The sequence below is a fragment of the Nicotiana tabacum genome, chromosome 8 (assembly GCF_000715075.1).
Source record: "Nicotiana tabacum cultivar K326 chromosome 8, ASM71507v2, whole genome shotgun sequence".
NCBI classification, from domain to species: domain Eukaryota; kingdom Viridiplantae; phylum Streptophyta; class Magnoliopsida; order Solanales; family Solanaceae; genus Nicotiana; species Nicotiana tabacum.
The window spans coordinates 84,203,530-84,275,618 of record NC_134087.1 but is presented as its reverse complement, the minus strand read 5'-3'; the positions used below and the strand labels follow the sequence as shown (position 1 = coordinate 84,275,618).

The 72,089-nt window shown below is 39.2% G+C and overlaps 1 protein-coding gene across 1 annotated transcript; it reads left to right on the top strand.

The window, feature by feature from the left end:
- The first annotated feature begins 32,430 nt into the window (after positions 1-32,430).
- LOC107797482 (uncharacterized) lies at positions 32,431-33,850 on the top strand. Its single transcript, XM_016620383.2, has 2 exons — positions 32,431-32,643; positions 33,284-33,850. The coding sequence occupies exons 1-2, from the start codon at positions 32,505-32,507 to the stop codon at positions 33,649-33,651; spliced, it is 507 nt and encodes a 168-aa protein (XP_016475869.2). The 5' UTR covers positions 32,431-32,504; the 3' UTR covers positions 33,652-33,850.
- The last annotated feature ends 38,239 nt before the right edge of the window (positions 33,851-72,089 follow it).

Below are 72,089 nucleotides of genomic sequence, written 5' to 3'. Positions count from 1 at the left end.
GTCCTGGTTTTGGCGGGACCAGAACTGGTAGCGTGGACAAGTACTCCTTGATTTTGTCAAAAGATTTCTGACAATCATCGGTCCAACTTGTCTCGGCATCTTTTCTCAACATCTTGAAGATGGGTTCACATGTGACTGTGGACTGTGCTATGAAGCGACTGATATAGTTGAGATGTCCTAGGAAGCTCATCACGTCCTTTTTGCTCCAGGGTGGTGGCAATGGCTGAATAGCTTTGACTTTAGACTGATCCAACTCGATCCCACGATGACTGAATGAATCCCAGTAACTTTCTTGTGGGAAACTAGAATGCACACTTTGCGTTGTTCAGTTTCAAGTTGTACCTCCTTAGCCTGTCAAAGAACTTTCTCAAGTGCGCTATATGGTCCGCGTCCCTCTTAGATTTGATAATGACGTCGTCCACACACACCTCTATTTCTTTATGCATCATATCATGAAAGATGGTTGTCATGGCTTTCATGTAAGTTGCCCCAGCATTCTTTAGACCAAATGGCATCATCTTGTAGGAGTACACCCCCATAGTATAATAAAAATTATTTTCTCTGTATCTCCTTCATCCATACAGATCTGGTGATAACCCGCGAAGCAATCTACAAAGTATTGGAGTTCATGTTTGGCGCAATTGTCGATCAGGATGTGTATATTCGATAGTGGGAAGTCATCCTTGGGACTAGCTCTATTTAAATCTCGATAGTCAACACATACTTTGACTTTTCCATCATTCTTCGGAACTGGTACAATGTTGGCCAACCAGGTTGGGTACTCAACTACCCTAAGGACATTGTCTTTGATCTGCTTAGTAACTTCCTCCTTATTTTCAGGTTCATATCTTGTTTGAACTTTCTGAGTTTCTGCTTCACTGGCAGACACATGGGATATTAGGCAACTTGTGAGCCACTATAGACGTGCTCGAACCAGTCATGTCATCATAAGACCATGCGAAAATGTCCTCATGCTCCTTTAAGAAATGAATGTACTCCTCTTTTTCTGTTGGCGATAAGTGAATGCTGATGCGAGTCTCCTTGACGGTCTCAGCGTCCCCCAAATTTACTGATTCAGTTTCGTCCAGGTTGGACTTAGGCTTATTCTCAAAGTTTTCAATTTCCCTAACAACTTCCTCAGTTATCTCATCTTCTTCATCCTAATCACTATTCTTATGTTGTGTTGCCTTGTTACATGTCACAATCACCGGTTCATTAGGAAAAGTAATAATAACGTTGTAGAAAGAAAAATATAAAAGGTAATAATAAATAATAAAGAGCAATGCATTTGATTAATACTTAAAACATCCAAACGAGTACGGCTCGATGACTCGAGCATTTATTTTGAAACAAGCAAGTCTTTAAAAAACAAAATTAATGAAAATCTTAAATACCTATAATGGCTATAGGAATAAAATCTACCAACCTACCCAGGGACTCGACGGGCCCGGAATGGTGTGGCGGTCAAATTCCTGAGAACAACTTCCTTCTCCACAGTCTAAATAGTGAGGCCTTCTTCCTCCTCCTCCTCAATTATTGCACTGCAGTCCATGCCTTCATCCTCCAAAAATAGATTTCTCAGCCCCGCTAATGCTTCTTCTTCTGAAGTTCCCCATATTGTGTCAACTTGGTGAAAAGTCTGATCCAGATGCGGCACCGATTTCTCGAGAGGGTAATAAGGTCCGCGCTATGGAGACAACCAATCATCATACTCCTGCCATGTATACTGTTATCCGAGCCCGAAGGTAGTATCGTGACGCTTCAACTATATCGGCTTAGTAATACCCTGGAGATTCTTCCCAAGCCCTTTGCCGGGTTTATATCCAGACCATGCTAGTATGCTTTCTATTTTGCTAATCTACCATTTGTCTTTCTCGATTGCATTGACACATTCGATGTTATGATAGGTTTCCTCTCCTAGCCTTCTTCTGTTTCCAATAACCGGGATGGTTTGACTGGTGTAAATGCGGTTACTCCCATCTCCGTGAATGATCACCTTCTGATGGTTCCATTCAAATTTCACGGCTTGTTGTAGTGTGGAAGCCACTGCCCCAGCAACATGTATCCATGATCGGCCCAACAGAAGATTGTATGAGGTTGATATGTCGAGCACTTGAAATTCAACATCGAACCCTGTTGGCCCCATCTATAGACAAAGATTAATTTCCCCAATTGTGGCCCTTTGGGACCCATCGAAAGTTTTTAAATTCATCCTCCCTACCCGTATTTCATGGAAACCTTTGCCCAGTCTCTTCAGAGTGTCCAACGGACAGATATCAAGGCTTGAACCTCCGTCAATCAAGATCCTGGCAATGAACTTGTCTTCAAATCGCACTGTGATATGCAATGCTCTATTGTGATTCAACCCTTCAGGCGGCAACTCATCTTTGTGGAAGATTATCTTATGACTTTCCAGCACCTGCCCTACCATATTAGCCATCTCTCTGCTGGTGATATTGTTGGGCATATAAGCTTCACGCAACACCTTCATCAAAGCATTCTTATGTGCCTCTGAATTTTGCAATAGTGACAGTATGGATATCTGAGTTGGGGTTTTGTTCAAATGATCAATGAAGGAATATTCCCTTACTTGCACTTTCCTCCAAAGGTCATCTGGTCCTGTTTCAATGACAGGCTATCCTTACTTGGTCCTACCAAGTGTTCAGGTGTATAGATTCTCCCGGTCATGGTCATTCTTTATGCAGCATCGAATTCCTCCGTCTTTGCCTTTCCTTTTCGCCTAGCCTCGTCAACATAATCCCAGGGTATTTCTTTTGAGTCGAAAGGAGGTGTGGTTGATGCTGTCACCATGAAATGTGTGGCCACTTCCACTTCAAATGGAACAGGGGTGGTCGTAAGCGGAGCTACCTCTACCTCAAATGGAACTGATGCAGTTATCTCAACTTCGATCGGTGACTGAGTCTGTACTACAATGGGAGTAAGTGTGACTGCAAGCTTAAAGTCATCACATTCTCGAATAATCCCGATTGACCCCGCAGGATCCCATTCCTCATCTATTCTATCACATGTATCCCGCCACCCCTATGATCATGGAGGGGGTTGTTGCGGACATTAGTTGCAGCTCTTTTGCGTGTATAACCTTGTTGTCAATCAGCGTCTGGATCTTATCTTTCAATGTTCGGCACTCGTCAATGGTGTGCCCTTTGATACCAAAATGGTATGCACAAGTTTTGTTTGGGTGGACCCATTGGGACGGATTTTCTAATGCCACAACAGGAATAAAAGTGACGTAACTAGTGGCTTTAAACCTTTCATACAACTGGTTGATGGGTTTAGCAATAGCGGTGTACTGTCTGGGTGGCTTACGGTCAAAATTGGGACGTGGTCTTGGATAATTCTGGCGAGTTGGGGGTGACTGGAAATCAGATGCTTGGAAATTATAGGTATGATAGGCAGTGACTGGTTGGGAATATCTGGGAGATGAGGGTTGATATGTGGGTGGTAGTGTTTGGTATGTGGGTGGAGGCGTTTGATATGTAAGTAGAGATTTCAGGCCTTGAGCTACCATTACTGCCACAACGTCTCTTTTATTTGATATACCGCCTGATTGTAATGCCTCAAAGTTTGTCACCATCATGCTCTTGATTCCTTATTCGATTCTTTCTCCAAGTTTGATGATATCAGAGAATTTATGATTTTCAATAACCATCAACCTTTCATAATATTATGGATCTTGCGTTCTGACGAAGAACTTGTTCATCTGTTCCTCGTCCAAAGATGGCCTAACTTTGGCTGCTTCTGACCTCCAATGAGTAGCGTACTCGCGAAAAGTTTTGGTGGGCTTCTTCTTAAGGTTCTGAATATAGAAAACATTTGTTGCATTTTCTGTGTTGAACCCGAATCGATCCATGAAATCAGACGCCATGCTCACCTAGTTAGACCATTTCTTGGGATCCTGGCTGATGTACTAGGATAAATCATCTCCCGTAAGACTTCTCATAAAGAGTTTCATTCGGATCCTTTCATCCTTTCCGACCCTAACAAGTTTGTCACAATAGGTCCTCATATGAACCCTAGGATCACCTGTACCGTCAAACATTTCAAACTTGGGAGGTTTGTAACCCTCTGGCAGTTCTACATCTGGTTGTATGCATAGGTCTTGATAATTCAAATCTTATATTCCTTTGCCGTCTTCGACACCCTGAACTGGACTTGTCAGTTTCTTGAGTTCTTCAGCCATGTTTTTAATAAGCTAGTCCTTCTCAGAGGATTCTAGTGTATAGTAGATTGGTTGGATAAAGTGAGGTACAGTTTCCACATATATGGAGTCGTTTTGGTGAGTGCTAGGTGCCTGGGTGTAATGGTGGTCATTGGTAGAGTTTTGAGGGTCAGGAATGGATTGTGGTGTATTCTAGGGAGTATGATAAGTGGCGGTTGGTGACTACTGAATTAGTTGATGGTAGTGTTGTGGCAAAGTTGGTATTGGTAAGGGATTGAGATTTTGGGGTGGGTTGCATATTGATGCAGTGTAGGAAGGTTTTGCGGATATTGGTTTGGTGTGTTTTGGGGAGGTGCTGGGTTCTTTGTGTTTTGTTGGTTGATGTCGGGGACATTTAGGGTGAGTGATAAGTTTTCCAAGTTGTGGACCTGCTCAAGCTCTCCTTGTAGCTCCAATATCTTTTGTTCCAACCTCAAGGCTAGATCATTTGGTGCCGGAGTACTCCGACCGTCTGAAGTTTCTACATTCTCAGCATTATCCTTTCGGATACCACTTAAGTCATCCATTTTTGCTTTTCCTTTGCCTTTTGTATTACTTGGACGAGGAGGAGGTGGAGGGCCTCTAGATCTAGTGTGATATTCTGATGATGCCAGTATGAGCGAACCAACCTTCAGGGATGGGAATGTAAATATTTAATGTTTGCAAAAAGGTAAACAAGTTAGTAAGGATTCTAAAATGTTTGCAATATTTAATCACATATTGCGAGAATGTAAATTTGTGTCCTAATTGGGAGCCTCGTTGTGCCCGAGGTAGGCTTAGTGAAAAATAAATTTGGAGAAATGTAGTGCCAATAATTGCCTCATTTCATTAATGTAAAAATAAACGACCCAAAATGAAATTAAATAAGATAATGTCACTAATGGCACTTGGCCTTATTACATTTGAAAAGCAAGTAAATCTAATCTACTTGGTTCCAGAAGGACCCTCTTCAGACTGGATGCTCTTGTCGATCAACTCTCCCAACTCGCGTAGGTTCAGCAGCAGGAATGCCCTTTCAGGATGCTCTCCTTCATTTCCTTCAGCGTTCTAGTAGTCAGTGACCTTTTTTCTCATCTTCCCTTCCAACTCCATTAATGTGTACTCTAGATATTCCAGTCTCTCGCTGGATTTAACAGCTCTTTCTTTCCACTCGTTAATCATCTCCATATCTGCCTTATGCAATTGCATATGCTCAGCTTCAGATTCTCGAACTTTTTTCCGCAGCTTGTTGTACTTCACCTTTGCTTCGGCAACCTCGTCTATAATCCTGTTTCCTGGTCCAGCCCTTGGCTCAATGACCCCGGCTATGTTGTCTTCCAACCAAGAAGGGTAAAGGTATGAGTGGCCTGTGTGACATCGGTCTGGCTCAATAGTATCCTTCTCCACAATAATCTTTAAAGTCCACATGTGTTGCGCTTCGTTCTTGTACGGGATGGTGTCACCTTGGAAATTGGCTCTGAAGTGACACATTTTAGTGACCCTTAGTATGATTTGTCTACTTCCTACTTGTCTCATAACCCTGAGAGGAGCGTAAGGGTATATGCCCCTCAACCCAATCAACACCAAGTATGCAAAATCTCTAGATCTGATAATGAATTCATCGGTAGGGAACCACTCGAACATCCACTAGACTTGATCCTCGGTCAAATTTTTTAAAAACTGTACCCATCCCGCAACGTCCTCTGGCTGAGCAAACATGTTTCGAATATAGTTCATTCTTTTGGGATGATGGAAGGTTATGTGATCATTCCACAACCTTCGCGGAAATTCTTGACGGTATTTTCCCTTTTGGAGATGTTCCAACAACCAAACCTGTAGCAGCAAGTTGCAACCCTTGAAGAACCTGAACCCCTTCTGACACCGCTCCAAATCCCGGTACATGTCTACAATGATCATAGGGATAATAGTGTATGTCTCCCCCTCGATCCCATCCATCAGAGTTTTGGTCACCATGGCCAGCCTAGTATGGATCCTATACCGTTGGATTGGGAACACCAGCATGCCCAAGAAACATATAATAAACACAAAGACCCTATAATGAATCTAACCTAAAGAAGTGATTGAGAACTCATCATCAAAAATATGGTAGGAGCTGCTGTGGCCGTATCTTTCATAAAGGAACTCAAAAGGTATGTAAGAGTCCATTAGGCATTTCAAGTTATAATTCTTCTTTAGCCTCATCATCTTCAGAAATCCCCTAGTAGTGCGATTTTCAGGTGCTAACAGATTAGGGCTATCCCAAGGTATCCCAACAAATCCTCCTATTTCTTCTAGAAGGGGAGTCATTTCTATGTTCCCAAAATGGAACACAACCATTTCCTTGTCCCAGAACATAGTTGCAGCCTCGATCAGTATTTTGTTGGGCTGAAGGTCCAACAGAGAAGGCAAGTTTCCTAAGACTCATTTCATATGGTTTTGGTCACATGAAGGAAGATCCCTCCACCAATCTAGCAAGAGTGAGGATATGCTACCAACCATACCGAATCTGGAGAACTCGTGCCTCATTTTCTGCAAAACAAAAAGAGTTAGGCCATTTCCCCCTCTAGGTTCGTCTATTTATACAGTAATGATTAGCATATTGGCATTTATTTCTCCAAATTAATGCACATAATCGTGTTTACGTCCGTTGGGAATATGGAAAACCCGATGGACTTTGGACAAGTCTTGTCTTAAAGGGTTATTATGCGGACAACATATTAACCCGGCTAGGTTTGACCATGCACGTATAATTAACCAGAGTAAGGCTGCTATAGGGGTCTAGACTGGGACCCTCAAGTGGACAACTTGAGGGAGAAAGGCACGGAACCATCGAACGCACCGCTGATCGACTAGTTTTACCGCAAATACGCCTTTTCGAATTTAAAGGGTGATATATAGGAAGAGCGCAAACACTCATCAAGCGTTGCTATAGGATTAATTACGCACGAGTGGAATATGATGTTGAGTATGATTTATGTAGCAATAAATAGCATGTGTCAAGTATTTGCACATAAGAAAACAATAAATGCAGTATTTAAATAATTGAAAGACAGTTACAGAAAAGAAAACAAAGAGACAAGTCAGTTTCAGGAATAAAAAAATCATAAATGCTTGAAAATAGACAGTTAAATTCAAATAAGGGGAAAGGGTATGGGGGATAACGTATGTTTGGACTAATTCACAAAAGATAAGTTCATTATGGTAAGAGCTTAAAAATATCCCCAGCAGAGTCGCCATGCTGTCGCGCCCCCTTTTTCCCTTTTTGACAGGGAAGTCTGGGTTTCGACATTCATGGGGGAAATAACTTGTTTCCTTCTGGGAATCTATGTATTTGGAGAGTCGCCACCTAACGGATTATGGTGTGTTAGGGCACCTAGAGCAATTAACTCATGAGCTAGTTTGCATTACCAGAGATTAGGGTAAGGGCTCGAAATAACCTTGAGGGGAAGGTGTTAGGCACCCTTCGCAGTCCACAACGGTGGGTCCCGGCCGAACTTAAACTATATGAATTAGTCATTTTAACAAATAAACAGTTTCAACACATACTCGCAAATAAAGGCATATTTTAACATTCTAAGTACATGTATGATTCAAGTAATGAAAACAAGGGCTAAGGTTGGAACAATCTTTCATATATATATATATATATATACAAGTAAAGAAAAGGAAATTCATTTAAGACATATAGGAATTGGGAAAGAGGGGTCCTAGGTTGGTTAGCCTACAGGATCACACACATGCAATGCCCGATCATAACTCCTCAATGAGGGGCTACACGTGACATTAGCGCGCAGTCATCATATCCTTACTACCCAATTCCCTCCCCTTCGTCATAGCCTAAAGCGTTCTAGCAACCTTAAAAGATATCCTATACGTGCACTACCCATTCCTTCTTTGTGGCCCGGAGGTATTTAGGACCTCTAGTTTGGGTAGTTCTAGACCATCCTAAAGTATTTAAAGGAGAAAAATCTAGGCGACAATCAAAACAAATAAGACTGGACAAAAGAGAACAATTAAACGCTCAGATTTTACCTCCACAAATAGAGCAAGCAAATGCACGTCTTAAACACAGTTTTAGATATTTAAGAGAAGCCTTAGAATATGATATCTAGGTGAGCAGAGACGTAGTACTAAATTTGGACCAAAGTGTCAACGACCTATTCAGCTTGCCTACTGATTTTAGACCTGTTGAATATGAGCAGTCATAGATAACAAAGCATAGTTTTACAGTTGCAGGTTTTTTAATCGCCATATAGGCTTGCCTAAGCGTATAATAGTGATGTCCCATGAGTATGGTATATATTATTGATTAGGAATGCAGTAAAACAGTAAATAATTTTTAAACGGCAATTTGGATCTTATAGGAATGCTTTCTAGTAATATTAATTAATGAGTGTTGAGGGCTATTAAAGAAACGAGTAGGTTAGTTAATCTTATTCGGAACTTATAGGCATGAGTCAAAGTTAAACTGATTTTAGATCTAACTAAAACTGATTTTAGATCCTATAGGCAGGATTTCTATAAACTGATTTTAGACCCTATAGGTATGATTTCTACAATTAAGCTGATTTTATAACCTATAGGCATGGCTTCCAATTATGTAAAATGTAAAGCAATAAGAACTTATTCAAACCAAAGCAGTTCCTATAAGCATATTATCTAACAAACACATTTGAATCAAAATGGACCCTATAGACATAATTTCTATTAAAGCTGATTTTAAATCCTATAGGCATGATCTCTAAGGAGATGAACTTGTGTACATGTTGTAATGGAAACTGAACCTCAATGACTTTACACCCTATAGGCATGATATCTAATTATATGAAATGGAGCAGGTAGAATTCATTTCAACCAAAACATTCTATAGGCATATTGTCTAACACAACACATTTAAATAAACCATATAGGCATGTTATCTACCCAACTTTACCCACAATATACAACTACCCTCCCTTTTCACTAGTCACCCCAATATTTGTTTACAATTAATTATTACAAACCAAGAATTGAACGAATTACATAATTATAAATATACATTAAATATAGGGAGCCTGAATTAGGCCCAAAGTAATTTCCAAGCCTTCAGTAGTGTCAAGTGCTCAAAGTTCCATAGCCAATTTCATGTCTAGGTGTGTTAGAGTTCCCTAAGGACCTCAAGGATCCCGGGCAGTTATCACACACAAAACTTTCTCAAATAAGGACTGATTTATGTGCAGTGTGAAAGTGCTAGCCCTGATATGCCAGAGTTCAAGGAGACCTCAAGGATCTCTAGGCAGTACACATACCAGAGGAGCAGGACTTAATGAACTAAGAGTAAGTGGGAGTGCATAATTTTAACGGTGTAGAGAAGGGTCTCAGGGGTGAGAAGATTTTTTGAAAACCAGTACTAGTTTGAACAAAATAGTAGTTGGAAAAGCATGAAAAAGAACATCTTGAAATCAGAAAATCAGTCCTAGAATAGCTTCAGAAAATACTTTAGCAAACAGACTTTACACAAAGAGAAAGGGGTGGGGGACACATAGAATACACCTTAGTGATTGCAAACAAATACACAGATTCATCAAGAAGTTGTGGAATTAACAAGTTAGTTAACAAAATATGTTGAGACACATAGGTCTTAGACATGACCAATACACACAACTAGAGTACCTTTGAAAGGGCTAGATGTCATAACAGCATCTCATTAGTGGAGTAGAGTATGTAAGACTTAGATGAACAAACTAGACAAGCACTTAATGAAGCATTCAAAGTTTTTTAGAAATACTAATCACTTATAGGACAAGCAGAATTTGGACATGCTGGGTTAGACAGTAAACAAACAATGCAGCTTGGACATACTAGTGAACGAATAGGATTCATGCAATTATCTAAAGCAGGATTGGGCATGCTAAACAGAATACTAGTTATAACTTTTAACAGAAAAAACTTAAACATGCTGAGTGATACAATGACTAGGCAGTATAATCTAAGCATGCTGGTTACACATTAAGCATATGACAGTAGAATAGCAAGTAGAATTGGAAATCACAACTAATGAACTACAACAACAAAGAAAACACATAGTTTTGGAATGTGAATTGAATCAGGACATACCAGTTAAGGAGAGAATACAGAGTATAGAGCAGAGATGGTGCAAGTAGATAGCCTGGGCTTACAACCGGTTGGATTAGTGAGAATTGCAAGTAACAGAAGAGAATAGAGAGCTTTTGAGAGTGTAAGAGTGTAGATGAACTAGTGTTCGTGTCTAGAGGTTAAAATAAAGAGAGTTTTTATAGTAGCTCAAGAGTAGAGCAAATAAGGTAAAACAATCAAAAATCAGTAATCAAGGAATTTCAGAATCAGTTACATAAAGATTCAGCATAGTTTTCTCCATTAATTAAGGAAAATCAACCAATGGTAATGACAGGAACTAATTAAGGCAACAAGTTCAATCAGACCGAGTAAAGAAGTAAGAATCAAAGATCTTATTACGGAAAGGAGTTCAAATTAAAACAAAGAACTTCAGAATAGAGAGTCAAAGGTTTAATAAGGAAAGAATCATGCAAAGAGTTAGTCAGTATCGCAGACAATTTTCAAATAAGGCAAGAAAGGAATAGTCAGGAAACAGATTGATAAATCAAGAATTCAAATCAACACTGATTAAAGGGTGAAAATATAGGTTTACTATGAATAGGGAAAAAATGAATATAGACACATAGAATCAGTAAAAAGTCGAACCAAGAACCTTAGTAGAGGCACATTAGGATAAATATCACAAGACATCGAATCAAACTAAAGAACAATCATAGGAACCAAAGCATAGGACAAAGCCAGTACACAAGTAAACTGGACAAACCCAGAATCCAAACAAAATATCGAAAAATTTAGGGTTTTTAGCATAAACGAGTTGGGGTTAAAGCAAACCTTACGAAATAGGTTAAAACGCATAAGAATTAGAAGATTAAACACTCAAAATTATCAAACATTTTGGAGAAAGAAATTTTCGGGAAACCCTAGTTAAGTAAAAATGAAAACCCATTCGAAAATCAGAAGGTTCTTGTAAAACTCATATGAAATAGGCTCGATCCATCTCAGATCTTGTATAGATCTAAGAAGTTCAAAGGGTAAAAATTAGGGTTTCGAGAAGAATAACACAGAGGTGAAGAAGCAGGCTTAGAAATTCATAGACATAGAAAGATCATACTCAAATCAAATTGGAACAACCTGAAATAGGCGTGCAAAGACCAAAGGAGTAAGAAGACTAACCCTGGTCCTTTGAGGACCCTAGAGATGATACCAGCATAGGAGAGGCTATTAGAGGCCTGGGGGTGGTGAGAAACCAGCATGAATGGCTATAGATGAGTACCGGCGAGGGTGGATTAGGGTTTAGACTTGAGATCATTTGAGAGAAGAGGGAATTAGGTGACGGCGGTTCGTTTATTTTAGGAAGGGGAATCTGGACCATTGATCAAAATGATCAACGGCCAGAATTTGGCAAGAAGTGGGTCGGGTTGATGCTGGGTTTGGGCTGGGTATATTTTAGGTTAAAATTGGGCTAGTTAATTGGGTTGGATTCAAATGAAAAAGGGGATATTTGTTAAATACGTAATTAATTGACAAACCAATTTTTAAAATGGTTAATAAATTATTAAAAAAAACTTTCATGCATGGAAATATTTTAAAGTTATTACTTAATATTTTAAAAATATAAAAGGCTATTTTCCAGTAAAAAATAATGTAATAATGCATGCATAAGCTACAATTGCAAAGTAATTGTAATTGCATCCTAAAAATACAAATGTGGCTATTTGTGCGATAATTGAAACTTAATACAACATGCAAAATGATAAAATTAAGGCGTAAAAATTATTATAAAACTATTTTAAGATGTAATCAGTGATTGTTTTATAAAAACAAATACAGGGATAAATTAATTAAAATGTTTTATGCATAAATTGTATGAAGAAATACTGGTTGATGCCAAAGCATAGTTTTGAAAATATTATGAGAAAAATTGGGTATCAACATTAGTTTCTATAAATTGGTATCAGAGCAGGTTCTTTCCATCACGCTAACACCTAGAAAGGATCCTCATGGTTGCTCCGCCAAACTTTGAAGAAGGTCAATCTACCTACAGACCACCAAGGTTCAACGGACAATACTATAGATGGTGGAAGACAAGGATGCACGACTTCATCATTGCTGAAGACTCAAAGCTCTGGGATATCATCTGTGATGGACCCTTCATTCCTACGAAGACCATTGGAGACCCTGCAGTTACAGTTCCTAAAACAAGAAAGGAATTCAACAATGTTGACCCCAAGGCTGTAGAAAAGAACTTCGTCCCAAGAAAATCCTCGTATGTGGATTAGAGTAGATGAGTACAACAGGATTTCAGCATGTCAATCTGCTAAAGAGATTTGGGAAGCTCTCCAAACAACTCATGAAAGGACAATACAAGTAAAGCAGTCGAAGATTTACATGCTAACCACATCGTATAAGCTTTCAGGATGAAGGACGATTAATCAATTCGGGACATGCACACTCACTTCACATCTATCATCAATGAGTTTCACTCTCTGGGAGAGATTATTCCTAGTGACAAACTTGTAAGAAAGATACTCAGTGTATTATATGGTTCCTGTGAAAGCAAAGTAAACGTTATCATAGAGGCAAAGGATTTGCAGAAGCTGCCCGTTGATGAACTTGTTGGCAATCTGAAGACTTATGAAATGAAGAAGAAGGATAATTAGAGAAAAGAGCCCAAACGAGAGAAGAACCTAGTTCTCAAGACATACAACAATGACTCAGGTGGTGAGGATGCTGATATGGCTTACCTGACAAAAAGATTTCAAAAAATGGTTCGCTGAAATGGAGTCATTACAAAAAAGGGCAGCTCCAGTAAGCCAAAAGGCTATGACCTGTGTCATAAGTGTGTCAAGCCAGGGCACTTCATAAAGGATTTCCCTCTCCTCAAGCAAGATCAGTGCAAACACAACATTGACAAAGCAGCAAAGAGGAACCTTGTTCTTGACAAACGATTCAAGCGAAAAGATGTCGCTGACAATGTTGTGAAACAATCTCTTGCTTCATGGGGAGAATCTTCCAGCGCATCCAAAGAAGATGATGATCAAGGTGATAGTTCCATGATGGCAGTGGAAAGTTAAGCAGCTGAGTATGAAATCAATCTTTGCCCTAATAGCAAAATCTAAAGATGATGAAGATGACAATGATGATGATGATAAGGTAAACTTTCTAGATGTTCAAAGAAATCTAAAGACTTATTCTCCGAAAAAACTTATGCCTTTGGAAATGTTTTAATTTATGCTTATCATAGTCTTATGAATTATAAAGATGCATTAGTTGTGGAACTAGGAGAAGCAGAACAGTCGAGAGATGATCTAGTAGTCGTTGTGGTAGATTTAAAAGAAACCATTGAGAGTCTGAAGAAAGAAAAATATGCCTTAACTGAAAAATTTACAAACATAGAACATGAAAGAGATGATTTAGTGGTTGTTGTGGTCAATCTAAAAGAGACCATTGAGTGTGTTAAAAAGGAGAAAGAAGTTTTAACTGAGAAGGTTGCTGACATTGAGCATGTGAGAGATGACCTATTAGTAGTGGTTGAAGACCTAAAGGAAATAATTGAGGAACTAAAAAAGGAAAGTAGGCCTAGGAAAACTCAAAACGGAAAGGAAGTTGCAAGTGAGGCACACCTTAGGCTGGAAAATGAGTTAAAATTAGTGAAATCTAGTCTGTGTGCCGAGCTTGAGAAAAACAGACAACTTCAGGAAATCTAGGTAAAGTGAAGAGTGACCTAGAAAAATCTCTTAAGTGGACCTAGTCTTCTGATGCAATCACTGCTATGTATACAAACAGTGAGGGAAACAGGCAGGGTATTGGGTTCCAAAAGGAAAAGACTCCCTACAACCCTCATAGCAACTACGTTACTGTACCTGATAACTAACTTTGCACTCACTATGGTAACACCGGGCACTTTAAGAAAAATTGTAAGGCCAGATTTGAGTCTCAATAGAAAAACAAAGTTTTGTGTGATGCATGTGTAAAGGGAAAGCAAGTCAGATCTTCTTTCAAGCCTAAAAAGGAAGTTAGTACCTCAAGTCCACTCGATCTCCTCCATATGGATCTATGTGGACCTATGAGGGTGCCAAGCAGGTAAGGAAAGAAGTACATTGTTGTTATAGTGGAGGACTATTCCAAATTCACCTGGACTTTGTTTCGCAGAACCAAGGATGAAACCTTTCAAGTGTTTGTTGCATTTGTAAAGAAGATCCAGGTGAAGATGAGAAATAATGTAGTATGTATCAGGTCTGACCATGGGATAAAATTTGACAATGCAAAATTCAACGAATTCTGTGCTGAAAATGGCATCATTCACAATTTTTCAGCTCCAAGGACACCTCAACAAAATGGTATAGTGGAAAGGAAAAATAGGACTCTTGAAGATATGGAAAGAACAATGTTGATTGATAGTGACATTGCAAAAAGTATCTAGGCAGAAGCCATCAACACTGCATGATATTTGGTGAACAGGTGTATGATCAGGTCCCTTCCGAACAAAACTCCATATGAACTACTGAACGGAAGAAAGCCCAAGCTGACACATTTAAGGACCTTTGATTGTAAATGTTTCGTTCTCAACAATGGCAAGGAAGCACATGGAAAATTTGATGCCAAAAGCAATGAAGGAATCTTTCTAGGCTATTCATCACAAAGCAAAGCCTACAAAGTATACAACAAAAGAACTCAATGTGTTGAGGAAAGCATACATACGATCTTTGATGAATCTCACCATTTATGTGGAAAGGATTTACATGATAAGAGTGATCAAGACAGAGAACAGTCAATTGTCCCCGGTGAAGTTATTGACATGGCAAATGGAAAGGCTAATATGATGAGCCACATCAAAGATTCAAATGAGAATGGTGCAACAATATCTCCAACTGATGAAGAGGAACCTAGTTCCTTAATCATAACAACTGAAGCTGAGAACAGAGTTGTCGATGCTGTCCAAGGCTCCCCACATGATGAGATGAGAAGAAATCAAGGTTCATAGTCAAAAATACCTAGACCTTCTCACATGAGGTTCAGGTGTCTAACTAGAAGCACAAAAGTTCATGCCCCCCTTGAACACGTAATCACTCCTCTTGATTCAGGCATTCAAACTAGATCAAAGGCAAGAGGCTCAATTGTCTTCTCAGCCTTTCCCTCTCAAATAGAGCCCAAAAATGTCAAAGAATCATTGAAAGATGCAGACTGGATTACAGCCATGCAAGAAGAACTCTATCATGAGAGAAACAGTGTATGGCACCTGGTTCCACGACTTGCTGACCAAACCGTAATAGGAACCAGGTGTGTATTCAGAAACAAACTTGATGAGTTTGGAAACACAACAAGGAACAAGGCAAGGCTAGTAGTTCAAGGATACAATCAAGAAGAAGGGATTGACTATGATGAAACTTTTGCTCCAGTTGCTCGAATGGAGGCGATCAAAATCCTTATTGCCTTTGAATCTCATATGGAATTCAAATTGTTCCAAATGGATGATAAAAGTGCATTTCTAAATGGTTTTCTAAAGGAAGAAGTCTTTGTCAAGCAATCACCTCGATTTAAGAATCATGAGCATCTTGAGCATGTCATTAAACTTGACAAGGCTTTGTATGGGCTAAAGTAGGCTTCTCGTGCTTGGTATGAAAGATTGTTGAAATTTCTTCTAGAAAATGGATTTACAAGAAGAAAAATTGACAACACCCTTTTTCTGAAGAAACGAGGGAGGAACCTGTTCATTGTGCAAACCTATCTTGATGACATCATTTTTGGAGCAACGAACGATTCTCTGTGTGAGGAATTTTCAAAACTCATAGGGAGTGAGTTTTAAATGAGCATGATGGGGGGATTCATTTTCTTCTTGGGTCTACAAGTCAAGCAAACTCCTAAGGGCACTATGATAAGTTAGCAAAAGTACATCAAAGAGCTTCTGAAGAAATTTGAGATGGAAAGTTCAAAGATCATTAATACACCCATTGCCACTACCACTCACCTAAATATTGATGAACCTGGTTCTCTTGTAAATGAGACCATGTATAGATGAATTATTGGGTCACTTCTGTATCTCACAGAAAGTAGACCACATATTGTTTTCAGTGTGGGACTCTACGCCAGGTTTCAATCCAATCCAAAGGAGTCTCATATGAAGGCTGCAAAGAGAATTCTAAGGTATCTCAAAAGAGCACAAGACCTAGTTCTCGACTATCCCTCAAGAGATAACTTTGACTTAATAGGGTATGTTGATACTGACTATGCTGGTTATCTTATGGACAGGAAAAATACTTCTGGCATGGAACATTTTCTAGGACCGTGTCTTATCTCATGGGGCATAAGAATACAAAACTCAGTGGCTCTTTCAACTACTGATGCTGAGTATGTGGCAGCTGCCTCTTGCTGTGCTCAACTGCTATGGATCAAGCAACAGCTAGAAGATTTTGGTGTGTTCTCTGATTGTGTGCCCTTACTGTATAATAACAATAGTGCTCTCAACATGGCAAAAAATCCAGTTCACCTTAAGAGAACAAAGCATATTGATGTGCGACATCACTTTCTTAAAGACAATGTTGAGAAAGAGTACACATGCATGAAGTTTTGCAGCACAGAAGATCAAATTGCAGATATCTTCACCAAAGCACTGAGCATAGAGCATGACAAGAATGACTTGGCACTAGGGTTGATGAAATCAAGCTGAGGACCTGGTCCCTCCATGATTGGCTATGAAAGAAATGTATAGGTAAAATAGCTAAAGAGTGTTTTCTGGCAAAGACTAACTCATATGTATACTGTTACACGTAGACATGCCTGATGATTACAAAGCAAACAAGCAGCTAATGCATTGCACATTGGTCAAAGGATGAGGCTTACATTTGCAAAATCTGTCAGGGAACCTGGTTCCCTCGACACACATAGTAGTTCCTCTATACTCTCATGCACAATTTTTAAACAGTTGAAATAGTGCCACATCATTTAATTGTCAGTTTCTTTTTTTTTCTGCTTTTGAACCCAAGCATATCTCCCATTAAGAAGCGACCCGACTACCCAAATTGACACATTTTCCTAACTGGTCTGTCATGACCCAAATCGATGGGCCACGACGGGCACCCGGTACCTTACTCAAGCAAGCACCAATGTAACGTATCTTTCTTGTTACATTATCATATACACGTGACATACGAGCCTAATAGGCCAACATAATCATTTATAAACTCAAAACATAGGCCGACAAGGCCGGACAATCTTTCACGTACATGACATATGTCTACAAGCCTCTAAGAGTACATAAATGTTATAAAAGTCGGGACAGAGTCCCGCCATACCAAACAATACGCGTCTAAATCATACTAACCAAGCAAGCAACTCCAAAGAAATTGGAGCGCACCAACATCTTCCGCTGATCTGATAGCCTACTTGGAGGGCTCTAGACCTATCTATCGGGACCTGCGGGCATGAAACTTAGCATCACCATGCAAAAGGGACGTCAGTACAAATATTGTACCGAGTATGTAAGGCACATAAATAAATACATAAGAGACATGGAAAAAATATAGAGTACATGACTCAACCTGTAAATCTGAATAACTTTGTAAATCATAAATTACTTTTAGCGTCATGCATATGCGTATGAATGTCATGTCGTGCATAAGTACATGTTTCATAGCATCATCAGCCTCTGAGGGCATCCCATCATATCTTCTCCACCACTGTGGGCAAAATCATCATCGTATACTAGCTGATCAGGTGGTGGTGCGTATATAAATCCATAACCTTTCCCATCCATATACATATATATATACATACATATATACGCGTATATAACGTTGTTTGAATCATATTTCAGCCACTGTGGGCAACATCATCATCATATACCAGCTGATCAGGTGGTGGTGCGTATATAACGTCGTAACCTTTTCCCATATATCATATACATATATTTACATATATACGCGTATATAATGCCATCTGGACATGGGTCAGTGAACATGTATGAAATGCATGAAAAATACGTAATAATCTCAATATTCCTTCCAGATAAATTTTTTTAACTACGTATTGTTCTGAGACCCACGAGCAGAAGATAATAATATTTCATGGGGAATCAAGAATATAGACACCCCTACTATTTCTATGAATAAGGTAATTTATGGAAACTGTGTCTTTGCTTGTTTCATTAGTATCATATGGACCATGCCAAAAGAAAGAAGGGTAGCCTTAACATACTTTTTCCTGAAACTATTTCAATGGAATGAAGATTCTGCTTCTGAATCCTTGAACAAAATTGTGGTTCGAATTTTGACTAAGGATTTTGGACGAAATGTTTCCTGATTCAACGTTCTTGCTTCTTGAACGCTGATGCTTTGATATTTAGCCAAGAATGACGTTGTTGCTTTGTTACTTTGCCAAGAATTGGACGTTGCTGCTCAGATCCTTATTACAAGGAAATTAGATCCATTCTTTTTCTAAAACTTTTGAAAGACTCACCTTTTTTGGGTTTACTTTTTATGTTAATTTTTATCCTAGTTTGTCCTACACATGCCACCTATTATCAAGACTAAAGAGTCATTCCTATCCTATGTTACTTGCTTCCACGTAGGGATAGGAGTTATATTAGGCTTATCCATAAATATATCCCCAATTAATTTGGTAATGTCCCGTTACCCGGTAATTAATCAATTACCCGCAACATTGAGAATTATTCCTACTTACCTAAAATATTACCCACTTTTCACATACCTTATACGCCTTACTATTATGGTCATGTGGTACCTTGTATGGTACTAGTCCATAAATACCGAGTATTTTAGCTTGAGCCGTGTTTTATCCCAAAATGCCAAACTTTGACAAAAAATCATTTTTTTAGACTTGCTGCCCCTTTCACCTTCATGAATTTACTAATCACTTTTGAAATAGCATAATCCTTATAATCCCCAAATAATCTTTTCCTTGTACTGATGTCAATTACCTTACGACAAATTCAATATAAAATATTGCAGGGTGCAATATCATTGTAACTTATTAGTGTGAAGCGTAACATCACCGTAATGTAATAGTGTTGGGTACAACACTGTCGTAACTTAATACTGCAGGAGATAATATCAATCATAATATATTATTGCAGAGCATAACATCGATGTAATACTGCGGGGCGTAACATTATTCCCTCATTTGGAACATTCGTCCTCGAATGTTGACCGATGCACTTATCATTTTCGTAACTGATATCTTTCGAATACTTTAGAACTTCCCTTGCCATCTAGGCAATTGTTCTGTGAATAAGTCCAAAGTCTAGGGCATTCCCACCTTAGGCCTCCTTCTCACACCACAACTTGTAGTCAGAATCCTTTCAATCTCGTAACTGTTACTACCTTTCATCATGCAGCCTGTACAATTTTGACCTTGTAAGTGTACCCAATCTCTAGGATTCATATGTAGAGCTTGATAAGATGTTCTTTTGGGCATCTATGAATATACTGAAGTTCTTTGCTCGGTACTTTGTTGAATTCATGAATATTGCTATATCTTATCTCATAGGTCCGTTTAGCCATCCATATGAATTTACTACCATAACACTTACTTTAATTTATCATTGCTGAGGTCTGCTACCAAATCCCAGCTTACTCTCGTTGCTTATTTCATATGTATAAATTTATGTCTTTTAATGCTTCCTCATTACTGCTCATCTTTAGAATGACGGCCTAATCTCATCTCATACTTTGTGACTTTTGTCCATCCATTATTGATTCACCTCAATATTGATCTACAATATACAACTGATAACTTGAATCTTTTTACGCAATACTTTGTCCTTAGGGATTACGTTACATCAAGGAATATTCGAAGTAATTTTCCTGATCCACTTAGCGGTGATATTGTACTTCAATATCTGTATTCTATAGCATCCCAAGGTGATTCTCTTACGTGGGTATTTTAATCTCGTACAATTCCTGAGCCCCTTTTCTTTCTTTCTCTTTTTTTCAAATCATTACTCAATCGAAGGCCCGAACGTCATCCTTTATCTTACACAATTATATCCTCATTTTATTACTAGGTCAGTATTTCATTCCTTCTAAATGCTATTAATCTTAGACTTCTTTGAGTTCATTAAGGCTATAGTGAGCTTTGTATAACATAGAGAATCCATTAGCTCCCTTGTTTCATGGGCCTAATCCTGAGGACTAATCCATTCTCGTCACCTTCTCACTCGTCTTTTCTCGTTCTTACATCAGTCATAAAACTTTGTCGCTTTACTATACTTTAGCTTGCGACCTATACATATCTATTTATACTACTCGTAATCTTCCTTCAACTTGCTTGAATTTCCTTGAGTTATTTTAGAACATCAAGCGAGACATCGTCTTTAACTCTTCTTTACTTTCTTAACTAGATCTGTCAGTATTTAGAAACCATAGGTTGGAAGACATGTCGCCGATGATTCCGTTATCACTCATTGTTATTGGATCCCCGTGATTATAGCCTTCTATCTAATGTATGGATTATTCACGATCTTCTGCCTTTGAGTATCTCATACGTTGTTCACATTTACCTTACATACCTTAAAATTTCGCATCATATCTCCTATCCTTTTCCTGACCTCACTTCCACCTAGGTGTAATTCACGTCCATAACTTGAATCTCTATTATAATACTCGCACCTCTGGTACATACACAATCTGATGGGAGCTTCGTACTGACTTCTTATAAGGCTGGTACTTCTTCTAACTGGCTTTCCTGTAGAGCCATAATAGATTATAGTTGTTATGTTATTTATCTCGAACATCTGATATTAAGAGTGATTCTTTCATGTTCTCAATCACAACTTCTATAATTCTTCTAGTTCCAATAATCAGACTCTTGATTTACTTGGGTGATGTAATTTTTTAGCTTTCTCTTCCTTCCGATCAGCCTTTATGTAGGCTTAAGCTATCATCTGATCTGTGGCTCATGGTATTAGTTATTACCTTAACCTTTCATAGGCGTTATAGAATATCTATGATACATTCTTCTAACAATTCAATCCTTTGTCTATGCCCTGGGCTCAATTCTTTTTTTTTTTAAAACTTATACCGAAGTCTTCTATGGCTGTATGATTGTCAACAAGTATAATGCTCCAAAATCTTGAGTGTATCCATAACGTACTAACTCTATATCATTGATCGAATGATTCCTTTCGTTCCATCTCAGCTTTCTTTAAACATATGCAATTACTTTCCTGCTTTTTATGCCCCTTGTTGCGTGCATACTTAACTCATCCTAGTTCCCACACATGCCAGGATTTTTTTGCAACTCATATAGTCTCGAATATTACCTTCGATCATTCTCCTTGTTCATTAGCCACGGTAGGTGCCACTTTATTTTGGAGGGAATACAATTTTTGTTGTGAGACTACTTTTACATGACCCTTTCTTCATTAAGTTACTATGCTTAGGTTGAAACCTTCTTCCTCATTTCCTGAGCTAGTCCTTCACTATAGTACTTAGGGAAGATCCTTTGACTCTTGTAAAGATGCGAGCTTGTTATATCGTATACTTGACGGGCCTTCTATTGTCCTTCCTTTCCTATACTTATCCGTAGTTACTTATCTCCACTCCCTTGTGCTTGTGGGGTTGCTTCTGGACTGATATTTTGACCGTCTTCCTAGTGGCACTCTCTTTTATTTTTGTAACACTCATGCAGTACCTTTTTAACTTCTCCAACTCCTATATGAATATATGTCAAGTATTATGATGTCATAACTATGAGGCTGAATTCTCCATGTTGGGGTTTACTACATTTATATTGTTTGATCTGCTGATTTGTCTGTAACTTCTTATCTAGTCGCGACTAGGCTCTTCCTAAATCAACTACTAACTACTCGTTGGTCCATTCTCATGTCAATATTCCGCGAAATCTTTCTTAGGTTATTTCCTTTGTCTTAACTTATGTCTCGCACTGACTCCTTTTCTATCAATAACATCTCGGGCAGGGAACCTTACTTCCTCTCATTGACGTCGTGTTTGCATAATGTTCTGGAATTGTTGCATATACGTAGGAGCTGAATAAGTGTAATCTCATTCCTTTTTCGTGTTTACCGTATTCTTCATTTATTACTCCACATTCCCCCCTTTAGGGGAGTACTAAGACTTGGAGCTATGACGACCTGCCTAAAAATGTTTTTCCTTTTCATCTTAGGCGTCCTTTCACATCATCGATGACTCTTACTGGCCTTGCGGTAATCCTTCCGTACCTAGGATAGCAAAATCCCTTACTCACGATGGTGAAATTTAGTATAACTGGCACATACAGTCCCTTAAGCTGAACTTTGCTCACATTTGCTTGTTGTAGGGAAGCGTCTTCCTGAATGATCATTCTCTGAATTTCTCATGAATCTTCTTTTGTCGTCCATTCTATTATTGCCGGAACAAAATCTGAAATTACCATGATGCCGAGTACTTTCCAATCATTCAGTCCCTAATTCATGTTTAGTTTATCTTGTTCACCAATCCATACTGGTTCTATTACTCTGGGGTCTAACTTTTCCTCTTGGTAATCACACTAGAGTTGCGAATTTATTTCTTGAAATGAGGACATGATTGTATGTCCTATACTCTTTTGTTGTCCTAAGGCCTATCACTTCTCGTTTCTTCCTTCACTTGACTATAGATTTTGTAATATTGTCATCTTTTGATATACCATTGTCATCCATGTATCACATCTTACTCATAATGTTTTATTAACTCTTTTCTTATTTCCCGCTAACATTTATGCCTATCACTTTATTCTGAAAACTTGAACAAGACATTCTTTTGCTCTTAGCTTCCCTTTGCTCTATCCAATGGCTCTTCATGTTGCTTAACGTTCTCGCTTTACTAGGGACGCGAGCCACACTAAGTTAATATTTATTCCTTCAAGGATTATAGTGCATGTATTTGTAGTACTCATATCTGGCTGCACTATTTCAGAGTGCACCATCTGGTGTCTCATAAAGAGATCTATTAGCATATTTGCAATATCCTTCAGAAATGTCAACTGACGCAAACAATTCATTCATCATATCTTCTTATACTACTTCTGTTAATCCTATAGGGCATATCTGGAATGGGTGAGACCAATTGTACATACCTCTGTTGCTATTGAATATAACTCAAAAAGCTTATGTTCCTCTGCCTCAATTATAAACACCATTAGCCTTCATTAATTGGGTGCCTCGTACCCTTCTTCATCTTGCTTCTTTTGCTTGTTGAAACCTGTATTTATCTTCTTAATCTCTCATTGTCTTTTACCTTAAAGATGGATAGATATTCTTGCCTTAAGGCTTCTTATCAGGAAGCTTGCACCTTTCAGTACACCCATGATCTGTTAAAGACCTCACATTTACTTATCGTAGGCATTATACAAAAATCCAATTCCTCTGACTCAGCTCTTCCACAACTATCCCTCTTTCCAATCCTTCTTTCCGGATGTAGGTATCATTTTATTACGAATAATAAAAAAAGAATTTCAGAATTTGAATTCTTATAAGTGATCTCTACCACACGATCTAGAGTAAGAAGAAAGAGTGACAATCCTAAATGCCCTTATAGCCTCCTGCTTATAAGTGTGGTGCATGACATACCCATAAATAAGACTCTACTAGACACGGCTTGTAAACATCCTTAGGAAAGAACTACTCTGATAACACTTTTGTCACGACCAAAACCGATGGGCCACGACGGGCACCCGGTACCTTACTCAACCGAGCATCAACGTAACGTATCTTTCTTATTACATCATCATATACACGTAACATACGAGCCTAATAGGTCAATATAATCATTTATAAACTTAAAACATAGGCCGACAAGGCCGTACCATCTTTCACGTACACGACATATGTCTACAAGCCTCTAAGAGTACATAAATGTCATAAAGGTCGTGACAGAGTCCCGCCATACCAAACAATATATGTCTAAATCATACTAACCAAACAAGCAACTCCGAAGCAAATGGAGTGCACCAACAACTTCCGCGAAGCTGATAGCCTACTTGGATGGTTCTCGACCTGTCTATCGAGACCTGCGGGCATGAAATACAGAGTCCCCAGGCAAAAGGGACGTCAGTACGAATAATGTACCGAGTATGTAAGGCACATAAATAAATACATAAGAGACATGAAAGAAATATAGAGTACATGACTCAACCTGTAAGTCTGAATAACTTTGTAAATCATAAATTACTTTTAACGTCATGCATATGCATATGAATGTCATGTAGTGCATAGGTACATGTTTCATAACATCATCAGCCTCTGAGGGCATCCCATTATATCATATCGGCCACTGTGGGCAAAATTATTATTGTATACCAGCTGATCAGGTGATGGTGCGTATATAACACTATAACCTTTCCCATATCCCATATACATATATATACATACATATATACGCGTATATAACGTTGTTTGAACCATATTTCAACCACTGTGGGCAACATCATCATCATACACCAGTTGATCAGGTGGTGGTGCGTATATAACGCCATAACCTTTTCCCATATATCATATACATATATTTACATATATACGCGTATATAACACCGTCTGGTCATGAGTCAATGCACATGTATGAAATGCATGAAAAATACGTAATAATCTCTATATTCCTTCCGGATAAATGGTTCCAACTGCGTATTGTTCTGAGACCCATGAGCAGAAGATAATAATATGTTTCATGGGGAATCAAGAATATAGACACCCCTACTATTTCTATGAATAGAGTAATTTATGGAAACTATGTGTTTGCTCGTTTCTTCAATATCATATGGACCATGCCAAAAGAAAAAAGGGATAGCCTTAACATACCTATTCCTGAAATTATTTCAACGGAATGAAGCTTCTGCTTCTGAATCCTTGAACAAAATTGTGGTTCGAATTTTGACTAAGGATTTTGGACGAAATGTTTCCTGATTCAACGTTCTTGCATCTTGAACGTTGCTGCTTTGATATTTAGCCAAGAATGACGTTGTTGCTTTGTTATTTTGCTAAGAATTGGACGTTGCTGCTCAGATCCTTATTACAAGGAAATGAGATCCATTCTTTTTCTAAAATTTTGGAAAGACTCACCTTTTTTTGGGTTTACTTTTGATGTTAATTTTTATCCTAGTTTGTCCTACACATGCCACCTATTATCAAGACCAAAGAGTCATTCGTATCCTATGTTACTTGTTGCCACATAGGCATAGGAGTTATATTAGGCCTATCCACAAATATATCCCCAATTAATTTGGTAATGTCCCGTTACCCGGTAATTAATCAATTATTCACAAAATTGAGAACTATTCCCACTTACTTAAAATATTACCCACTTTTCACATGCCTTATACGCCTTACTATTATGGTTATGTGGTACCTTGTATGGTACTAGTCCAGAAATACCAAGTATTTTATCTTGAGCCGTATTTTATCCCAAAATGCCAAACTTTGACAAAACATTATTTTCTTAGACTAGCTCCCCCTTTCACCTTCATAAATTTACTAATCACTTGTGAAATAGCCTAATCCTTATAATCCCCAAATAATTTTTTCCTTGGACTGATGTCAGTTACCTTACGACAAATTCAACATAAAATACTGCAGGGTGCAACATCGTCGTAACTTATTACTGCGAAGCGTAACATCACCGTAACGTAATACTACTGGGTACAATACTGTCGTAACTTATTACTACGAAGCGTAACATCACCGTAATATAATATTGCTGGGTACAACACTGTCGTAATTTAATACTGCAAGACGTAACATTAATCATAATATATTACTGTAGAGCATAACATCGACGTAATACTGTGGGGCGTAACATGGTTCCTTACCCCTCTTAAATAAATCCAGTATTAATCACTTTCACCATTTTTCACATAAAAAATCTAAAATTCCTCTTTTACCTTTTTCAAACCAAATGATCTCTTCTTCAACCCACCGCACTCCACCATGTCTGAACACCAGGAAACACAAGATATTCCAAATGTCGTCCCCACTGTGTCTTCATCTGTTAAAGCGTTAGTGATGATCCCACACTCTCCCCTCCGACCAGTCCAAACCCTAAGACAGAGTCACAACCACCCTCTACTTCCTCTCCAACCCAATCGAGTATTGGTTCTCATCGAAGTCGCAAAACTTCAACTCCCAAGAAATTTGTGGCCATGACCTCTCATTCTGCCTCACCATAAAAAATGGTCGAAAAAGCTATAGTGGAGAAAGTAGAAAATCAAGAAGTTTCTAGCCTACCAGTGGAGGAAAGATCTTAGAAAGAACAAGATGTGGGTCATACCAGTGATGAATCAACAGTGACAACTCCTGGCCTTCATTCTACATGTAATACTCTTCCTACCTCTGAGTTTACCATGGGGTTACAGGAACAAAAGGACATAGAAAATATGTTGTCAATAGCTGCTGAGGGTAGTGTTTTGGGGGGTAGTGAAGGTGTGTCTAAGTCTCAAGGGGAATAAAATGGTGCAGAGGTCGGGGGGAGGGAACTGGTTCCTGTCGAAACTTTGGCACATGACAGTACTACTAAGGAACCAATTAAGGGACCTGATCCTTCCTCCCAAAAGGATCCCTCTGTTTCTAATTGGGATAAGACCCTAGTTCTTCACAAGAACCCTAGGTCAGTACTGACCCCACTCCCTCTCCTCATTTCTATGCTGAGCCATTATCCATTGTGGTTCCTGAGATGAGATCTCTGTCTGAGGAGGACAATGAAGATAGTGAAGAGGAAGATTATGATAATGTGGCTCTTGCGATATTTATTGGTTCTAGGAGTAAAAAGGTCGCTCCCGAGGAGTCAACTCCTAAGAGACCTATCACTAGGTTGTAGAAGAAGGAAGAACTTGAGTCTGTTCTAAAGAAAAGTAAAGCAGAATAGAAGAAAATGAGATTGGTTAAAGGTGGAAAGGTAGTGCCTCCTACACTAGTTGTTGAGGTTGATTAGGAGGAGGAAAAGGAACTTGGTTCCTTGGTTCGTAAGTCCTCGAAGAAACTTGTTGTTCCTGAATCAAAGAACGAGTCATCTATGAGTGAGATGGATGTGAGAAATGCCGAGGGTGAAAAATCTAGTGAACTAGTAAATGTGTCTGGTGAAAAACCGTTTGAAGAGTCTATGAACGAGTGGTTGGGGAGTCTGCTGAGAAAGTGTCCAAGAAGTCCACAGACAAAGGGAAGAGTGTAAGAAAATCAGTGAAAAGGAAGGTTGGTGCTAGTGAGGAACCTTGTTCCTCAAAGAAGGCCAAGGTTGGTCCAACCCAGGATCCTGGCAAGGAAAATTTAAGAAACCAAAAGGTGTTGTGGGGTCGCACATTTGCCCCTGATATTCTTGAACTATCAGGAATGTGCCAATTGGATAACATCATTGAATACCAATAGTGGACACATCTGTTCACTAATGACAGTCCTAAGGTTTATGAAAAGGAAATGCGCAGTTTCTATGCGGACTTCTTCACAGTTGAGGATGATAAAATTTGTCTAAAAGTGAATGGTGTTGATTTTGTGATGGATACTATTGTGCTGGGAGCCATTTTGGGTGTGCCTACTGGGGGTATGTCTTCTGTTAAGGGAACTTGCCCCTCAAACTTCAGAAATGCCATCTTGAAGGATCAAGTAGGCCAGCAAAGGGAACGGGTACACAAGAAGGCCCTCTTACCAATGTACCAAATGTTGTTTGAATTGATGAACAAGGTTCTGCTCCCTCGTAGAAAGACGATCCATTACATCACGAGCAAACCTAGTTCTCATGGAAGCACTAGATGGATACACAACTATAAACCTGCCTGGCCTTATGATAAAACACATAAAGAAGGTGGCAGACTTCAAGGATGGTAATTATGGGCTGCCTTAGGGGTTCCTCCTCACTAAGGTCTTTGTGTTCTTCAAAGTCCCTTTGGGAAAAGCTAAAGTGGGTACTCGTAAACTAACCTTCTCTAAAACCACCCTCGAGGAGTGTGAATGCATTGAAAAGAGTGGAAGGGTTGGCATCACTTCTACTATCTCTCAACTGATCAATGCTTAGAATAGTGCCACTGAAGAGATAAGGAATTTGAAAGCAAGGAATGCCATTCTCGAAGGACAGCTCAGTCAAGTTCAGGAGGTACCTGGTTCCAGCAACTCTCAAAGCACAGAAGTTGCCCATCTGACTAAAGAAAATGTTGACCTCGGGAAACATGTTGAGGACCTGAAGGAAAGACTGATCAATGAGCAGGTGTCAGCTAATGCTCGAATGGACATTCTTCTTAGAACTCTTGCCTCTTTATCTGGGCCTTCCCCTTCCAGTGCTCCCTAAAAAGTGTTCCCTTTCCAGTGTCAAGTTCTTAGTGTCTGTCTTCTATTTTTAGTTATGATGATGGTTATGACTGGTAACCTTTCTTTTTACTATTTTATTTTGTGGATGTGTTGGTAACAATGGAATTGCTCCCTACTTAATATCTAAATATTAATGAAAGCTTCTTCTTTTTGTTGTGTATGCCTTGCTCTTATATTTTATTTTTAGTCATGTTTGTGTGCACACATGTGGTATAAGTTTACCAAGCTAGACTTTTCTTTACTTATTGCTTGTTACTGATCTTTTTATGATGCCAAAAATGGGGAAAAATAATTGAGGGGGAATACAAGATATGTGTAAGTCATCATGGTTCTTAGGGGGAACTTCAATTATAAGTCTGTCATCATCAATAAAGAGGAAAATTGATAGGTTATATTGTATCCTTGTTATGTTTTGATGATCAAACAAACTTAATATTAAGAACCTGCTAGTGAACATGTTACACATCCTCAAGTACTCAAGATCAACAAGCCTCAACTCGAGGACATGGTTAAATTATTCAAAGTCCAGAGAAATAGCAGAGAGAACAGATGGACACCAGTTCCCTTGGTGACTGTACTAGTCAACCCCCAGATAGCTGTAAAGTTGCAACCTGCACATGCAGCAGAGCAAACAGTGCGACAATCAACTTTATGGGGAATGCCTTTGTACCAAACATGCTTAAATCATTCAAATGATGTCACCTATGCAATATTAAAATTGACGCAAAAGGTAAAACATTACTTGAACATTCAAGAATTATCAAGAACTTTCCCAAGTGATCTATCAATCTGGCAAGTGACATTCAAGGGCATCAAAAACAAAGAACAACATAACAACGAACCAGTTTCCTGTATCGAGTGATTGCATATCCTTAGTTGTGTTGCATCTTTGCTAAAGTACTCAACTTGTAATTCCTACTTAGCTTAATTAGAAGCATTGTGTAGGAGATCTTTGTAAATCATAAACCTTTGTGTTTGTATCTTGGCTAGAGTTAGTCGAGTCGTAAGTCTTTGTAATAGAGTTATTACAAAGTGGCTTGTAATAGAGTTATTACAAGTTAGTGAGGGATTAAGAGGTTGATTCCTAGGTTACAATAGGTTGTAATCTAAAGTTTGCTCAACAGTGAAGTTGAAATCCTACAGGGTTGGTCATGGTTTTAATCCCGTGAGCTGGGGGTTTTCCACGTAAAACTCCATTGTGTCATTTATTTACTGCAGTGTGTGTGTTATGTGGGAACAAATAGAGAACCTGGTTCTCTATATAGTTTTGTGGACCTTTAGTTTCTATCAATTATGTCATTCCCTTTTTGAACTACTAAGATTTAAGTATGCGAAAAGGCTTTCTTACCACTTAAGCTTGCATCAGTTTATAAATCCCATATGTGAACTCTTGGGTTTCCTGTTTGAACACTTTTACTTGAAAAATGGCTACTAATAAAACTTATGATGGTGTGTATTGCTCAGTTGCTGCAGACATGGATTTTATTTAATATTTTGTATAGCCACATCATCCATTCATTCACATTTTGTTGAACCTATATGTTCAAGGTTATTTAGGAATTTAATGGAGTAGGTCAATTTCATCTAATCGGTTTATAGGCTACACCTGATTGTTCATGACAAAGCTAAAAGAAGAACCTATCCTACATAGTTAAGACCATTCTCTTTCATTTCAACTCAGTTTGAGAAAATAACGCCACAAAACTTTGAAGATACAAATTGCCCACTCAAAACTTCCTCAGTTCTCGTGTAGAGCCTTCATCAGATATAGTCTACTAAAGCTTTGTCCCGCAACACTGCAAAACTTTCAGGTAATTTTGTATCGGCTAAACCCCCTTTTCAGTATTTAATCAACTGTTTCCGTAGGGCCCACGAAAAGGGCAAGAAAATTGCATCGATGAAGGATAAAAATGACAGGTCTGAGATGGAATTGGTGGTTAAACAAGTTAAAAAGCTTGCGGTTTCTTATTGTAGGATACATTTAGGGAATTGAATGGAAGGGTGAGTTTGAATGGATTTTTAAGAGTGTGTATTTAGATGGAAGGGTTATTGAGATGACAAGTATTTTGGGGGGGTGGGGGAAAGGGGAGGTGGGAGTTTGGTAGGGAAGACGAGAGAGGTGGGAGGGAGGGGGAAAGGGAAAGGGAAAGGTTTTTTTTCGGTCTCATTTATATTTATTTTGATTCTCATATTTTATTAATAAAAACAATACTTTTCATGGGCCTTTGCGGCGTGATTTGCACACAACTTAGCCATGTCAGCTGCGTCTTTCACATATGCATAGTCAACGTTCAAATATGTTTATTAGTATCTATTACATCAAGTTGGAGTATTCAAATGGAAAACGTACAAGTTCATGTATCGGCTTTAAAAGACCCTACAAATTTAAGTGGCCAGAAGCCATTATACAGTTTCAATCATTTACTTGCAAATCATTGTGGAAAGTACTGTAAACGTTGATTTCATATGTGGGAAAATTTTCAAGGCCGTCGAGATTCCAGGAAAATTTGCATGAGGAATTTGTATGTGATGAGAAGCAGAGATATAAGCGAATTTAGGATTTGAAGTTTATTGGTTCTTACAGTTGACCTCAAGTTAGCTATTCAAGCATTTATGAGCTGATCTCTAGATGATGAGAGGCGGTATAGATAAACGTCCTTGTAGAAAAATAGTATGGCTTCGGAATAAATGCGTCCTGTTGATGGGGAAAGAAAGACCAACTGCCATGTGTATATACAAGATTTCATTGTACGTATCTGCAGATACGAAATAAAGTTGCAACTCTCCTCCAATAAATTCAAGAGGTTAAGAACAACCACCTATGTGGTTGGGAATTTATCCACCCTGCTCTTTGTCATAAGCCAGAGATTTCAAACAACAAATAATGAAATTTTAGCTAGTTATAATTCATGAAATGACTACATTTTCCCGTTTTGGGCATCTTCTCCTTTTCAAACAACATATAGCATGTGCCCACATATCCAAGATATTTTTGCTAGTTTCTTGTTTGTGTTAATCCCCAATTCGTAGGGAATATATATATCTAAAAATGTGCTAAAAGCTATGTCCCATAAGACCGTAACAACATCTCTCTCTCTCTCCTGTTTTATGGAGTGGAAACGGATTATCTTTACCTACTAGAGATAAATGTATCCTAGTGTTACATGGTGTTCGCACCATGCGATGACTACATTATGTTATGATAATTAAGAATTTACTCGTCCCCGCGGGGTTTACAACAAACTTTCAATTTATTATAGTTAAGTGATTTAATATGATCAATATATCGATAAATTAATCATGGTTAAGTGACAGAAGACTGTGTATAAACACGAATCATACATCTATTAGTTTGGTTTAAATACACGGTATGAGAAGTTTTTACCTATATACTACCATATCCATTAAAATTTGAACTAGCTAGTAAGCTTCAATGACATCAAATTCACCATGATACAAGAGTATTAACATGGTCAAAGCAATTCCTACAATTCGTAAATTATTTATGTTTCAAAATATATGTTTGACGTTTTAAGAAAAACAAGGAGCATTTGTAATTTCTTCGTCCTTTTCAAATTCATCCTAATTGTACTACTCCATTTTTGGTAAAAGCTTTTGTGATTAAGGTTATTAGATGTATCTGAAACCCATAAAAGACATATAAAGTATGGACAGTAATTTGAAAGTAAGGAGTTAGAGGAAATATAGTGTAGTTCTGTTTGAATTCCCAAAGACTAGTCAGCAAGGACAGTAAAGAGAATTTATGAGGCTGCACTTGTTAAGTGATTCCAACTACCAACTCAGGCTTTGGGGACCCTTTCATTTACTGTTTCTCATGGACTAGTTGCTACTCTATTTATAGAATGTTTTTGCATCCTCATTTTTATTGTCAACAGGTATGTATACTAATTAATCCCTAGTTCCATTACAGTTTATCCTAGCTAGCAAGCTTCAATGGCATCATCTTATCATCAGCTTGGATTCGCAGTACTATTCATCACTTTGGCTGTTGCCACACTTCAGTTTTCTTCTTGCCATGTCTTGAAAGGTTCTGTCACTTGCCTAGACTGCAACCACCATTCTGATCTCTCAGGTTTAATTTCTATTCCTATTCGTTACAGCCTAACCTATTGATGTTTGCAGTTATCTTTTCATCATTTTTCCACTTTAAGATGGAAGTAATCCAATGCTGGAAAAATATTTTATCAAAGTCTTGGCATAGCAGTTGTTTGCAGCTTTTCTATAGCAGTTGTTTGCAGCTGTTCTAAAGAGAGAAAAAAAAACATGTTTTAACTAGGTTAAGGCTGTTATCTAGCTTTATTAACTTTATTTTGGAGCTGGTTATGCGACGCAATATTAACTACTGCCATTCAGATAAATTATGATACTCCCTTTGGTCCATAATAAGTGATATTTTGGCTTTTTTATTTTGGTCCAAAATAAATGTTCTTTTATATGATCAAGCGGGAATTAATTTATTTTTTTAAATTTGCCTTTATTTACATATTCGTCTTTCAAGTTAACAATATGCAAATTTTAGTTAAGGATAATTTAGTCAAAGTAACTTTTTTTTCTATGAGTTAGTATTTTCTTAAAGGACAAAAAATCACTTATTATGGACCGGAGGGAGTACATATTTGAGCAAGAATTTTTAGTTAATGAAAGAGAAGCAATTATGTTTTGGAAATTTTAATTTTTATCATCTTTTAACCATACTTTTCAAAATTGCCCAGGAATAAAGGTTTCAGTGAAGTGTAGCCAGGTGAAAACACTGGCCATGGCTACAACAGAAGAAGATGGCTCTTTTGTGTCAAACCTTCCTTTTGACACTAGTCCAACATCAACAGCTGCAAACATTTGCTATGCCAAAATTCTTGGAGGTCCTAAGCAGCTATTTGTTTCAAAAAAAGACACAGACCCAACAGTTGTCAAGTCTCAAGAAGTTGATAATTCCTACACTATCTCTAAGCCCTTAAATTTCTACACAAGATACTCTAAGTTTGGTTCATCAAAGACAATTGATCTACCAGTTCCAAAGGAGTGGGGACTTGCACCAACTAGCTATTATATCCCTTTCATTCCCATCATTGGCATACCTTAAGTATACCACTCTTTTAAGTATTGTAGGTCCTTATGATTAATTAGAGTGTGGGAAATTAAGTGGAAGGAGAGAGCAGTCTTTTATATAAATGTTAATTATAAACATATGTCTATAATATGTTTATGTAGGTTTGGCTGTAGAATATTGTGCAATGTTCATGTTTAGTACTTATTTGCAGCAAGGACTTGGTTTGTTAGTATGTGTAGCAACTTGATTAGTAACTAGCCAGAACTAAAGTTGGCTGTCTTTAGAGATATTAATTTGCCTTTTTTGGGTGTGATCCCGTTATATGCCTCTTTTGTTTCATATCACAAGATATATATCAAGAATATTAATCTTTTTGAATGCAAGGGAGACCCTACAGCAAATCTGACAATTTGAATAAGTTTACTCAAGTATCATTAATGCGTTCAATAAATTTCCACCTGTAATAGGTGAGGACGTAAGTAATACTTGAAACTTGAGATATTTCATATGGTCAAATTGTCCTAGCAAAAACTGGAACATTGTAATGATGATGTGTTTTATTTTTGCGAACAACAATATAATTGCATGTTATTAATTAGGGAAAATATAAGTTACCCCGATTATGTCCAAAAAACTCAATTATACACTCTAATTTTGCGGCATCCTTTTATTCTCTTATTTTTGTTCAAAATAGAATTAATATCACCCCAAATGCTAAAAAATTTAATTTGATTAAAGAAATAGGCACGTAAGACTGAAAATAAAGAGAAAAAGGAGAAAAAAAAAACCGGCCCCCTCTCTCCTCCTTTTTTTTTAAACGGAAAAGGGTTCAAAATGCCCCTAAACTAATGGAAAAGGTTTAAAAATACTCTTCATCTACCTATTGGGCTAAAAATACCCCTTCATTCACTTTTTTGGTTCACTTATGCCCTTTGAACGTTAGGTCAATGCTAAATTAAAAATAACTATTATTCTTTTTGTAAAACTTTAAAACAATTGCAAAATATTTTTGTTTTTTTAAACTAACGCAACAATAGTCCACTAATTTAGTAAAGTCTTTTTTTTTTCATTTTTACAAAAAAAAAATCAATTCTTTTGTAAAAATAGAAAAAAATGTTTTTAATAAAATATTTTCGTTTTTTTAAAAACTGAAAAAAATATTTTCAATAAAAAATTTTCGTTTTTGAAAAATATTTTTTTTCATTTTTTCAGTTTTTGTAAAGCATTTAGTTTTATTTTCGTTTTTCAGTTTTTTTTTAAAGAATAAAATATTTTTGTTTTTTAAAAAAACTGAAAAAATGAAAAAAAAATATTTTTCAAAAACAAAAATATTTTGTTGACAATATTTTTCCAGTTTTTAAAAACGAAAATATTTTAATAAAAATATTATTTTCTGTTTTTACAAAAAAAAATCGGTTTTTACAAAGAAATGTTTTAAAAGAACTGAAAAAATGAAAAAAAAATAATTTTTGTAAAAACGGAATTGTTTTTTGTAAAAACTGAAAAAAGAAGAAGAAGAAGAAGAAGAAGACGACTTTACTAAATTAGTGGACTACTGGTGCAATAGTTTAAAAAACGAAAATATTTTGTAAAATATTTTTAAAATTTTAGAAAAAGAATAATAATTATTTTTAATTCAGCATTGACCGAACGGTCAAAGGGCATAAGTGAACCAAAGAGGTGGATGAAGAATTTTTTAAACTTTTTCCAATAATTTAGGGGTATTTTGAACCTTTTTCCGTTTTTTAAATTACAAACACCCTTTCTTTATAACTTGCTTTTTTTCACCACTCATCCCCACTCTCATTAAGTATTTCGTCTTCTCTCTGACTAGGTAACCACACCATTGAACCCAACTAAGTTACTTAAACCTCAACCAAAGTAATTACAGAAAATAATTATCAGGAAGAAAATAAATTGACAAATCTGAAAATCAATCTAGACAATTGAAGGAAAGTCAAATGACACCTCCTCAGCTCGAGACTGCAGTGTCACACATCAAGTCATGTTTCTTTCTGATGATGTACTTTTTTCTTTTTGTCTAATGATTGTTAAAGCAACTCAAGTGTTTGAATAGGTTAGAACAAAGTAGAAACTAACAATTTTATTAATGATCATCTGGTTTTAACTTCTATTTTATCCAAGTGTTTCATCAGGAGGTTTTTAACTACTAGTATAATCTTTTTGATTTTAATCCTGGAAAATTTTGCTGGGTGAATCCAAATTTTATACCCGTAAACAATGTCTTTCTTCTGAAGAAAAATCCCATTTGTCACCATAACAAAGAGACAGTTAATCGATGTTGCCGGCAATTTTTTTTTCAGCAAGCTTCCATTTTTTCCGGTCAAATTTTAATCTTTTTCATTTTATCTCTCTCCCCAATCTCCTTTCTCTTGGTATTACTTTGCCAAGAATAATATAACATTAAGTTGACACTAAAACTTTTGAAACAATTTTAGCTGGTTTAAGGGGCGGCAGCTTACACCGGAGATGGAATTTAAGGAAGGGATTTTGTGAACAATAATTCTGAACGAGATGAAAAGAAAAAAGAGAGAAAAAGAGTGAAAGAAAAGAACAAAAGAGCTAAAAAAGTATAAATACATCAGTTGACTATAATGCTTGGATACCACTTTCAATTGGGAATAAAGGACCTCAGTTATCCCACTTATTTTTTTGTGATGATATTATTCTCACATCTAAAATTACAGATAAATTGTTAATACTCTTACTCATTTTACATATCAAGTAGCAATTTTGACAAATCAAAAATCTTTTTCTCCAAAAATTGCTCACCTAATATACTCCAAATCTTCCACATGAACGAAGGGAAAAGTTTTGAAAAATACTTAGGATTTCCTTTATTTATTCATATGCATGCTAAAAGGGATTACCAATTCTTAATCGACAATTTCAAAAATGAATTAGCAGGGTGAAAAACTAATTTTTTATCAAAAGCAAGAAGGACTACTTTAATTCGCTCAACTTTAAACCATCTTCCTAACCACCTTATGCAATATATTAAAATACCTACTCATATACTTTCCTACCTCAATCGTTATCAACATAAGTTCCTATGGGGCACAATCCCATAGAAGAAAAAATTACATTTAATCAAGTGATCTACCATCACACAATCTCTAGATTAAGGTGGGTTAGGTATACAGAACCTCACTTTAAAGAATCAAGCTTTGCATGCAAGTCTTGCAAAGAGGTTATTTCAGAATCCTAATCAACTATGGGCACAAGTGTTATTACATAATTACTTACGACCATTACAATTGATCAAAAACTAAATTTCAACAAGTTGGGGTAATATTATGAAAGGATGGTCCTACTGTTGTTTAGGGTATAAATGGAATCTAACAACGGGACATCATGTAAAATTCTGGAATGATCCTTGGATTAGTCAGAATTACTTACTTCATAACTGCTTATACGGACCCCTTCCCCAATTTTAGGAAAACAAAAATGTTTCAAATTACTATTATAATCATCAATGGCATTTCAATATATTACCTTTCACTTTACCAAATCATTTACAATCTGCAATCAAAGATATTTATATGCCAATAGCACCCTCAACATATGATCAAATATATTGGGCTCTCACACAAAATGACATATTTTCTGTCAAATCAATGCACAATTCTATCAATAATAATATAAATCCTACAACAACTAATCCAATAAATAGCTATAGCTGGATTTGGAAACTCCATATTCCTCCAAAGATATCATTCTTCTTATGGGTACTTTGTCATGATAGACTTCCAACAGCTACGTATCTCACAAGATTAGGTATCCTTAATTCATCTATATGTGCACAGTGTCATATGGCCCCTGAAACATTACAACATATATTTCTGGAATGTCCAACTGCCATACAACTTTGGACTATGCTTAAGATGTCAACTTTCAATACAAATTCCCCTCTATCCCATAATGCTACTATAAATTGGTTATACCAATTTATACATCAACCATTACTAGTCACCCATCATAAAATTCCAAATACCACTTTCATCCCATTTGCATTATGGGAGCTATGGATTATACATAATAAAAACACTATTGATCATGAATTTTTTTTTTTACATATATCTTTCATATTTAAAAAGGCTGCAAAATTTTATTACCTAACAAATCCCATATCAAAAATATTATTCTCTAATACCGTTATATATAAAATGGCATCCCCCAAACAATTATACTTATAAGCTTAACATTAATGGATCTTGCTCACTTAACCAGACCAAATATGGCATTGGTGGTATCTTTCGTAATCACCAAGGCAACTGGATTATAGGATTTGCAGGAACATCAATACAAGGGACAAGTATTCAGACAGAACTTCTAGCCTTGCTCATGGGCCTGAAAATTGCCGTCCAAAAGAATCTCAAACCACTCATCATTGAGAAAGATGCACACGCCATACTCGGTATGTTCAACTCTCCTACAATTCAATACACTAATATAATTAATGATTGCAGGTTATTACTAGTACAGCTGGATAGTGCCTCTCTCCATAGCATCTATAGGGAGCAAAATTGTGTTGTAGATAGTCTAGCAAACTATGGTGCCATGCATGCAAAGGAAAACTGTCTACTTTTTGGAAGTCCACCATCTTTTGTCTCATCTTTATATCATCAAAATCAAAATGAGATGCTCAGAAGAAGGTTGATTAAAACTCGGTCTGCTTTGTGTAATAGTAGTATTTTAACTAGTACTGTACCTGGTACTCATAGTAGTATTTTAGCTAGTTCTACTTTTGTTAATAGTAATGGTTCCTATATAGGGGCCTTAGGGACAAACTCTCGTAATGTAAATCTGATGCCACTAATGCATCTCCTTAACCACTCTTTTGTACAAGCTTGATTATATATAATATAACTATCCTTTCAACCAAAAATAAATAAAAAATAAAAAATGGTGCCTAATGTAACACAATAATGTAACATTATATTACTCGAAATTAAATGAACACACCCGTAGTCACAGCATAATCATCATATAGCCATCCGACCACTCATCTACTCATAAATTCCACTCATAGGGACGCCACCAGACATATAAGTCCAAAAGCACGTGCTCATTCAATCAACATCTCTGTGCTCAAGCTACAGTCAAAACTCGGCCTCAAGTCCTCCAGAATGGCTCATCATCAGTATACCAAAATCACATCTCGCACCTCATCCATGTAATCACAAGCCGTCGATGCACAGCTGATACCGAGCGCTCATATGCACATACGAATGCTCGGAAGGAATTCAAAGGATTACGCTTCAAGCTGAATCGATGCCGCACGATAAGGAAAGAAAGATGGGAAGTATATCCTAAATTCCCTGTAACCTCTCGAAGATAGGTATGGACGTCATCATACTGATCCGCAAGACTCTACTAGACACTTGCTCATAACTTGTAGAACCAATGCACCTAGAGCTTTGATACCAATCTGTCACGACCCGAAATTCACTAGTCGTGATGGCACCTAACCCAACCCGCTAGGTAAGCCAACTAATAACTATCCAATTCCAATAATACAAATAAGACAATTAAACAAAAGAAATTATCTGAATCTTATACATTTCCCCCAAAATTAGTAGTACAAATTATGAGCTTCTAAGAATATAGTTTACAAAGCTGATATGAAGTAAATACATCGTCTGTCTGAAAAGTACATAAAAAGAAATTTATGAATCTAAGGCTACCATGAACAAGAGGCAGCTACAATCGGAACGCAGTTACATCTCCAGATCCAGCTCTCATCGAATACAGCAATATCAACAGCCAACATCTGCACGCAAGGTGCAGAAGTGTAGTATGAGTACAACCGACCTCATGTACTCAATAAGCAACAAACGTAACCTTAGGTTGAAAGTAGTGACGAGCTAGAACATAGGTCGGGGCCAACACGAATAACCAACAACATTTCATAACAACGTAAAGAAATTAAATAAAGAAGTACTCAGAGTTAAAGTGCTCATCCTTTTCATAGTTTTTCGAAAATAGTTCCGTTTTTCAGGTATATCAGTGAAAACTCAACACTTTTACCGAAATCGTCAAAAATACGAGTAAGTTTGAAAACTGTGAGTTTTTCCAAAAATTCTTTCAACAGTAAAAATGATGTTTAATTTTCTCTTCAGATAGCAAGTGTAAAATACCTCTCAATGCCCATATGTCAATATACGTGAGAAGTCATAAATGACGTAATACTGTATAGTATGAGGAAAATGCATCTCTATGTATGTATGTCATGTGCATGTCAAATGCGATGCGATTTAGTGAAAGAACCATATGCATACTCTCAGAGTATCAATTCACTCTATCCTCCCATATGCATACTATGTATGTATGTCATGTGCATGTCAAATGCGATGCGATTTAGTGAAAGAACCATATGCATACTCTCAGAGTATCAATTCACTCAATCCTCCCAGTCACTCAGTCCTCACCGTCACTCGGTACTCGCACTCAGTAGGTACCTGCTCTCACTGGTGGTGTGTACAGACTCCGGAGGGGCTCCTACAGCCCAAGCGCTATATAAGGCCAATCATGGCATATATCAATGAAACATGTTGCAGCGTGCAACCCGATCCCATAAATATCCTCATAATCAGGCCCTCGGCCTCACTCAGTCATCAATCTTTCTAGTCTCTCGGGCTCTGAATGTCATGAAACTAGCCCGATAACAATGATATGATGTATCAGTAAATAACAACTGATATTTAGATATGATATGAATGCATGAATATGACTGAGTACGCAATATTAATGAAATCTATAAGGTGACAGCAAGAAACGACCACTATGGGTCCTCACAATATTGACATAAATTCTAAACATGATATCTACGATGATTAATAGCTCATTTACTTTATCACATGGTAAAAATACAGATATCAATAAAATAGGACCACTATATAGTACCGTGGAAACAACAGAGTCACAATTCATAGGGTGCACGCCCACACGTCACCTAGCTTGTGTGTCACCTCAATACCAATCACAACACGTAATTCGGGGTTTCATACCCTCAACACTAAGTTTATAAGAGTTACTTACCTCGAACAAACCAATTCCAATACCAAGCAAGCCAAGAGATGCTTCAAAAATGCCATCACGCGCGTAGCGACCTCTGAACGACTCAAAACTAGCCAAAAGCAACTTAAATACATCAAATAAAGCCCAAGGAAATAATTTCAAATGATAAAGATCGAATCCTTAATTATCAAAACCCAAAACCGGCCAAAAATCACACCCCGGACCACTCCTCGGAAACCGACAAAACTTATAAAATCTGACAACTCATTCAATTACGAGTCCAACCATACTAGTTTCACTCAATTCCGACTCCAAATCGATGTTCAAAACTCAAAAATTTATATTATGAAACTTTAGGCCAAAACTCCCAATTTCCTCTTTAAAATTCATCAACTCCAAGCTAAAATCGAAGATAGATTCATGGAATATAACTAAAACCGAGTAGAGAACATTTATCCCAATTCACATGGTGAAAATTGCTTCAAGAATCGCCTTAATCCGAGCTCCATAGCTCCTAAACATGTAAAAAAAACTGAAACCCTCTAAATAGAGTACTTTATAATCTGCCCAGGCATCCTTTTATGCGAACGTGGGAAAACCATCGCATTCGCAATGAACAGAAATACACTGCCTCCAAACGACTCTATGTGATCACGAACATACTCATGCAAATGCGAAGCACACAGGCGACCAAGCTTAGCAAATGCGTCCAGTATTACGCGAACGCGCATAAGAAATTCCAAATTCCCAGTTGCCCAGCTCAACACTATGCGAACGCAGCCTCATTGTGCAAACGTAAAAAAGATCTTGCCCCAACTCTATGCTAACGTGGGTCATGCTTCACGATCGTGAAGAAAAATTTCCGCTGCTATCGAAATACACTACGCGTTCGTGACACTTGCCATGCGAATGCGATGAAGAAATGCGACACCAGATATCAATAGAACACAACAACAAAAAATGAAGGAAAAATAGTCTGAAACCTGTCCGAAACTCACCCGAATCCCTTGGGACCCTGTCCAAACGTACCAGCAAGTCCCATAACATAACACGAACCTACTCGAGGCCTTAAAAACCAAATAACAACATCAAAATGACAAATCACACCTCAATTTGAAATCAATGAACTTTAAAGCTTCAAACTTCCACAACCAATACCGAAACCTATCAAATCACGTCCGATTGACCTCAAATTTTGCACACAAGTCACACTTCACATTATGGACCTGCTCCAACTTCCGGATCCCGGTCGAACTTTCCAAAAATTGAACTTCTACCATTTCAAGCCAAATTCAACTACTGACCACCAAATTACAATCCAGACATGCTCATACATCTAGAATCACCTAACGGGGCTAACAGAACCATCAAAATTCCAATCCAAAGTCAAATACTAAAATGTCAAACTTGGTCAACATTTCCCATTTAAAGCTTCCTAGTTGAAACTCTTTCTTCCAAATCAATTCCGAATAACCTGAAAATCGCAATAGATGATTCACATAAGTCATAATACATAACACAAAGCTACTCATGTCCGTTAACTACCGAGCGAAGTGCAGATGCTCAAAATGACCCGTAAGGTCATTATAGGACGCCAATGCAGTGACCTCGATAATCTCTGAATTGATAAAGCTCTAAAAACCAGCAACCATCGTGCCCGAAAATACCTAGATCTACACACGAAGTGCAGAATGTAGTATGAGTACAACCAACTCAATAAGTAACAAAACTAACATTTGGGCTGAAAGCAGTGACGAGCTCAACCAATAGAGTCGGAATACAGAGTTTAACAGTATGGAAATGACAGGAAATATGACAATAATATCTCAGAGAAACTCAAAATCTGTTGGTACATAGTACAGGAATGTAGACATGCTTTCAGTTTAACAGTTAAGCTCAATACAGATAAAATATGCCAAGTAGGACTGATTTGAGGAATATTATATCTATATATCTACATGCCGATGTTCATATCACATGTGATGCAACACAATGAAAACCTCAATTACTCACACTCCGAGAGTACTCAATCTGACTGTCTCAATTCTTGCTCATCACACTCGGTCACTCAGCACTGTACAGTACCTGCGCTCCCTATTGGTATTTCAGATTCTGGAGGGGCGTATCCTACCCAAGTGCTAATAATAAGTCAAGCTGCCCTGCTGCGGCATGCAGCCCGATCCCATAATGATAAAGCCTAAAAGGCTTGTTGTGGCGTGCAGCCCAATCCACATATAAGCCATAAGGATTGTTATGGAATGTAACCCGATTGACAAATCTCACCCACAAAACGACTCTGAGCCCCAAACTTAGTTATCAATGTCTCCAGTCTCTTGGAATCACAAATATCATGCCAATTAGCCCAAAAATGATATATAACACAACTATAAATAGAAATAGAGACTAAGATATGATATGCAAATTATGGATATGACTGAGTGCAAATTGCCATCTAAGCAAATAATTCAACAACAGAAATGACTACAGTGGGTCTCAACAGGATAAGTATACATTCTAACATGATTTCTAACATGAATGTGCAGCTTAATTACTCTAACACATAGAGATCACATGAATAGCTACAAGGTTTGATGACTACACAGTACTACAGAATCGACCGGATCACAATTTCTACAGTGCATGCCCACACGCCTATCACCTAGCATCTGTGTCACCGCAACACCAACCACATAACACATATTTTAGGGGTTCCTACACTCAGAACCATGTTTAGAAGTGTTACTTACATCAAACCATATGAATCAATACTCCAATATGTCCTTGCCTCGCGAGTCAGCCTCCGAACGCCTCGAATCTAGGCACAAACAACTCGATACAATCAACTCAAGCTATAGGAATCAATTCCATATGAAAAAGCTATGTTCTTTAACAAAAGTCAAAAAGACAACTCAAAAAGTCAATCTCGAATCCAGGTCTCGGAATCCAACAAAAGCTAAAAAGTACGAACACCCATTTAACCACGAGAACCATACTAAAATTACTCAAGTCTGATCACAACTCAACCTTCAAATCCTCAAATTAAATCCTAAGAAGTTTCTACAATTTTTTCCTAATTTTTCAATCCAAAACACTAATTAAATGATGAAAACAATGATATATTCATGTAATTTAACTAAATCCGAGTTAGACTCACTTACCCCAATCACTCCCTTGAAAATTTATCCAAGAATCGCCTCACTCCGAGCTCCCAAAATTAAATTGTTAAATATAACTCAAACTCTCATTTTTGAAACTAGTTGAGAAGGGGGAGATAGCAAAGTTAGACAAGATTGGAATGGGCATAGGAACATGTATTGATGTACCAGATCGGCTATAATATGCCTAAATGACCCTTCTTCGGTATCGCGAGAACTGCTTTGTGATCGCGAAGCACAAATTCACAAGCTGCCCAATTTACTCTCCGCGAACGTGGAATCCCACAAATGCGTGTGACCCCAACCTTCTCTTTCTTCTACGCGGACGCGACTAAGCCTATGTGTTCGCGATACATTAACTACCAAAGAAACACGATCGTAGACCTTACCTTGCAATCGCATAGAACAATATTCCATTAGTGACAAACAACCCTTCCCAATCGCGATATCCCACTTGTGATCACATATAAGGAAACCTGTAGTAGAAATCAGCAGTTCCTCCAAGGTTCAAAATGCGCCGAACATGGTCCGAATCACATCCGAGGCTACCGGGACCTCAACCAAACATACCAACAAGTCGTAAAACATCATACGAACTCGCTCGAAGTCTCAAATCACATCAAACAATACTAAAACCACAAATCGTGCATCGTTTCAAGCCTAATGAACTTACGAACTTCTAACTTCTACATTCGATGCTGAAACCTATCAAATCAACTCCGATTAACCTCAAATTTTGCACATAAGTCATAATTGACACAACAAACCTATTCAAACTTTGGAACCAAAATCCGCGCTTGGTAACCACAAAGTCAACTTTCGATCAAACCTCTCAACTCTCCAAACTTCTATTTTTTCCAATTATCACCATTTCGAGCCAAAATCACCTACGAGCCTCCAAATAAATATCCTAGCACACTCATAAGTCCAAAATCACCACAAGGAGCTACCATAACCATCAAAACTCCTTTCGGGAGTCATTTGCACATAAGTCAACATCCGATCAACTCTATCAACTTAAGCTTCTAACCTTGGGACTAAGTGTCTCAATTTCTTCTGAAACATCCCCAAAACCAAATCAACTACCCCGACAAGTCACATAACAACAATTGAGCATAGAATAAGCAATAAATGGGGGAACGGGGCCACAATACTCAAAATGACTGGCCGGGTCGTTACATTCTCCCCTCGTAAGCAAATGCTCATCCTCGAACGGGTCTAGAATCATATTTGGAGTCTCAAATAGGCATGGATATATGCTCTGCATCTCCTGCTCGGTCTCCCAAGTAGCCTCCTCGACTGGATGACCTCTCCCTTGCACCTTCACTGAAGCTATGTTCTTTGACCTCATATTTTAAACGTGTTGATCCAAAATGGCCACCGGCTCCACATCATAAGTCAAATCACCATCTAACTAAACCGTGCTGAAATCCAAAACATGAGATGGATCGTCAACATACTTCCGGAACATGAAAACATGAAGCACAAGATGAACACTCGATAGACTAGGCGGAAAAGCAAGCGGGGTGAGCCACCTCTCCAATTCTCTCAAGCAACTCAAACGGGCCAATGTACCGAGGGATCAACTTGTCCTTCTTCCCGAACCTTATAACACCCTTCATGGGTGAGTGAGTAATACCTTCTCATCCACCATATAGGTAACATCGCAAACCTTTCGATCGACGTAGCTCTTCTGTGTAGACTTCACCATGCGAAGCCGATCCTAAATCAACTTAACCCTATCCAAAGAATCCTAAACCAAGTCAGTACCAATAGTCTAGCCTCGCCCGGATCAAACCAGCCTAACAAAGACCGACACCGTCTCCCATACAAAGACTCATAACGAGCCATCTAAATTCTCAATTGGTAGCTGTTGTTGTAGGCAAACTACGGAAGTGGCAGAAACTGATCCCAAGAACCCTCGAAATATATGACACAAACGCATAACATATCCTCCAATATCTACATAGTGCGCTTGGACTGTCCATCTGTCTAAGAATGGAATGATGTACTCAACTCAACCCGTGTGCCTAACTCTTGCTGCACTTCTGTCCAAAACTATGATGTAAAATGCGTGCCATAATCTGAAATGATGGACACCAGCACACCATGAAGGCGAACAATCTCGCAGATGTAGATCTCTGCCAACCGCTTCAAAGAATAAGTAATGCCAACAGGAATGAGATGCCCAAACTCTGTCAACCGATCTAGAATCACCCAAATAGCATCAAACTTCCTAGAAGTCCATGGGAGCCCAACTACGAAATCCATGGTGATCGCTCCCATTTCCACTCCGGAATCTTAATCCTCTAAAGCAATCCTCTTGGTCTCTGATGCTCGTACTTCACTTGCTGACAGTTTAGGCACTGAGCTACAAACCCCACTATGTCCTTCTTCATCCCCCTCCAACAATAGTGCTGCCTCAAGTCCTGATACATCTTTATAGCACCCGGATGAATGGAATATCCTGAATGGTGGGCCTCCTCATGAATCAACTCATGTAGCTTATCCACACTGGGGACACAAATCCGACCATGCATCCTCAACACCCCATCATCCCTAGTAGTAACCTCCTTGGCATCACCGTGCTGAACTGTGTCCTTAAGGACAAGCAAATGGGGATCATCATACTAACGCTCTCTAATGCGATCATATAAGGAAGATCGAGAAACCACACAAGCTAGAACCTGACTTGGCTCCAAAACATCTAACCTCATGAACTGATTAGCCAAGGCTTGAAAATTTGATGCAAGCGGTCTCTCACCAACATAAATAAATGCAAGGCTACCCATACTCACCACTTTTCTACTTAAGGCATCGGCCACCACATTGGCCTTCCTGGGATGATATAAAATGGTAATATCATAGTCTTTTCCAACCATCTCCATTGCCTCAAATTTAGATCCTTTTGTTTGAACAAGTGTTGGAGACTTCGATGATCATAAATACCTCACAAGACACACCGTAGAGATAATGCCTCCAAATCTCCAATGCATGAGTGATGGCTGCCAACTCCAAATCATGAACAAGGTAGTTCTTCTCATGGGGATTCAATTGGCGTGAAGCATAAGCAATCGATCTACCCTTCTGCATCAAGACACACCCAATACCAATCCAAGAAGCACCACAATACACTGCATAAGAGCTTGACACTGAAGGCAAAACTAGAATAGGAGATGTGGTCAAGGAAGTCTTGAGCTTCTGAAAGCTCTCCTCACCCTCATTTGACCACCAAAATGAAGCACCCTTCTGGGTCAACCTGGTCAATATTGTTGAAATGGACGAGAAACCCTCCACAAAGCAATGATAATATCTGGCCAAGCCAAGAAAGCTCCGAATCTCAGTAGCTGAAGACGATCTAGGTCAACTCTGAATCGCCTCTATCTTCTTTGGATCCACCTTAATCCACTCACTGGACACCACGTGTCCCAAGAACGCCACTGAACTAAGCCAAAACTCACACTTGGAGAACTTGGCATAAAGCTTCTCCTCTTTCGACTAGTGTAGTACAATCCTTAAATACTGGGCATACTCATCCTGGCTACGTGAGTACACCAAGATATTATCAATGAATACTATGACAAACGAATCAAGAAATGGCTGAAATATATTGTTCATCATATGCATGAATGTTGCTTTGGTCAGCCCGAAAGATATCACAAGGAACTCATAGTGACTATAGCGGGTCATGAATGTCTTCTTCAGAATATTCGAGTTGTGAATCTTCAACTGGTGATACCCAGACCTCAAATCAATCTTAGAGAACACCCTCACTCCCTGAAGCTGGTCAAATAGATCATCAATGCGCGGCAACAGATACTTGTTTTTGATTGTAACTTTGTTCAACCGCCTACAATCAATGCACATCCGCATAGTACCATACTTCTTTTTCACAAACAGAACCGGTATACCCCAAGGAGACACACTAGGCCTAATAAACCCCCTATCAAGTAGCTCCTGGAGCTGTTCTTTCAATTCCTTCAACTCTGGTAGTGCCATATGATACGGAGAAATAGAAACGGGCTGAGTGCCTAGAACCAAGTCAATACCAAAATCAATATCCCTGTCGGGTAGTATGCCCGACAGGTCTGCAGGATAACATCTGGAAAGTCTCGCACTACCGGAACAGAATCAATAATAGGAGTATCAGCGCCAACGTCCCTCACAAAGGCCAAATATGACAAACACCCATTCCCAACAATCCGTTGGGACTTCGGATAAGAAATCACACTAAAGGAAACATTCTAAAGAATCTCTCCACTCAATCATTGGAAATCTTGGCATCGCTAATATCACGGTCTTATCGCGACAATCCAGAATAGCCTGACATACAATCAATCCATACCCAAAATCATGTCAAAATCAAACATACTAAGCAATAAGAGATCAACTCTAGTCTCAAATTCCCCAATAGGCACTACACACGACCGATATACACGGTCCACAACAATAGTATCGCCCACCTGCATAGATACATGAACAGGTGAAACTAAGGACTCATGAGGCATATCCAAATAACGAGTAAAATAAGATGATACACAGGAATAAGTAGAACCAGAGTCAAATAATGTGGTAGCATCTCTGTGGCACACTGAGACAATACCTGTGATCACTGCATTTGAAGCAACGACATCTGGCCTGGCAGGTGTCGCGCCCCCTTTTTCTCGCAAAATCGGGCTTGTGACATTTAGGAGGACAACTCGTTCCCTTTTGGGAATTGGGTTTTGGAACTTGAAGAGTCGCCACGTAATAATTAAGTGCATTAGGACACTAAGAAGGGTTTGAGTCTGAAGAACCAGAGTTTGGGTAAGGGCTAGAAATTATCTCGACGGGAAGGTGTTAGGCACCCCTTAAGATTCACTAGTGTGGTTCCCGGCCATGTTACAATTGTGACTTCATATAATCAAATAAACAATTAAGGGACTCAAATAGAAGGGGATTTTCACATATTATTGCAAGCAAATTGAGTTTGAAGAGAATAAAGAAAGCAGAAATTTTAAGGAAATAGTTCGGACAATAAAACAAGTTAAAAAGAAAGGGGGTTCTAGGTTTACAAACAATATGGATCACATCAATGCAATACCCGGTAATCACTCCTCAAAAGAGGGGTTACACGTGGTATTAGCGCACCGGTCATCATATCCATATCTACCGTTCCCACCCCGTTAAGGTATTAAAGCACGAAATGATATCGTTACTTATTGTATGCTAGTACCCGCCCCAATCCTATCAGCCTCAGAGGCATTGAGACTACTAATCCTAAAGGGGAGGGAGTTGGGGCTTTTCCAGAGTTTTCAAAAAAGGATAAAAATCTCGGCGACAAGCAATAACAAATAGCAGTTAAAGGGGGAACAAATAGCATTTAAGGCTCAAGTAGGCCTCCTCATTCAAAGCAACAAATTATTTAGCATGACTTACAAGTACTGGTTATGGTCTGAATTAAATTAAAACGTAGGATAGGCTGATTCATCACATATTTCTCAGATGAGGAGTCCGAATTAGCCTTGTCTAGATGCAGTTATCAAAGACTGACATAGTTAATTAATCACCTAATAGTTTGCCTAAGTGAGGCCTATAGGCATGACATCTAATAGAGCTATATTGCTTTTAAGGAAAAAGTTTGCTGGTTTTATAAAAAAAGGATATGTAGACTTTAAGACTGGTTTTAGATTCAAAATGGGACTGGTTCAGTTGATTCATTCCTATAGGCATGATCTCTAAGTGTCATTGGTTTAAAAAAAGTTACATAAATGCGAGAACCCTATAGACATGATATCTAGAATGGATTGGTTATTATTAAGCCTAAGATTGTTTGTCTAACGACAGGTATATGCAGAAGTGCAGAAAAACTTATAGGCATGTTTTCTATATGAAGAACCTATAGGCATAATCTCTAAGATGCAGATCTTATAAGCATGCTTTCTAAAATGCAGAAATGCAGGACTTATAGGCATGTTTTCTAAATGCAGTAATGCAGAAGTTATAAAGACTTATAGGCAGGGTTTCTAAATGCATGATGAAACAATTTTATAGGCAGAATTTCTAAATGCATAATGAAACAATCTTATAGGCAGAATTTCTAAATGCAGATATATAAATGAAAAAATGTTGTGATTGCAGAAATAGAACCTAAAGCATGATATCTACCACATATGCATAACATGAGAGATCCTCCCCCCATTTTTTACTATACACCCCATAGTTATTACAAATTATTACAGACCCGAGTGAATCAGAAAGATAAGTAAAATTACATCAGAAGTTCCAGCTACATCTAAACAGCCTAATTCAGACTCGAAGTCCAACAATATGAGATAAACCAACTTCCACGAACAGATTTCCAAAAGACTTTCTCATATTTGGAGCATGTCAAAGTTCCCAAGAGTCTCAAAGGGACTCCAGGCAATGCTTACACCCCAAAACATTGCAGAATTAAGAACATAGTGCAGTATGAAAATGCCAGCCCTCAGATGTCCAAGTTCAGAGGGAACTCAAGGTCCCAAAGCAAGGCTCATAAGAGAGGGGCAGAACTTACGAGTCTAAGAATAAGTGTAAGTGCATAGGGGGAAAGGAATCAGGGAGAGACATGGCAGGCTGGTGGTCATGCCCAGCAATTGGAATGCTGGCACACCCCCTGACCAACCTGCTAGCAAAACATTAAGAGTTAGGATCCATTGTGGATTAGGTTATGGCATAGGCAGTAATTAGGATACTGTCAGGCCAAGACCTTAACTCAGGAATATAGAAGGGAATAATAGTAGGGATTCATAACAGAAACAGAAGCAAGGAAGAAAAATATTTAGCATAAATTACTGAACATGAGCAGTAAAGTAAACAAAAAGTTTGAAATTGTAGAGTGAACACATAGGGGTGAGGCAGAAAATTAAATGAAAGACATACCAGTTTCAAAGGAAAATAAGTAAGAAAATAGTAGCCTTGAGAGAGCCAAGTTGCAAACAAAGTAGTTCCAAAAGATCTCCAAGCAAAGACAAGTATTGAATTCAAACAGTATTGCAAGACAATAAGAATCAGAAGTGTTTTTGTTCGTGTGTATATCAGTGTGTGTAAAGAGGAAAGACTAGGTCTTTATATAGTTTTGAAAACAAGTAATACATAGGCAAAAGATGCACAAACATGGAAATAACAATCAATTAGTGTCAATTAAGACAACTGGAATCCTTTAATTAAGGAGTCTAGTTCAAACGGTTAGTCAAGACAGAGTAAGGAAATAAATTAGTTCAATAGGGATGATTAGGGCAGAGAAACCACAGAGTGCATAAACAAGGTCAAATACATAGTGAGTAATTAAGGAAAGTTGTAATAATAGTGTATTTACAAAGTAAAAATAGGGCATCAGTTCGAAAATCAATCAAGAGGATCCCGGATCCAATTCTAATCACAAGGAATCAAGGTAATAAAGGAAAGAATCATATAAGTATAGAAATGATTCAAACACTGGTAAAGAATTACAGAAGGAATACACGAGACCATGTATTTATGGAAAACATCACAAGCATAGAATTTCTACACAAAAAGATCAAAATAAACAGTCAGTAGGGTAAAAGAGGTTCAATCAAAAGAAATCAGTAATGAATCATTAGCCTTATTAAAGGGATTTCAGAATCAATCACTTGGTTGTGAAAACCTTTTGAAAGAGGAGTTTTTCTCATATATAAAGCACCTAAATCAAACAAAAGAGTCGTTGACTCTAGAAAAGAGTTATTGAAAGTTTCTGAGTCACAAACAAAAGGATTCAAGTTCGATTACAGGCTCATAGTGAGTCTGCAAACCTAGGGTCCCAAAGTGGAACCCTAATGCCACATATCAAAGAAAATCCCTAAATCTTTAGGGTTTCAAATAGAATTAGAGGTGAGAAATCAAAGTCATTGAGAGAGGCTTAGAAGCCCCTTTCAAAGGCTTGTGAGAGGCAAATGTACACAAACGAATTCAGAAGAAAGAGAGGCTGCAAGTTTTAAACAAAGCAGGTAAAAACATGGCTAGCAGGAACATCAACAAAATTTAGTAAGGTAAAACAAAATCAAAGAGCTCAAACTTAAACACATATAGCAAGGAATGAGGAACAACAAACTGAGTTAACATGTGAGCATGAGAGTGACAAAAATAACAGAAAGGTCTTTCATAATCAGAGAAGAAACAAAAGAGAGCAAACTCGAGCATAATAAGAAATAAACATACGAGTATAAACACACATAAAGAGAGAACCAAGGAGTTAGAAAACATTTAAAGAAACTTTCCAGAAACCCTAAAAATCGAATTTGAACGATTTTGAAATTTTGGGGAAAATCTTAAAACGTCAAGTAAAGACAAGGCATGGCACATATCTAAGAAAAAATAAGTAAGTATAGAACCTTAGATGGCTTAAAAACAGTAGAGAAGACCCTAGAATGATAAGGTCTTGAGGAATGTCGGATCCTGAGTCGAAGAGACTCATATTGCTCGAATACGCCAAAAAATGGCCGGAGAGGCCATAGATCTTACAGATCTGAGACAGATCTAAAGGGAGCCATTGAAATCGGCCTTCAAACCTCGAGTGGCTTAGGTTAACGGTGAGAGAGAGTGAGCACAGGCCATCCATGGCCAGGAATGACATGGATTCCGGTGGAAACATGATAGAAGTAGGTGGGAATCGATTAGGGTTTCGGGGAGGGCTAGAGAGGATTTGGGAGATGAAAAGAGTTCAAAGGCAGTGTCTTTGATACAAATGAGTTAGGGTTAGGGGGTATGGGAATTATAAAAGGAAAGAACGAATCACGGCTGTTGATCAAAATGATCAACGACCATGATTAAAGGGGAGGCCGGGCGGGTCTGAAAATGGGTCAAGGGGTCGGGTTAAAATTGGAATTGGGCTGGTCCGATTGGGGTTAGGATTGGGTCAATTTAAGGGATAAAATTGAAAATGAAATAGGGCTGTAATTGAAATAGAAATAGGCTAAATGTTAAATAGTCAATTTTCTCTTTTATTTTATAAAAATAGTGAAAAAAGACTTTAAAAACAAATTAATAGTACTGACCCAACTAATAATGCATAAATATTAATTTAAAAATATTGAAACCAATTTTACAATTATAGAAATGCTATTAATCTTAAAATAGGCTATAATTGCAATTATATGCAATTTAGTCTTTTAAATACCAAATAAATTTGTAAAAATATACAAAAATTATATTAACTATATTTTGGTATAAATATGGGAATAAAATAAATTATTCACCAAAATTGATAATTTTGGGAATAATTATGGATTTTGTACTGCTAAAATAGATAATAAATTGATTTTAAAAATCTTTAAAAATTAGGAAAAAAATACTAAAACTCTTAGGCATGCTTATATATGCATGTACATGCTATTTTGAAAGTATTTTATATAACAAATACATTGGAAAAAATTGGGTATCAACAGCTTGCCCTCTTTACCTGGGAAGGATGAAAGAGTTGCCGGGTAAAGATATGATGATCAATTTTGACCGAATGAAATGATTTGAAGAATTTTGACCGAGCTTTGATTCCTGAGCTGCCTACATATCCCTGGTCTTATAAGAATCAGGCCATATGTAGTTCCAGATCCATTGGCGGAATATACCGATGGAGATTTCAAAAAGCGGACGCGATGTTCGGGTTGAGAAGGATGGTCAGAGTCTAATAAGCTGCGGGAACTGGAACGATATCGCCCCTGCTGAGACAGGCGTTGCTAGCTAGTTTACCTGCAAATGAGCATATATTGTGCATAAATTTAAACGTGATGCAAGTTCCCATTGGACCATGAATGCTGTCTTCGGGCGGTTGGGATGACGTCCTCGGACTATGACGTCCTGGGACATGAAGCGTATGATAAAGGATTCGCAAGCTATGAAATGATGTTGTTGGGCTATGAGAATGATGCCTCCGAACTATGATGCCTTTGAATAATGATATGCAAAAGATAAAATGGGGTCCTCAGGCCATGGCATGGCATTCTCGGGATATGCAAATGGTGCCTCCGAATAATGACGCCTTTGGAAAATTTGGCGATCTTTCAGCCCATGAAATGCAGAAGGTGGAAATATTTCAGCCGATGCAAGACGTCAATAAAAGGTGGCAATATTTCAGCCGATGCAAGAGTGATAAAGTGGCGATATTTCAACCATGCAGGATGGAGACAGAGCTTAGTCTAGGAAGGCAGAAAGGTAGCCTTATGCAATGCGGAGAACTGCAGATGGAGATAGAGCTTAGTCTCGGAAGGTAGAAAGGCAGTCTTATGCAATGCAGGGAAATGCAGATGGAGGTAGAGCTTAACCTCGGAAGGCAGAAAGGTAGACTTATGCAATGCAGGAATGCAGATGAAGATAGAGCTTAGTCTCGGAAGGTAGAAAGGTAGCCTTATGAAATGCAGGGAAATGCAGATGGAGACAATGCTTAGTCTCGGAAGGCAGAAAGGTAGCCTTATGCAATGCAAGGAAATGTAGATAGAGACAATGCTTAGTCTTAGAAGGCAGAAATGTAGCCTTATGTAATGCAGGAATGCAGATGGAGACAGACCTTAGTCTCGGAAGGCAGAAATGTAGCCTTATGCAATGCAGGGAAATGCAGATTGAGACAATGCTTAGTCTCGGAAGGCAGAAAGGTAGCCTTATGCAATGCAGGGAAATGCAGATAAAGACAATGCTTAGTCTCGGAAGGCAAAAAGGTAGCCTTATGCAATGCAGGTAAATGCAGATGGAGACAATGCTTAGTCTCGGAAGGCATAAAGGTAGCCTTATGCAAGGAGTAAAAGGGCAAAATGATGATAGAATTTTCTTAGCTGATAGCGGATCGAGATATTGCGACTGCTGGGGATACTGTGTCTGCTGGGAGCACTGTGTGCGGATAGCAACTGTGAGTAGGTGCAATGGTTCTGAGAGTTATATTCCTGAGCAATGTGAGCTTCATGAGTGTATAGTATATTTTATGATTTTGCAATTCAAGTGCCTGCGTTCAAAGAAAAATCATGAGTTTTGTAAATAAGGGAGGTTAGTTCGTATTCCCGCTGGCTCTGCTTGACCTGCTCGGCTCCGTTCCGATGATATTGGGCGTATCATTGGGGTAGCGCTACTAAACGAAGCAATTTTGGTAACAGACATGCATGATTTAGTGACAATAAATACATAATTAAGAATACTTTTATTAGATGAACCGACGACTGCGACGTGGTCCAAGATATTGCAACTTCTCTCGCTCCGAAATTTCGAGGGTCCTCCTCAAAATTCTGCCCCAGTTTACTGGGTTGCTGCTTCTGACGGCTGCTTGCGTCGAATGGCTGAAATTACTTCGGAATTTTGAGGGTCCTCCTCAAAATTCTGCCCCATTTCCAATAGCTAGGGGAAATGAAAATTTTATTAAATTATGACCAAACCCATAGGACTACCTATGTATCCCCTCTTAAATGGGAATCAGGTCAGGCATAGTTCAAATTACATCATATGAGGAAAGCATAAAAGTTACACATAGTATCGCTTCACTGCATCTGAATTGATTGGCTTCAGCCAAACTTCACCGTCCATTTCTGCAAGTATGAGGGCTCCTCCGGTGAGGACCCGGTGAACCATGTATGGTCCCTACCAATTGGGAGAGAACTTCCCTTTGGCTTCCTCTTGATGTGGGAAAATCTTCTTTAACACCAGCTGCCCCAGTGTAAACTATCTCGACTTGACTCTTTTGTTGAAGGCTCTGGACATTCTGTTCTGATAGAGCTGACCGTGGCAAACTGCATTCATTCTCTTTCCGTCTATAAGAGCTAGCTGCTCGTAGCGACTCTCTACCCACTCTGCATCGTCAAGTTTGGCTTCTTGTATGATTCTTAAGGAGGGAATTTCTACCTCGGTGGGAATGACTGCTTCTGTACCATAAACCAACATATAGGGAGTTGCCCCGGTTGATGTGCAGACTGTGGTGCGGTATCCCAATAAGGCAAATGATAACTTCTCGTGCCACTGCTTATGCTTTTTTATCATCTTCCTCAGTATTTTCTTGATATTCTTATTGGCGGCTTCTATAGCTCCGTTCATCTGAGTTCTGTAAGCTGTAGATTTCTTGTGTTTGATCTTGAATGTTTCACACATGGATTTCATCAGGTCGCTGTTAAGATTTGAACCATTATTAGTGATGATTGACTCCGGAATTCCGAACCGACATACAATACGCTCGCGGACAAAATCTACTACCACTTTCTTAGTCACTGTTTTGTGTGATGCTGATTCAACCCATTTGGTGAAATAATCAATTGCCACCAGAATGAACCTGTGCCTGTTTGATGCGGCATGCTCGATTGGTCCGATAACATCCATTCCCCAAGCAACGAACGACCATGGCGAGCTTGTTGTAGTAAGCTTATTTGGAGGCACCTTTATAATGTCTGCATGTATCTGACAGCGATGGCATTTTCGAACATACTGTATGTAGTTCGTTTCCATAGTCATACAAAAATAACCAGCTCAGAGTACTTTCTTGGCTAAGACAAATCCGTTCATATGCGGACCGCATGTCCCTGCATGAATTTCCTCCAATAGCCTGGATGCTTCCTTTGCGTCGACACACCTTAATAACCCCAAATCAGGAGTCCTCCTATACAGGATTCCTCCGCTATGAAAGAAGTTGTTAGATAATCTCTGAAGTGTGCGTTTCTGAGTAGGATTTGCGAGTTCTGGATATTCTCCTTTCGTCAAATATTCCTTGATATCATGAAACCAAGGTTTTCCGTCCGCTTCTTCTTCTGCATGAGTGCAGTAAGCTGGCTGATCATAGATCTTTACTAGAAAAGGATCAACGAAGTTCTTGTCTGGGTGCTGTATCATGGATGATAGGGTAGCCAATGCATCGGGAAACTCATTCTGAACTCTGGGAACATGTTGGAACTCTGTCTTTGTGCCTCTTCCTCAATTCCTGTACATGATGCAGATAAGGGAGTATCTTGGAGTTCTTGGTTGCCCATTCTTCTCAGACCTGATGTATAAGCAGGTCTGAATCTCCGATCACTAGCAATTGCTGAATGTTCATGTCAAAGGCCATCTTGAGCCGTAAGATGCAGGCTTCGTACTCAGCCATGTTGTTGGTGCAGGGGAACCTGAGCTTGGCAGACACCAGATAATGCTGGCCGATTTCTGATACTAGGACCGCTCCTATGCCAATTCCTTTGAAGTTTGCTGCTCCGTTGAAAAACATTCTCCAACCATCATAGGGTTCTGCAATATCTTCCCCCACGAAAGATACCTCTTTATCAGGAAAATATGTCTTTAGAGGCTCGTATTCTCCATCCACTGGATTTTTAGCAAGATGATCTGCCAGTGCTTGTCCTTTGATTGCCTTATGAGTTACGTAAACAATGTCGAATTCACTCAGTAGGATCTGCCACTTGGCTATCTTGCCAGTGGGCATGGGCTTCTGAAATATGTACTTCAAAAGATCCATCCTTGATATGAGGTAAGCGGTATAGGCACAGAAATAGTGTCTCAACTTCTGAGCTACCCAAGTCAGAGTACAACAGGTGCATTCCAATTGAGAATATCGGGCCTCGTACGGGGTGAACTTATTGTTGAGATAATAGATGGCCTGCTCCTTTCTTCCCGTTTCATCATGCTGCCCTAGAACACAACTGAAAGCTCCATCCAATACTGCGAGGTAGAGTAATAGGGGTCTACCTGGCTCGGACGGGACCAAAACTGGCGGTGTTTATAGGTATTCCTTGATTCTGTCGAAGGCTTTCTAATAATCATAAGTCCATTTGGTAGCGCCATCCTTCTTCAACATCTTAAAGATTGTCTCACAAATGACAGTGGATTGAGCTATGAACCGGCTGATGTAGTTAAGTCTTCCCAAGAAACTCATAACCTCTTTATTGTTCTTTGGTGGTGGCAATTCTTGGATGGCTTTGACCTTTGACGGATCCAGTTTTATTCCTCGACGACTCACAATGAACCCAAGTAGATTTCCGGCAAGAATCCCGAATGCACATTTGGCGGGATTCAGCTTCAAGTTGTACCTTCTTAGTCTGTTAAAGAACTTCCTCAGATCTTCAATGTGGTCATTGGCTCTCTTGGATTTGATGATGACGTCGTCTACATATACCTCGATTTCTTTGTGTATAATGTCATGGAAAATAGCAGTCATGGCACTCATGTAGGTGGCCCCAGCATTCTTTAACCCGAACGACATCATGTTGCAACAATACATCCCCCACGGCGTAATGAAAGCCATTTTCTCCGCGTCTTCCTCATCCATCCATAACTGATGATACCCAACAAAACAATCAACGAACGACTGCAGTTCATGTTTGGCACAGTTGTCAATTAGAATGCATATGTTCGGCAAGGGGAAATAGTCTTTCGGAGTGGCCCAGTTGAGATCCCGGTAGTCGACACAGACTCTAACTTTCCCGTCCTTCTTCGGCACTGGCACAATATTGGCTAACCATGTTGGATACTCTACTACCTTGAGAACCTTGGCTTTGACTTGCTTGGTGACTTCTTCCTTGATTTTCAAACTCATGTCAGGTTTGAACTTCCTGAGCTTCTATTTTACTGGTGGACATGTCAGATCGGTTGGCAGTTTGTGAGCTACAATAGATGTACTGAGACCAGTCATGTCATCATAAGACCAGGCGAATATGTCCTCATATTCCCTTAGAAATTCTGTGTACTCTTTCTTTTCTGATGGTGACAGATGAATGCTGATTCGTGTTTCTTTGACATTTTCTACATCTCCCAGGTTGACAGTCTCAGTTTCGTCCAGGTTAGACTTAGGTCTGTTCTCAAAATCCTCAACCTCTTTAACAACCTCTTCTGGTATATCATCTTCTTCTGAGTCTATATCCATTTGTTGCGTTGTCTTGTCGCATGTCACAATCGTCGGTTCATCAAGTTAAGTAATAGTAATGCTGTTTAAATAAAGTAAATGATAAAAAGTAATAAGAGTAAAATTTATAAGAAACTGAAATGCTTTGGTAAATTTCATAATTTTTTTGAACATTAGAGCTCTTATTTCAATATTAAAAATGCGGCAAGAAAGTCAATTAGCGAAAAATAAAGGTAATGCATGGTGCTTCGTTTAGCCTTGCCACCCCGAAGCTTTCCGGGCCCTGGTTCTTCTAATGGACCAATTGTTGAGGCATGCTCCTCGGCTCACAGCTTGTATAGAAAAGCTTTTGTCACGCCCCAACTTTAGGAGGCACGACCGGCGCTCAATCGAGTGAACCCAACTGAGCAAGCCTTGTCAACCATTATCTACCCAACTCGATAGGAATAAGGAAGCCATACTTACCTTTATTTAAACTAGGAAAGATAGTACATTAAACACGGTTAGTTCATTTTATATCCCAACCTTAAACCGTAGTTAAGTTTCCAAGTTCCCATACAATTACAATGTAGAAGAAAGCAAGAGTACAAGGTTACAACATGGTCCATTGACCTATCCAATACCCATACATAACCCACACAAACGTCTACGGAGCCTCTAAGGATGCAAAAACGTGATAACAATGCCGGCAACAAGGCCCCGGCTATACCTCAAAAGTGAAAGTCCAAAATAAGAAGATATGCAATGTAGCCCCTTTAAGGAGAAGGGGGCTCACCAAGATCTTGAGAAGAAGGTACTTCTCTACGTGCGATCGGCACTATCCGCAATGGAGCCACCTACATTCATTAAAAAAAATGTAGCGCCCCCAGCAAAAGGGACGTTAGTGCCATCGAATAGCACTAGTATGTATAACTAAACACCATTTTAATAGAAAGAACTATCAAGCAAGTACAAGTAAATAACATGAGTAAATCAAATATGCAATTCATACAATCCTTCGTATAATTTCCAAAACTTAGCTTGGGGCATTTCTTTCATATCTTCATCACTGTTCTCAATACCACTGCTATCTTGAGCGGAGTCCAATCACGACCCGACCGGCTAGGTTACCTCATTGGAGGTATATATCTCAATCACTTTTTCATTTCCCTTATCCGGAAGTCAATAACAGCACATTACCACCATGTGTGCGGCATGGTGTCCGATCACGACCCGATCGGCTAGGCCGCCTTACCTAGGCGTTGTTCCTTTCTCATTAATCATCACATCTTAATCTTTATTTCATGCATATCATGTCAAGTCCTTGGCACTTAGGGCCCCCATTACCACTTAATCTTCCATTATTAATATGCATTTTGCAAGTTGTAATCATAGGCATATACAAAGGTAATTTAAGTTGCAAGCACATGTAAGTGAGCACAAAGCTGTCATGAATAATTCTCAGTTTCAATCTTGGTTTATAGCCTAAGCATTTCAACACATAAATTGTATTCTTCATACTTATCTAATTGACAAGAATGGTACATTACTCACATTGAGGTACATCCTTCACATATAGGTGTAGATAATTGCAAATCAGTTAACGCGCAATAACAACCAATACATTAACCAATTCAAATCTTACCACACTTTCGTAAATACCAACAGAGATCAATTTCTAATAAAAGGGGATTTTAGCCATACATACCTTGTTTAAGCTTTCCTTAAGTTACTACGACGTTTCGGAAATTCTAGCATTCCCAATCTACTTGAGACATAACAAAATTGAACACAAATTAGGAAGGTATTCATGGTTTCAGCTCATTTGAGCATTTTATCAAACACTAGTTGAGCATCTTGATTTTAAATCTCTTTTACAAGACTTACTTAATTCCCCAACCCAATCTTTACTTATTTATATTTATCAATCTTCCCACAAACCTAATTTGTACATGCATGTATACATAATACTATTACCCCAAGAATCATACCTCAATAACCCATCTCACAATCTCTACATACCAACACAACCTAGGTTAGGCACCTATGGCTTTCAATCACCATCCCATGAGTTACAATACTTAATCCATACTCATATTTCCATAATAACTCTATATATGTAAGTGTAAGGTGTAGGATTATCTCTTGTAGACCAAATCTTGAAAGACAACTTTGGGGTGTTCTTGAGATTTTGAAGAAATCCTATGAAATCCAATCAAAATCATGTTGTAACTAGTGATTGAGAAGTGAAATCACCATGAAAACACACTTAAAAACTCACCTTAGGTGTGCAATTGGATGCCTTGGTCGAGTTGGAGGTGAAGAAGAAGCCCTAAGCTTGAGAAATGTCTCAAATTCTCTTATTTCCAGTCCTTAGGTGTATTTAAAAGCCTTCCACTAGCACGATCGTGCACCTGGTCGCGCTAAAGTAGCGCGATGAAGGCAGAAAGTTTCGCAATATGTGCGTCCACTAGCGCGATCGCGCACCTGGGCGCGCTAGTGACACAAGCTCAGTAAAATGGTCATAACTTTCTGTATACACTTTTAAATGATGAACGGTTTCTTGAGTTGGAAACTAGACTCAAAGGGCTTTAATATTATAGGTTGTTCATCACACAATTCCTTATATAACTGGAGATATGTTTGTTTAAAGTGAGGTCTTGTGCGCACTCATTTACAACTTTTGTCTAATATGAAATTTTCCAACTTGGCTTAGACTTAGGCCTCTCCTTAGACCCCAATTCACCTCTAATATGAATTATATGCTTATTAACATATCCAATTGATACCCATTATATCATGAATCCTCATTTGCATACAAAATAAAATAATTAGCCTACCTTGGCACGATGAAATCTTAAGTTACTTGGAAAAAAATTCTGGGGCCTTACATCCTCCCCCCCTTAGGATCATTCGTCCTCAAATGAGGATCAAGGTTCACTCATTATTCATCCTTATGTAACCTTTGCTTTTTCACATTATGGAATATATCAACAGCCCGAATTTGGCTAACTCTTTAAATTTTCGAAAATTTCGGCAGAGTTTCCTTTGTAACTAGGACTATCCACCTGTCAGAGGGCCCCAGATACACATCCCAACAGAATATAAATGTTCCATAGACATAACATAACTTGTTCAACACCAACCATGGCCGCATGGGCAACATACATAACCAAAATGGAATAGTTTAACATAGATCAAATCTAAAGATAAGAGTTTATAGGAACCAAATGCATAAAAGCTATTACATACCTATTCAAACAAATGTGGGTACTTCTTTCTCATTTCTTCCTCGGCTTCCCAAGTGGCTTCCTCCACCTACTGGTTTCGCCATAACACTTTTACAAAGGCAATTTCCTTATTTCTCAATTTTCGGACTTGCCTATCAAGAATGGCAACTGGGATTTCTTCATAAGATAGCTCTTCATTAACCTCAATAGCTTCAATTGGCATGATAATGGACGGATCTCCCACTACCTTCTTCAACATAGACACATGGAAAACCGGATGTACCATCGACATCTCGGGTAGCATTTCGATCTTGTATGCCACTTGACCTATCCTCTGAATGATTTTGTATGGTCCGACATACCTTGGACTTAATTTCCCTTTCTTCCCGAATCGTATGATGCCCTTCATGGGGGAAACCTTCAAAAATACCCAATCATCTTCTTTGAACTCCAAATCTCTGTGACGAATGTCCGAATAAGACTTTTGGCGACTCTGAGCAGTTTTCAATCTCTCCTTAATAATCTTGGCTTTCTCCATGGCCTGATACACGAGGTCCGGCCCTATCAATTCTGCTTCTCCAACCTCGAACCACCCAATGGGAGACCTGCATCTCCTACCATATAGTGCCTCGAATGGTGCCATCTGGATACTAGCATGGAAGCTGTTGTTGTAAGCAAATTCTATGAGTGGCAAATGGTCATCCCAACTAACCTTGAAATCAATAGTACAAGCACACAACATGTCTTCAAGTGTCTGAATAGTCCGCTTTGCTTTCCCCATCGGTTTGTGGATGAAAAGTTGTGCTAAGGTTTACCTGCGTACCCAAACCTTGCTGAAACATCTTCCAAAAGTTGGCCGTGAACTGAGCCCCTCGATCTGAAATGATTGAGACTTGAGTGCCATGCAACTTGACTATTTATTTGATATATAACTGAGCATACTGTTCCGCTGTGTCGGTAGAGTTAACTGGCAAGAAGTGCACTAATTTTGTGAGTCGGTCAACGATCACCCAAATTGAGTCGAACCTGCGCGGAGTGCGTGACAGACCTACTACAAAATCCGTATTGATTATCTCCCATTTCCACATTGGAATTTCTATGCTTTGAGTCAATCCACCAGGCCTTTGATGTTCGGCCTTCACTTGTTGACAATTTGGACATTTTGCTACAAAATTCGCCACATCCCTCTTCATGTTGTTCCACCAATAAATTTCCTTGAGATCATGATACATTTTTGTAGAACCGAGGTGCACGGAATACCTTGATGTGTGAGCTTCTGCCATGATCCTTTCCCGAAGACCGTCGATATCAGGAACACATAGGCGGTCTTGGTACCGTAAAGTACCATCATTCATGCCAAAGGAAAAAGCTGTGGTATTGTTTGTGAATCCCCTCTTTCAATTGTGCTAACAATAGATCGTTGAATTGCTTTTCCTTCACCTCCACTACAAGCGATGATTCAGCCCTATTTTGTATAATTACCCCTCCTTCACTAGAGTCCGCAAGGCGAACTCCCAAACTGGCCAACTGGTAAACCTCCCTGGCTAACGACCTCTGATATGCCCCCAAATGAGCCAGACTCCTCATAGATTTTTGACTAAGTGCATCTGCCACGACATTAGCCTTTCCTGGGTGATAGAGAATGTCGATGTCATAGTCCTTGAGTAACTCTAGACATCTTCTTTGCCTTAGATTCAACTCTTTCTGCTTGAAAATATATTGAAGGCTCTTATGATCCGTAAATACATCCACATGGACCCCATACAAATAATGTCGCCAAATCTTTAGCGCAAACACCACTGCTGCCAGCTCTAGGTCATGGGTTGGATAGTTCTTCTCATGATTCTTGAGTTTCCTGGAAGCATAGGCTATAACATTATCGTGTTGCATCAACACACACCTAAGCTCGATCCTTGAAGCATCGCAATACACCACAAATCCGTCTGTACCCTCTGGCAGGGCTAATACCGGTGTTGTTGTCAATCTTGATTTCAATTCTTGGAAACTCTTTTCACAAGCATCAGACCATTGGAATTTAACTGTTTTCTACGTCAATTTAGTCAATGGAGAGGCAAGAGTAGAAAATCCCTCCACAAACTTCCTGTAGTACCCATCTAAACCTAAGAAACTGCGGATCTCGGTTGGAGTGGTAGGTCTAGGCCAATCCTTCACTGCTGCAACCTTTTGAGGATGAACCATAATTCCTTCCCTAGAAATGACATGACCCAAGAATGCGACAGATTCAAGCCAAAATTCACATTTTGAAAATTTTGCATACAATTGATGTTGCTGAAGAGTCTGTAGAACTGCCCTAAGATGGTCAGCATGGTCCTCTCAACTTTGGGAATATACCAGAATGTCGTCAATGAACACTATCACAAAGGAGTCTAGAAAGGGCTTGAAGACTCGATTCATAAAGTCCATGAAAGCTGCGGGGGCATTTGTTAGCCTAAAAGACATCACCATAAATTCGAAGTGCCCATATCGAGTTCTGAAGGCTATTTTTTGGAATATCCTGCTCCCTTATCTTAATTGATGATACCCGGACCGCAAGTCAATATTTGAGAAAAACGTAGTACCCTGCAATTGATCAAACAAGTCATCAATTCTTGGCAGAGGATATTTGTTTTTGATTGTGACTTTGTTGAGTTGCCGGTAGTCAATACACATCTGCAGCGATCCGTCTTTCTTTCTCACAAACAAGACCGGTGCATCTCATGGAGACACACTCGGCCGGATGAAACCCTTCTCTAACAAATCCTTCAATTGCTCGTTTAGCTCTTTCAATTCTGCCAATGCCATTCTATAAGGTGGAATTGATATAGGCTGCGTGCCTGGCATCACATCGATACCAAAGTCAATCTCCCTATCTGGGGGAATCCCAGGGAGCTCATCTGGAAAGACGTCCGGGAATTAATTCACAACCGGTACAAACTCAAGTCTAAGCGCCTCGACATCGACATCCGTAACCCGAACTAGATGATAGATACACCTCTTCTTGATCATCTTTGCGGCCTTAAGGTAGGAAATAAACCGACCTCCAGGCACTACATTATCACCCTTCCATTCAATAACGGGCTCATCGGGGAATTCAAGCCTAATAGTTCTAGTCCGACAGTCAAGTTTAGCAAAGCAAGAATAAAGCCAATCCATTCCCATTATTACATCAAAGTCGACCATCCCTAACTCGATAAGATCGGTCGTGGTATCCCTACCCCGCACTGCAGCAATACAACTCCTATAAACTCGAGCATCCAAAATTGACTCACCAACCGGGGTAGATACCAAGAATGGTTCATGAAGCTGCTCCGGTTCTATCCCAAATTCCATAGCAACAAATGGGGTAACATAGGATAAGGTGGAACCGGGGTCAATAAGTGCATACACATCATGAGATTGGACTGTCAGAATACCGGTAACCACATTTGGAGAAGCCTCTACAGTCTGGCGACCACTCATAGCATAGAATCGGCTGGGACCTCCTGAACTTTACGCACCACCCCTAGATGCACCACGCCCTATGTGTGCTGGGGCACCTCGAGCTGGAGATGGGGCTGAAGATGTAGCAGCTGTTGGACTGGAAGGCTGAGTTGTGCCCCTACCTGCTCCCTGGCGAGATACATGACAATGTCTCTAAATATGGCCCCTCATCCCACATCCATAGCATATAGGCAACTCCATATAGCAAATCCCCGAGTGCATCTTCCTGCACCTGGGGCACGGGGACCTCTACTGATGCTGGAACCTCTCTCCTGACCGACCTCGCTGGTGGGATCCCCTGTTGCCCTGACCAGTCCTGAAATGACTTCAGTACTGCTGGCTGGGCCCTAATGGTGGTGCACTGGCTGAAGACTGTGCAACAGACTGGGAAAGCCCTGATGATCCTCCCTTAAAAGCTGATTTTCCCCCACCTAGTGACTCTCCTATGTTGCCTGTAGACCGGGCCTTGCTGTTACCCTCTCTCTCCATTCTGTTCTTCAACTTACGGTTCTTTGTGGCCTGAGCAAACGCTACCATCTTCCCATAATTCATGTCAGAATTCAATGCTGCTGTAAAAGCCTCATTAATAGTCAAATGATTGAGACCCTAAACAAACCGACGCACTCTAGCCTCCATGGTGGGCAACATATGAATAACATACTTGGACAAGCGATAAAACTCCATGTGGTACTCCCACACACTTCTGTTACCTTGCCTCAAATTTTCAAAATCTGCTGCCCGGGCTGCCCTTGTCTCAGCGGGCAGAAAATGATCAATGAAAGCATCAACAAACTCGCTCCACCTCGCCGGAGGGTGCCCCTCCTCTCGGGAATCCTCCCACAACTCAAACCATGAATAGGCCACCCCTTTCAGATGGTAGGTAGCCAACTCTACTCCCTCTGTCTCAGTCGCACGCATTACCCTGAGGGACTTGTGCACCTCATCAATAAAGTCCTGAGGGTCTTCTTCTGGATTGGCACCTGTGAATACCGGAGGGTCTAACTGAAGGAATCTGTTTACCCTGGAACTAGTAGAATCCCCTGGCTGGCTGGATGAACTGGGTGCAACATTTGCCCTCTAGGCCTGAGAGGCCACCAACTGAGTCAAAATCTGAATAGCTCCCCTAAAATCCCCATCAGAAATACCAGAATCGGAAGCTGGGGCTGGAGGTGGAATAAGAGTATAAATGGGAGGGATAGTAGTACCCTCCACGGGTGTTGGAACTAGGGTAGTCTGCTCTGGAATAAAAGCATCAGGCATAGTGATAGCAGGGCAGCTACCCTCACCCATAGTAACAAGCAGTGATTCATCAGCCACTCCTGAAATGGCATTAACATCGGCTTCCTTCCCAAATCTCACTTTCTTCTTAGGTGCCATTTACTGAAAGATAGAACAATGCACTAATTAGAGAGGGAACAGTTTCACCGCACGATCCAGAATATCAAAGAAGGGTTAAATTCCTAAATGTCCAAATAGCCTCCACCTTATAGATGTGATCAACAACACACCGATAAGAAGGACTCTACTAGACACGGCTTCGAGACATCCTAAGACACATTAAAACCATAGGCTCTAATACCAAGTTTGTCACGCCCCAACTTTGGGAGGCGCGACTGGCGCTCACTTAAGTGAACCCAACTGAGCAAGCCTTGTAAACCTCTATCTACCCAACTCGATAGGAATAAGGAAGCCATGCTTACCTTTATGTAAACTAGGAAAGATAGTACATTAAACACGGTTAGTTCATTTTATATCCCAACCTTAAACCATAGTTAAAATTCCAAGTTCCCATACAATTACAGTGTAGAAGAAAGCAAGAGTACAAGGTTACAACATGGTCCATTGACCTATCCAATACCCATACATAACCCACACAAACGTCTACGGAGCCTCTAAGGATGCAAAAGACGTGATAACAATGCCGACAATAAGGCCCCGGCTATACCTCAAAAGTGAAAGTCCAAAATAAGAAGATGTGCAATGTAGCCCCTTGAAGGAGAAGGGGGCTCACCAAGATCTTGAGAAGAAGGTACTTCGCTACGCGCGATCGGTACTATCCACAATGAAGCCACCTATATTCATTAAAAAAATGTAACGCCCCCGGTAAAAGGGACGTTAGTGCCATCGAATAGCACTAGTATATATAACTAAACACCATTTTACTAGAAAGAACTATCAAGCAAGTACAAGTAAATCACATGAGTAAATCAAATATGCAATTCATACAATCCTTCATATAATTTCCAAAACTTAATTTGGGGCATTTCTTTCATATCTTCATCACTGTTCTCAATACCACCGCTATCTTGAGCAGAGTCCGATCACGACCCGACTGGCTAGGTTGCCTCATTGGAGGCATATATCTCAATCACTATTTTATTTCCCTTATCCGGAAGTCAATAACAGCACATTACCACCATGTGTGCGTCATGGTGTCCGATCACGACCGATCGGCTAGGCCGCCTTACCTAGGCGTTGTTCCTTTCTCATTAATCATCACATTTGATTCTTTATTTCACGCATATCATGTCAAGTCCTTGGCACTTAGGGCCACCATTACCACTTAATCTTCCATTTTCAATATGCATTTTGCAAGTTGTAATCATAGGCATATACAAAGGTAATTTAATTTGCAAGCACATGTAAATGAGCACATAACTGTCATGAATAATTATCAGTTTCAATCTTGGTTTATAGCCTAAGCATTTCAACACATAAATTGTATTCTTCATACTTATCTAATTGAAAAGAATGGTACATTACTCACATTGAGGTACATCCTTCACGTATAGGTGTAGATAATTGCAAATCAGCTAATGCGCAATAACAACAAATACATTAACCAATTCAAATCTTACCACACTTTAGTAAATGCCAACGGAGCTCAATTTCTAATAAAAGGGGGTTTTAGCCATACATACCTCATTTAAGCTTTCCTTAAGTTACTACGACGTTTCGGAAATTCTAGCATTCCCAATCTACTTGAGACATAACAAAATTGAACACAAATTAGGAAGGTATTCACGGTTTCAGCTCATTTGAGCATTTTATCAAACACTAGTTGAGCATCTTGATTTTAAATCTCTTTTACAAGACTTCCTTCATTCCCCAACCCAATCTTTACTTATTTATATTTATCAATCTTCCCACAAACCTAATTTGTACATGCATGTATACATAATACTATTACCCCAAGAATCATACCTCAATAACCCATCTCACAATCTCTACAATACCAACACAACCTAGGTTAGGCATCTATGGCTTCCAATCACCATCCCATGAGTTACAATACTTAATCCATACTCATATTTCCATAATAACTCCATATATGTAAGTCTAAGGTGTAGGATTACCTCTTGTAGACCAAATCTTGAAAGACAACTTTGGGGTGTTCTTGAGATTTTGAAGAAATCCTATAAAATCCAATCAAAATCATGTTGTAACTAGTGATTGAGAAGTGAAATCACCATGAAAACACACTTAAAAACTCACCTTAGATGTGCAATTGGATGCCTTGGTCGAGTTGGGGGTGTAGAGGAAGCCCTAAGGTTGAGAAATGTCTCAAATTCTCTTATTTCTGGCCCTTAGGTGTATTTAAAAGCCTTCCACTAGCACGATTGCGCACCTGGTCGCGCTAAAGTAGCGCGACGAAGGCAAAAAGCTTCGCAATTTGTGCGTCCACTAGCGCGTTTGCGCACCTGGGCGCGCTAGTGACACAGGCCCAGTAAAATGGTTATAACTTTCTGTATACACCTCCAAATGTCGAACGGTTGTTGCGTTGGAAACTAGACTCAAAGGGCTTTAATATGATAGGTTGTGAATCACACAATTTCTTATATAACTGGAGATATTATTGTTCAAAGTGAGGTCTTGTGCGCACTCATTTACAACTTTCGTCTAATATGAAATTTTCCATCTTGGCTTAGACTTAGGCCTCTCCTTAGACCCCAATTCACCTCTAATATGACTTATATGCTTATTAACATATCTAATTGATACCCATTATATCATGAATCCTTATTTGCACACAAAATAAAATAATTAGCCTACCTTGGCACTACGAAATCTCAAGTTACTTGGAAAAACTTTTCGAGGCCTTACAGCTTTCCTCCCCCTCCTCCTTGAAAATGACACAACAGTCCATATTATTATCTTCCGAAAACAAATTCCTCATTGCCGCCAGTGCTTCCTCTTCTCCCGACCCATATATGACATTGGCGGGCTGGAAGGTCTGTTCCAAGCGAGGTATTAGATGCTTCAGTGGGTAGTAGGGACTGCGCCATGGTGGCGACCATTGGTTGAATTCCTCCCAAATGTATTTATATCCCAAAACGAAAGTGGTACCGTGTTTCTTCAACTTGATAGGCTTAGCGATTCCTTGGAGATTTTTGCCAAGTTCCTTGCCAGGTTCGTATCCACACCAATTCAGTATACTTTCAATTTTGCTACCCCACTATTTGTCATTGTCCACGGCGTTGACTCGCTCAATGTGATGGTAGGTTTCTCCGCCTATCTTCCTCCTTCCTCTGATTGCTAGGATGGTCTAGTGACTGTATATGGGATTGCTACCGTCGGCGTGAATAATTACCTCTTGGTGATTCCACTCGAATTTTACTGCTTGATGTACGGTTGATGCTACAGCCCTAGCGACATGGATCCAGGGCCGTCCCAATAGCAAGTTGAAGATGCTGGGACGTCTATCACTTGAAAATCAACGTCGAACCAAGTCGGTCCCATTTGCAGACACAAACTGATTTCCCCAATAGTGGACCTTTGGGATCCATCGAAAGCTTTGACATTGATGGCTCCATCCTTGATCTTATGCAGGCTCTTTCCCAATGTTCTGAGAGTCACCAATGGAAAAATATTGAGGTTGGACCCTCCGTCAATCAGGATTCTGGTGATGAAATGATCTTCGCACTACGCAGTGATGTGCAAGGCCTTGTTGTGTCTTAGCCCTTCATGTGGCAGTTCATCTTCGTGGAAAGTGATTTTCTGACACTCCAATACTTGCCCCACCATGTTTGCCATTTCTCCTCCAGTTATGTTGCTGGGTACATATGCCTCGTTCAGCAGCTTCAATAAGGCATTCTTATGTGCGTCAGAGCTTTGTAGTAGAGCCAAGATAGAGATCTGGGCTGGCGTTTTGTTCAACTGATCAATGACCGAATACTCTTTGGCTTGTATCTTCCTCTAGAGATCATCAGGCCCAATCTCAGTAATGGTTGATCGCCTAGAGGCCTGCTTACTGGACTCGGCTAGATGTTCTGGGGTATAAACCCTACCGGTTCTTGTCATACCCTATGCTGCAATTGCTTCTCCAGATTTGGTTTTCCCTTTCCTTCTCGCCTCGACGGTGTAATCCCATGGTATGGCCTTCGTATGGAACGGTGTTACGGCTGTCATGGCCACCAAAATAGGCACCTTTTTCTTAGATGGTAACACATCCACTCGAATGGTACATGTGTCTTTGGAGACCCAAACTCGACCTCAACAGGTCCTGGCGTCTTTGTAGAAGAAGGTGCTTCGAACTCAAGTGGTATGGACATGTCTACTTCAGCATTTTCAGAAGGCTAGATCTGGACCACAATCGGATTAAGTGTGACCGTTGGTTCCTTTGGCTTGTCACCTTTAGTGATCAATCCGATCGACCCTTTGGGGTCCCAATCGTCCTCAATCTCAATCATGTGAACGCCTCCACCCTTGTGGTCATGCAGAGGGTTGTTGCGGACATTCAGAGCTGGCTCCTTTGTTATGATGATCTTTTTGTCAATCAAAGCTTGGATCTTATCCTTTAGAGAGCGGCAATCATCAATGGTATGCCCCTTTATGCTGGAATGGTATGCACAGGTTTTGTTTGGGTTGACCCATTGGGAGGGGTTTTCGGGGTTTATGACAGGGATAGGGTGATGTAACCAACAACTTTGAGCCTTTCATACAGCTGGACGATAGGTTCGGCAATGGCGGTATACTGTTTGGGGGGTCTGCGGTCGAAGTTTGGTCGGGGTCTAGGAAAGTTTTGGCGGGTGGGAGGTGGTTGAGTATTGTAGGTTTGGTAGACATGTGCAGGTTGGGAATATCTGAGTGAAGTGGGCTGATATGTGGGAGGTGGAGGTTATTGGTAAGTAGGTGGTGGAGTTTGGTAAGAGGGCGATAGTGCTTGGTAATTTGGGGTGAGTGGAGGTATTGGGTAGGTTTGGTATTCAAACGGGGATTTTGTTCTTTGTGCAACCATCACAGCGCTCACGTCCCTTTTCTTGGACGTGGCACCAGACTGTAGAGCCTTGTTGGTGGCCTGCAAAGCTTCAAAGTTAGTGACCATACCACTTTTGATACCTTCCTCGATCCTTTCCCCTAGCTTGATGATGTCGGAAAATTTCTGGCTTTCAATCAGCATTAACCTTTCATAGTATTGTAGGTCTTGAGCTCGGACGAAAAACCTATTCATTTGTTCTTCTTCTAAAGCCGGTCTGACCTTAGCAGCTTCTGATCTCCAACAAGTAGCATACTCGCGGAATGTCTCCGTGGGTTTCTTCTTTTAAGTTCTGGATGTAGAACACATCTGGTGCATTTTCCTGGTTGAACCTGAACCTGTCCATGAAATCGGATGCCATACTTACCCAATTTGACCACTTCTGAGGGTCTTGGTTGTTGTACCAAGACAAAGCATCTCCTTTCAGACTCCTCATGAAGAGTTTCATGCAAATCTTTTCGTCCCTCCCTACTCTGACCAACTTGTCGCAGTATGTCCTCAAATGA

Coding starts and splice junctions, on each gene's coding strand:
- LOC107797482 (XM_016620383.2), top strand. CDS start 32,505: ATGGCATCATCTTATCATCAGCTTGGATTCGCAGTACTATTCATCACT. Junction 32,644..33,283: donor CCACCATTCTGATCTCTCAG/GTTTAATTTCTA, acceptor AAAATTGCCCAG/GAATAAAGGTTTCAGTGAAG.